Source organism: Polyodon spathula, chromosome 29, assembly GCF_017654505.1.
Source record: "Polyodon spathula isolate WHYD16114869_AA chromosome 29, ASM1765450v1, whole genome shotgun sequence".
Taxonomy (NCBI): Eukaryota; Metazoa; Chordata; class Actinopteri; order Acipenseriformes; family Polyodontidae; genus Polyodon; species Polyodon spathula.
This window is the reverse complement of record NC_054562.1, coordinates 850,578-903,608: the sequence shown is the minus strand read 5'-3', so window position 1 is coordinate 903,608 and position 53,031 is coordinate 850,578. Positions and strand designations below refer to the sequence as shown.

The window sequence follows — 53,031 nt, the reverse complement described above, 5'->3', positions numbered from 1 at the left end:
AGAGGGACCCTGAAGAGGCACGGGCGCATTCACACCGGGGAGAAGCCCTATCGGTGCGCCCAGTGCGACAAGAGCTTTACTTTCGATAACCAGCTGAAGAATCATAAATGCCAGGCGCGGGAAAGCCCTGTAGAGAGAATCCAATCGGGACTGAGGGAGAAATCTAGCCAGTGACTTAATCGTATATATATATATATATATATATATATATATATATATATATATATATATATATATATATATATATATATATATATATATATATATACTGTATTTATTTATGTATTTGAATATTGTAATGCAGCAAACAACTCATTGAAGTTTATAAAAATGCATTGTAATTCGTTCGAAACTCCCCATGTTGTGGAGCGTTACGAGATACAGGCTTGGCAAAGAGACAGAGATCCCTTTTAGCGCATTAACTAAACAAAAATGAATCGCTTTCAAGACCTCAGAGGTCTCTTTCTTCAGGTAAAAGTAGTGAAAAAAAATAATGTTTTTCCTACTTTTACCTGAAGAAGAGACCTTGGGAGGTCTGGGAAGCTTGTGATGTGTTATTGTTTAGTTCGTCCAGTAAGAGGGACAGCGTCTCCGTCTCTTCGTCTGTCCTCTCTGGCCATGGCTGTTGAATATTTTTTATTCATTTTGTTTTGTGGATTCTGTACTCATGTCATCTGTTCAATATGTTAACAAGGGAACATTATTCAGCAGCTTTCACTGGACTCTATGAAGCTGAGGGAGTTCATTCTATATAGAGGGGGTGGAATCTCCCCTCCCCCTCCTTTGTGCGTCAAATGACTACATCGCGGCGGGCAGTTTGGAAACTACAACTCCCAGAACCACCCGCGACCTGCTTCCTACTCCCAATGTGCCGGACAGCAGGAACAGAGAGAGACAGATTTCTTAAGGATTGAAATACGGAGAGAAAGAGAGAGATAACTGTATAAAAAGGTAAATATTGTGCAAGACTGACAAAAACAGCAAAGAATAACATTGGCTCTTAACTGCATAAGGGAACTGTGACACAAGCAAAAAAACCGGATTAATTCGATAGCTAAAAACGCTTTATTTATTTATTTTAAAAAGGTGTGTTTTAACCGATGTTTTGTACTATTCTCTTTTAAAAAAATAATAATAATAATAATAATAATTGATTAATTAATTAATAAAGTCATTTAATTATTAAAAAAAAAATCTAAAAAAAACGATTTGAAGACTTTAGCTATAGGGTGATAATGATAATACAGATATAACAGATTAATCTTAAGTAGACCTGAAATTATTATTATTATTATTATTATTATTATTATTATTATTATTATTATTATTGTTACTACTAATTGGAGAAGGCTATATTAATACAATAGAAATTTTCAAGTTATGAATTGAAAAAGAAAAATAATATATATTGAACTGGCACCTGATTTCTGTTCATATCACTGTGCAACGAACACGTGAACTATAGACATGCATATTATTATAGATAGATAGCAGAGAAATAGTATAGGAAGTAGATACTGCTCCTGCATAGAGAACTGACTGTAACACTATCAATACAGGACTGGTTAATTCAATTAACTGTACAGTGCATTCAACACTGCCATATCATGGGTAGAGATAGACAATTATTATACCGAAATACAAGAGACCATTTTCTACAAGGTGTTTTACTGTAATAATAATAATAATAATAATGAAGTTGAATCAAATAATCACGATGTTTATACTTTACATATGATTTAGTAACAAATATAGATTACCGTGGGACTAAGAAAGGTAATATATTGATATATTGGATATGGCGGATATAGATGCGATCTGTGTGTGTACTCATATATCAAACTGACGGACCTGACTCTAGTTTTTTCCAGCCAAATTGCAACTAATGTAGCCGAGTTATGATCTACAATATCACTTAACTAGTAGCCGGCATGAATTAAAAAAAAAAAAAAAAAAAAAAAAAAAAAGTTGAAAAACAACGAATTAACAAACAACTATTTGTTTAAAGGTTTATCAGAGGTTTTAAATTTTGGCTGATGATGTTGATGACCAACTTAATAACGACGGCGGACTTCCAAATACTCCAAAGTTTCTTACAAGTAAGTTTACCGAGTACTTCAAACTATTATTCAAGTGTACCAAAACTAAGGACTGTCCGTAATCCAGGTATAGGTTACTATAAATGTATATATATATATATATATATATATATATATATATATATATATATCATATATATATATATATATATATATATATATATACTATATATATATATATATATATATATATTATATTATATAATCGATATATTTCAACTTAAAGAAAAACACATTTATTTTTGTGTAATCATGTAAGAGTATCTTACTGTACAGAAAACGGTTGTATTTGAAAATAGCATTAATAAAATCTGGGTGCATTTTTATTTTAAATACAAGAGCGAAATATTTAAAAAAAGGAACTTTTTTCTGTTAAAATGCAGATGCGTCATTTTATACAGGAAACGTCTGCAGGGCTGCAAATAAGACTCCCGCTGCACAGCAGTGTGATCCAGTCCTGCTTTCACTAGGAGTTTAATAATCAGACTCCCGCTGCACAGCAGTGTGATCCAGTCCTGCTTTCACTAGGAGTTTAATAATCAGACTCCCGCTGCACAGCAGTGTGATCCAGTCCTGCTTTCACTAGGAGTTTAATAATCAGACTCCCGCTGCACAGCAGTGTGATCCAGTCCTGCTTTCACTAGGAGTTTAATAATCAGACTCCCGCTGCACAGCAGTGTGATCCAGTCCTGCTTTCACTAGGAGTTTAATAATCAGACTCCCGCTGCACAGCAGTGTGATCCAGTCCTGCTTTCATTAGGAGTTTAATAATAAGACACACCTGAGCTTGTTACCTAGACACACTGGGGGCTGATCAAGCTGGTAGTAAAACCTGGACTGGGTGACTCTGCTTTCCAGCAGGGTCCCTGGAGTTGTATATGTTTTATATATTGTATATTATGTATTGTTTTTGTTTTTTTTCATTATCGAATTTAGATTTGCAGTCCGGGGTTGAACTCTCAGAAAGGAATTTTGGGTGGAAGATGGAGCCCGTGCCTGTCAAGGAAGAGGCGAACCCCGAAACAGAACCTCTCCCCGTTACAGAACCCTCCGAATCCGTCTGGCCACAAGAGGAGCCCCCCGAGGCCGTCGCCTGCATCAAACCGGAAGAGATCGAAGCCGTAATAATTAAAGAGGAGACACTGGAAGAGGACGAACCCGATCGCTGGGGAGGACCCGTCTCACAAGCTCCTGAAACACCGCTGCTGCTGCCGGTGATTTCGGACCTGGTGAAAGACGCCAAATCTGCCAGCGTCTCTCGGGCCTCGCACCAGTGCCCCGATTGCGGCCGGACTTTCAACCACACTGGGAATTTTAAGAGGCACCAGCGAATTCACACCGGAGAGACGCCGTACTGCTGCTCCGACTGCGGGAAGAGTTTCCGGCAGTCGATACACCTGAAAGAGCACGTGCGGATTCACACGGGGGAGAAGCCGTACGGCTGCCGGGCTTGCGGGAAGAGCTTCGCCCAGCTGGCCACGCGGAAGGAGCACGAGCGTCTTCACACGGGAGAGAAGCCTTACCGGTGCAGCGACTGCGGGAAAAGCTTCCGACAGATGGGGAACCTCAGGACGCACAGGAGGACTCACGACGCTGCGGCCGCCAAACCCTACCCTTCCTCCGGATGTCGGAAAACCTTCCCCCTGTCGGTCGGCCTCCGAGAGCACCAGCTGGCTCACTCCTCAGAAAACCCGAACCCTGAAGGCCCGGCGGTCTCAGGCAGGGAAGGTGAATGGGCGACCCCCGCGGATCGAAAGCCCATCGCATGCGGCGACTGTCCCAAAGTTTTCGGGAATGTCAGAAACCTCCAGAGACACCGGCGGATTCACACCGGGGAGCGGCCCTACAGCTGCCCGGATTGCACCAAGGTTTTCCGGCATTTAAACGGACTCAAGAACCACCGGCGCGTTCACACGGGCGAGAAACCCTACCCCTGCCCGGACTGCGAGAGACGGTTCAGCCAGGCCGTGCAGCTCAAGGAACACCGCCGAATTCACACGGGAGAGAAACCTTACACCTGCTCCCGCTGCGGGGCCAAGTTCCGCCACTTGGGAAACTTTCGGAAGCATGAGCATCTCCACACGGGACCCCCCGTCTCCTGCCAGGACTGCGGGAAAACGTTCCGCCACCCGGACAGCCTCCGGAAGCACCTCCAGCTTCACGCGGGGCTCCTCAAGCCCTACCCCTGCGGGGTCTGCGGGAAGGTTTTCCGGCAGCTGGGGAATTTGAAGCAGCACCAGAGGAGCCACACTGGGGAGAAGCCCTACCTGTGCCCCGAGTGCGGGAAGCGGTTCGCGCAGCTGGGTTCGTGTAAGGAGCACCAGAGGCTGCACTCTGGGGAAAAGCCACACGCGTGTGCGGAATGCGGGAAGAGCTTCCGGAAGCTGAATGCGCTGAAGGCGCACCAGCGCGTTCACACGGGAGAGAAGCCGTACAGCTGCGAGGAGTGCGGGAAGAGCTTCAGCCAGCAGGGGCCGCTCAAAACGCACCAGCGCGTTCACACGGGAGAGAAGCCGTACAGCTGCGAGGAGTGCGGGAAGAGCTTCAGCCAGCAGGGGCCACTCAAAACGCACCAGCGCGTTCACACGGGAGAGAAGCCGTACAGCTGTGAGGAGTGTGGGAAGACCTTTGCTTCTTCCAAGCACCTGAAAACTCATAAATGCCAGATCTGAATAAGGTCTGGAGTCGTGCTGTCGCTCTATTATTATTATTATTATTATTTATTAATTAGTCATTTAGCAGATGCTTTTATCCAAAGCGACTTACAGAGACGAGGGGGGTGAACTCTGCATCATCAACAACCGCTGCTGCTGCTGCAGAGTCTCTTCCAATAGGACCTCGTTTGTTTGGCGTCTCATCCGAAGGACGGAGCACAAGGAGGTTCAGTGACTCGCTCAGGGTCTCTCACACACACACAGTGAGTCAGGGGCTGCTGCAGAGTCTCTTCCAATAGGACCGCGTTTGTTTGGCGTCTCATCCGAAGGACGGAGCACAAGGAGGTTCAGTGACTTGCTCAGGGTCTCTCACACACACACAGTGAGTCAGGGGCTGCTGCAGAGTCTCTTCCAATAGGACCTCGTTTGTTTGGCGTCTCATCCGAAGGACGGAGCACAAGGAGGTTCAGTGACTCGCTCAGGGTCTCTCACACACACACAGCGAGTCAGGGGCTGCTGCAGAGTCTCTTCCAATAGGACCTCGTTTGTTTGGCGTCTCATGCGAAGGACGGAGCACAAGGAGGTTCAGGGACTCGCTCAAGGTCTCACAGAGCAAGTCAGTGGCTGAGCTGGGATTTGAACCCGGGGACCTGCTGGGTTACAAGCCCGTTTCTTTAACAATTAGACCACACAGCCTCCTAAAATTGTGTTTTAAATGTTTGCAGTGCATACAGTACTATGGAGAATAGAACATAGATATTGTCAATCTCCTTGTCTGCTGGAGTGGAATAGACACCCATAATCATTATTCAGAATGGACTCCCTTTACTTGTATCTCTAAACGTTTTGCATCACTTAGAATTTTAGGATTTAGGGTTAAATAAAATATAAAAACAGATGCACATAATTTAGATCGTTTATTTCATGTAATGAAATAAACTGCAAAATGATATCAGTTCAGAGCTCCGCTCAATGCAGTCTAGTATTATTATTATTAATATTGCAATGATCAGGAGGCAGGAGTTTGAGCAGGGTTAGAAACTCACACTAGCCCTGCTGCTGCTGCTGCACCCAGTCCTGGGGTTCAGAGCTCCGCTCAATGAAGTCTAGTATTATTATTATTAATATTGCAATGATCAGGAGCCAGGAGTTTGAGCAGGGTTAGAAACTCACACTAGCCCTGCTGCTGCACCCAGTCCTGGGGTTCAGAGCTCCCCTCAATGAAGTCTAGTATTATTATTATTAATATTGCAATGATCAGGAGCCAGGAGTTTGAGCAGGGTTAGAAACTCACACTAGCCCTGCTGCTGCTGCATCCAGTCCTGGGGTTCAGAGCTCCGCTCAATGCAGTCTAGTATTATTATTATTAATATTGCAATGATCAGGAGCCAGGAGTTTGAGCAGGGTTAGAAACTCACACTAGCCCTGCTGCTGCTGCTGCACCCAGTCCTGGGGTTCAGAGCTCCCCTCAATGCAGTCTAGTATTATTATTATTAATATTGCAATGATCAGGAGCCAGGAGTTTGAGCAGGGTTAGAAACTCACACTAGCCCTGCTGCTGCTGCTGCACCCAGTCCTGGGGTTCAGAGCTCCCCTCAATGAAGTCTATTATTATTAATATTGCAATGATCAGGAGCCAGGAGTTTGAGCAGGGTTACAAACTCACACTAGCCCTGCTGCTGCACCCAGTCCTGGGGTTCAGAGCTCCCCTCAATGAAGTCTAGTATTATTATTATTAATATTGCAATGATCAGGAGGCAGGAGTTTGAGCAGGGTTAGAAACTCACACTAGCCCTGCTGCTGCTGCACCCAGTCCTGGGGTTCAGAGCTCCCCTCAATGAAGTCTAGTATTATTATTATTAATATTGCAATGATCAGGAGCCAGGAGTTTGAGCAGGGTTAGAAACTCACACTAGCCCTGCTGCTGCTGCACCCAGTCCTGGGGTTCAGAGCTCCCCTCAATGAAGTAGTATTATTATTATTAATATTGCAATGATCAGGAGGCAGGAGTTTGAGCAGGGTTACAAACTCACACTAGCCTGCTGCTGCTGCTGCACCCAGTCCTGGGGTTCAGAGCTCCCCTCAATGAAGTCTAGTATTATTATTATTAATATTGCAATGATCAGGAGCCAGGAGTTTGAGCAGGGTTAGAAACTCACACTAGCCCTGCCCTGCTGCTGCTGCACCCAGTCCTGGGGTTCAGAGCTCCCCTCAATGAAGTCTAGTATTATTATTATTAATATTGCAATGATCAGGAGGCAGGAGTTTGAGCAGGGTTAGAAACTCACACTAGCCCCTGCTGCTGCTGCTGCACCCAGTCCTGGGGTTCAGAGCTCCCCTCAATGAAGTCTAGTATTATTATTATTAATATTGCAATGATCAGGAGCCAGGAGTTTGAGCAGGGTTAGAAACTCACACTAGCCCTGCTGCTGCTGCACCCAGTCCTGGGGTTCAGAGCTCCCCTCAATGAAGTCTATTATTATTAATATTGCAATGATCAGGAGCCAGGAGTTTGAGCAGGGTTAGAAACTCACACTAGCCCTGCTGCTGCTGCACCCAGTCCTGGGGTTCAGAGCTCGCCTCAATGAAGTCTAGTATTATTATTATTAATATTGAAATGATCAGGAGCCAGGAGTTTGAGCAGGGTTAGAAACTCACACTAGCCCTGCTGCTGCTGCTGCACCCAGTCCTGGGGTTCAGAGCTCCCCTCAATGAAGTCTAGTATTATTATTATTAATATTGCAATGATCAGGAGCCAGGAGTTTGAGCAGGGTTAGAAACTCACACTAGCCCTGCTGCTGCTGCACCCAGTCCTGGGGTTCAGAGCTCCCCTCAATGAAGTCTAGTATTATTATTATTAATATTGCAATGATCAGGAGCCAGGAGTTTGAGCAGGGTTAGAAACTCACACTAGCCCTGCTGCTGCTGCACCCAGTCCTGGGGATCAGAGCTCCCCTCAATGAAGTCTAGTATTATTATTATTAATATTGCAATGATCAGGAGGCAGGAGTTTGAGCAGGGTTAGAAACTCACACTAGCCCTGCTGCTGCTGCTGCACCCAGTCCTGGGGTTCAGAGCTCCCCTCAATGAAGTATTATTATTATTAATATTGCAATGATCAGGAGGCAGGAGTTTGAGCAGGGTTAGAAACTCACACTAGCCCTGCTGCTGCTGCACCCAGTCCTGGGGTTCAGAGCTCCCCTCAATGAAGTCTAGTATTATTAATATTGCAATGATCAGGAGCCAGGAGTTTGAGCAGGGTTAGAAACTCACACTAGCCCCTGCTGCTGCTGCACCCAGTCCTGGGGTTCAGAGCTCCCCTCAATGAAGTCTATTATTATTATTAATATTGCAATGATCAGGAGGCAGGAGTTTGAGCAGGGTTAGAAACTCACACTAGCCCTGCTGCTGCTGCACCCAGTCCTGGGGTGCACCCAGTCCTGGGGTTCAGAGCTCCCCTCAATGAAGTCTAGTATTATTATTATTAATATTGCAATGATCAGGAGCCAGGAGTTTGAGCAGGGTTAGAAACTCACACTAGCCCTGCTGCTGCTGCACCCAGTCCTGGGGTTCAGAGCTCCCCTCAATGAAGTCTAGTATTATTATTATTAATATTGCAATGATCAGGAGGCAGGAGTTTGAGCAGGGTTAGAAACTCACACTAGCCCTGCTGCTGCTGCACCCAGTCCTGGGGTTCAGAGCTCCCCTCAATGCAGTCTAGTATTATTATTATTAATATTGCAATGATCAGGAGCCAGGAGTTTGAGCAGGGTTAGAAACTCACACTAGCCCTGCTGCTGCTGCACCCAGTCCTGGGGTTCAGAGCTCCCCTCAATGAAGTTTATTATTATTAATATTGCAATGATCAGGAGGCAGGAGTTTGAGCAGGGTTAGAAACTCACACTAGCCCTGCTGCTGCTGCACCCAGTCCTGGGGTTCAGAGCTCCCCTCAATGAAGTCTAGTATTATTATTATTAATATTGCAATGATCAGGAGGCAGGAGTTTGAGCAGGGTTAGAAACTCACACTAGCCCTGCTGCTGCTGCACCCAGTCCTGGGGTTCAGAGCTCCCCTCAATGAAGTCTAGTATTATTATTATTAATATTGCAATGATCAGGAGGCAGGAGTTTGAGCAGGGTTAGAAACTCACACTAGCCCTGCTGCTGCTGCACCCAGTCCTGGGGTTCAGAGCTCCCCTCAATGAAGTCTAGTATTATTATTATTAATATTGCAATGATCAGGAGGCCAGGAGTTTGAGCAGGGTTAGAAACTCACACTAGCCCTGCTGCTGCTGCACCCAGTCCTGGGGTTCAGAGCTCCCCTCAATGAAGTCTATTATTATTATTAATATTGCAATGATCAGGAGCCAGGAGTTTGAGCAGGGTTAGAAACTCACACTAGCCCTGCTGCTGCTGCACCCAGTCCTGGGGTTCAGAGCTCCCCTCAATGAAGTCTAGTATTATTATTATTAATATTGCAATGATCAGGAGCCAGGAGTTTGAGCAGGGTTAGAAACTCACACTAGCCCTGCTGCTGCTGCTGCACCCAGTCCTGGGGTTCAGAGCTCCCCTCAATGAAGTCTAGTATTATTATTATTAATATTGCAATGATCAGGAGGCAGGAGTTTGAGCAGGGTTAGAAACTCACACTAGCCCTGCTGCTGCTGCACCCAGTCCTGGGGTTCAGAGCTCCCCTCAATGAAGTCTAGTATTATTATTATTAATATTGCAATGATCAGGAGCCAGGAGTTTGAGCAGGGTTACAAACTCACACTAGCCCTGCTGCTGCTGCACCCAGTCCTGGGGTTCAGAGCTCCCCTCAATGAAGTCTATTATTATTATTAATATTGCAATGATCAGGAGCCAGGAGTTTGAGCAGGGTTAGAAACTCACACTAGCCCTGCTGCTGCTGCTGCACCCAGTCCTGGGGTTCAGAGCTCCCCTCAATGAAGTCTAGTATTATTATTATTAATATTGCAATGATCAGGAGGCAGGAGTTTGAGCAGGGTTAGAAACTCACACTAGCCCTGCTGCTGCTGCACCCAGTCCTGGGGTTCAGAGCTCCCCTCAATGAAGTCTAGTATTATTATTATTAATATTGCAATGATCAGGAGGCAGGAGTTTGAGCAGGGTTAGAAACTCACACTAGCCCTGCTGCTGCTGCTGCACCCAGTCCTGGGGTTCAGAGCTCCCCTCAATGAAGTCTAGTATTATTATTATTAATATTGCAATGATCAGGAGGCAGGAGTTTGAGCAGGGTTAGAAACTCACACTAGCCCTGCTGCTGCTGCACCCAGTCCTGGGGTTCAGAGCTCCCCTCAATGAAGTCTAGTATTATTATTATTAATATTGCAATGATCAGGAGGCAGGAGTTTGAGCAGGGTTAGAAACTCACACTAGCCCTGCTGCTGCTGCACCCAGTCCTGGGGTTCAGAGCTCCCCTCAATGAAGTCTAGTATTATTATTATTAATATTGCAATGATCAGGAGGCAGGAGTTTGAGCAGGGTTAGAAACTCACACTAGCCCTGCTGCTGCTGCACCCAGTCCTGGGGTTCAGAGCTCCCCTCAATGAAGTCTAGTATTATTATTATTAATATTGCAATGATCAGGAGGCAGGAGTTTGAGCAGGGTTAGAAACTCACACTAGCCCTGCTGCTGCTGCTGCACCCAGTCCTGGGGTTCAGAGCTCCCCTCAATGAAGTCTAGTATTATTATTATTAATATTGCAATGATCAGGAGGCAGGAGTTTGAGCAGGGTTAGAAACTCACACTAGCCCTGCTGCTGCTGCACCCAGTCCTGGGGTTCAGAGCTCCCCTCAATGAAGTCTAGTATTATTATTATTAATATTGCAATGATCAGGAGGCAGGAGTTTGAGCAGGGTTAGAAACTCACACTAGCCCTGCTGCTGCTGCACCCAGTCCTGGGGTTCAGAGCTCCCCTCAATGAAGTCTAGTATTATTATTATTAATATTGCAATGATCAGGAGGCAGGAGTTTGAGCAGGGTTAGAAACTCACACTAGCCCTGCTGCTGCTGCACCCAGTCCTGGGGTTCAGAGCTCCCCTCAATGAAGTCTAGTATTATTATTATTAATATTGCAATGATCAGGAGCCAGGAGTTTGAGCAGGGTTAGAAACTCACACTAGCCCTGCCCTGCTGCTGCACCCAGTCCTGGGGTTCAGAGCTCCCCTCAATGAAGTCTAGTATTATTAATATTGCAATGATCAGGAGGCAGGAGTTTGAGCAGGGTTAGAAACTCACACTAGCCCTGCTGCTGCTGCACCCAGTCCTGGGGTTCAGAGCTCCCCTCAATGAAGTCTAGTATTATTATTATTAATATTGCAATGATCAGGAGGCAGGAGTTTGAGCAGGGTTAGAAACTCACACTAGCCCTGCTGCTGCTGCACCCAGTCCTGGGGTTCAGAGCTCCCCTCAATGAAGTCTAGTATTATTATTATTAATATTGCAATGATCAGGAGCCAGGAGTTTGAGCAGGGTTAGAAACTCACACTAGCCCTGCTGCTGCACCCAGTCCTGGGGTTCAGAGCTCCCCTCAATGAAGTCTAGTATTATTATTATTAATATTGCAATGATCAGGAGCCAGGAGTTTGAGCAGGGTTAGAAACTCACACTAGCCCTGCTGCTGCTGCACCCAGTCCTGGGGTTCAGAGCTCCCCTCAATGAAGTCTAGTATTATTATTATTAATATTGCAATGATCAGGAGGCAGGAGTTTGAGCAGGGTTAGAAACTCACACTAGCCCTGCTGCTGCTGCACCCAGTCCTGGGGTTCAGAGCTCCCCTCAATGAAGTCTAGTATTATTATTATTAATATTGCAATGATCAGGAGGCAGGAGTTTGAGCAGGGTTAGAAACTCACACTAGCCCTGCTGCTGCTGCACCCAGTCCTGGGGTTCAGAGCTCCCCTCAATGAAGTCTAGTATTATTATTATTAATATTGCAATGATCAGGAGGCAGGAGTTTGAGCAGGGTTAGAAACTCACACTAGCCCTGCTGCTGCTGCACCCAGTCCTGGGGTTCAGAGCTCCCCTCAATGAAGTCTAGTATTATTATTATTAATATTGCAATGATCAGGAGCCAGGAGTTTGAGCAGGGTTAGAAACTCACACTAGCCCTGCTGCTGCTGCACCCAGTCCTGGGGTTCAGAGCTCCCCTCAATGAAGTCTAGTATTATTATTATTAATATTGCAATGATCAGGAGCCAGGAGTTTGAGCAGGGTTAGAAACTCACACTAGCCCTGCTGCTGCTGCACCCAGTCCTGGGGTTCAGAGCTCCCCTCAATGAAGTCTAGTATTATTATTATTAATATTGCAATGATCAGGAGCCAGGAGTTTGAGCAGGGTTAGAAACTCACACTAGCCCTGCTGCTGCTGCACCCAGTCCTGGGGTTCAGAGCTCCCCTCAATGAAGTCTATTATTATTAATATTGCAATGATCAGGAGCCAGGAGTTTGAGCAGGGTTAGAAACTCACACTAGCCCTGCTGCTGCTGCACCCAGTCCTGGGGTTCAGAGCTCCCCTCAATGAAGTCTAGTATTATTATTATTAATATTGCAATGATCAGGAGCCAGGAGTTTGAGCAGGGTTAGAAACTCACACTAGCCCTGCTGCTGCTGCACCCAGTCCTGGGGTTCAGAGCTCCCCTCAATGAAGTCTAGTATTATTATTATTAATATTGCAATGATCAGGAGGCAGGAGTTTGAGCAGGGTTAGAAACTCACACTAGCCCTGCTGCTGCTGCACCCAGTCCTGGGGTTCAGAGCTCCCCTCAATGAAGTCTAGTATTATTATTATTAATATTGCAATGATCAGGAGCCAGGAGTTTGAGCAGGGTTAGAAACTCACACTAACCTGCTGCTGCTGCTGCACCCAGTCCTGGGGTTCAGAGCTCCCCTCAATGAAGTCTAGTATTATTATTATTAATATTGCAATGATCAGGAGCCAGGAGTTTGAGCAGGGTTAGAAACTCACACTAGCCCTGCTGCTGCTGCACCCAGTCCTGGGGTTCAGAGCTCCCCTCAATGAAGTCTAGTATTATTATTATTAATATTGCAATGATCAGGAGCCAGGAGTTTGAGCAGGGTTAGAAACTCACACTAGCCCTGCTGCTGCTGCACCCAGTCCTGGGGTTCAGAGCTCCCCTCAATGAAGTCTAGTATTATTATTATTAATATTGCAATGATCAGGAGCCAGGAGTTTGAGCAGGGTTAGAAACTCACACTAGCCCTGCTGCTGCTGCACCCAGTCCTGGGGTTCAGAGCTCCCCTCAATGAAGTCTATTATTATTAATATTGCAATGATCAGGAGCCAGGAGTTTGAGCAGGGTTAGAAACTCACACTAGCCCTGCTGCTGCTGCACCCAGTCCTGGGGTTCAGAGCTCCCCTCAATGAAGTCTAGTATTATTATTATTAATATTGCAATGATCAGGAGGCAGGAGTTTGAGCAGGGTTAGAAACTCACACTAGCCCCTGCTGCTGCTGCACCCAGTCCTGGGGTTCAGAGCTCCCCTCAATGAAGTCTAGTATTATTATTATTAATATTGCAATGATCAGGAGGCAGGAGTTTGAGCAGGGTTAGAAACTCACACTAGCCCTGCTGCTGCTGCACCCAGTCCTGGGGTTCAGAGCTCCCCTCAATGAAGTCTAGTATTATTATTATTAATATTGCAATGATCAGGAGGCAGGAGTTTGAGCAGGGTTAGAAACTCACACTAGCCCTGCTGCTGCTGCACCCAGTCCTGGGGTTCAGAGCTCCCCTCAATGAAGTCTAGTATTATTATTATTAATATTGCAATGATCAGGAGGCAGGAGTTTGAGCAGGGTTAGAAACTCACACTAGCCCTGCTGCTGCTGCACCCAGTCCTGGGGTTCAGAGCTCCCCTCAATGAAGTCTAGTTATTATTATTAATATTGCAATGATCAGGAGGCAGGAGTTTGAGCAGGGTTAGAAACTCACACTAGCCCTGCTGCTGCTGCACCCAGTCCTGGGGTTCAGAGCTCCCCTCAATGAAGTCTAGTATTATTATTATTAATATTGCAATGATCAGGAGCCAGGAGTTTGAGCAGGGTTAGAAACTCACACTAGCCCTGCTGCTGCTGCACCCAGTCCTGGGGTTCAGAGCTCCCCTCAATGAAGTCTAGTATTATTATTATTAATATTGCAATGATCAGGAGCCAGGAGTTTGAGCAGGGTTAGAAACTCACACTAGCCCTGCTGCTGCTGCACCCAGTCCTGGGGTTCAGAGCTCCCCTCAATGAAGTCTAGTATTATTATTATTAATATTGCAATGATCAGGAGCCAGGAGTTTGAGCAGGGTTAGAAACTCACACTAGCCTGCTGCTGCTGCTGCACCCAGTCCTGGGGCTCAGAGCTCCCCTCAATGAAGTCTATTATTATTATTAATACTGAAATGATCAGGAGCCAGGAGTTTGAGCAGGGTTAGAAACTCACACTAGCCCTGCTGCTGCTGCACCCAGTCCTGGGGTTCAGAGCTCCCCTCAATGAAGTCTAGTATTATTATTATTAATATTGCAATGATCAGGAGCCAGGAGTTTGAGCAGGGTTAGAAACTCACACTAGCCCTGCTGCTGCTGCTGCACCCAGTCCTGGGGTTCAGAGCTCCCCTCAATGAAGTCTAGTATTATTATTATTAATATTGCAATGATCAGGAGCCAGGAGTTTGAGCAGGGTTAGAAACTCACACTAGCCCTGCTGCTGCTGCTGCACCCAGTCCTGGGGTTCAGAACTCCCCTCAATTAAATATTTTATTGTGTTGCGATGGTCAGTCTTATTGTACAGGATTACATGTGTTTACTGGATGAAAGGACAAGAGTGATTAGTCTACATATATATGTGTGTGTGTGTGTGTGTGTGTGTGTGTGTGTGTGTGTGTGTATATATATATATATATAGAGAGAGAGAGAGAGAGAGAGACAGAGACAGACAGACAGACAGGCAGAGAGAGAAAGATATATATATATAGATAGAGAGACTAATTCGATATACTAATTAATAAGACCAGATATATACAGATAGATAGATAGATAGATAATTGAATTCAAGTGCAATTCATTTGGATTGTAAGTCTCTGATCAAGCTATAGAGCTATATAATGTAAAACATGTTTCAGTTTTGTAAATAAATATGTTATAGAACAGACAGCATGCTAATATGTTTCCAAGGATGAACGATCGAGTGATTATAAAGAAACTAAAAACATTTTGTCAATGTCCATCATTTATATGCCTTTTTCTTTTTAAATCAATGTGTTATAATAGTGATGAGTTTCTTTTTGATATCGAAACAGAAGATCTGGTCCATGCTTGAAGAACAATTCTTATGAGATGAAAGTCTGCAGAATGGCTCATAAACAATTATAACGAAATATAACTGAGTGTTTTGTGTGTTTTGTCGAGTCTAGTTGTTCTGTTTGTTATTTATTAGAGCCGGAGATTTGGCTCTGTCACTAAAGGCCAGCACAAACCCAGACAGCCCTGCAGAATCCTTCACTGGTTAGAATCGTGTTTCACCACTAGCACTAGAGCACTTGTGACCATGTGTGTGCGTGTCTTCTGTGTGTCTAACTGGGTCTGTTATCTGGGGACTGCAACCCCTTTATTGAACTGCGCAATACACATTGCTGAGTATTTCCAGCCCTCCGTTCCTTTACTGTTGTCACCAGGCTTTGTATTTTAAATAAATCACTCTTTCACCAGCCCTGTGTTGTTCGTCCTTGTCTTGAGCACTGCATCACCTCCGCACCTGCCACCTGCTAAAACAGTTTGCCACTTTTTGTTGATTTCTATTTGCAGGCTGGTTAGTCCTGACAACTCACCGCGTTCCTCGGGGTGATATCTCGACATGGGATCGGTTTTTGAAACGCTCCTCGAGCCCCAGGTACAAATTTCCCCCGTCACTGAAACAGAGATGTGGTCTATTGCTGAAGATCGCTGGATTCTGATAAGCTGACTGTGCGATGCTGCTCAAAGGTTATTTCACTCAGCAATGCTTTCTCTGCAGAAACAGGTACATTCATAGAGTCGAACTCAATGTAAAAAAGAGGAACCCGAATGTATCCCTTAGTAAATGAGTAAATATTTTTGCAAGATGATGATGATTATTATTATTATTATTATTATTATTATTATTATTATTATTATTATTATTATTATTATTATTATTATTTATTAGCAGACGCCCTTATCCAGGGAGACTTACAATTGTTAGAAAATATCTCAGTACAAGGTATCACTTTACAAATGATTACATTATAAAATATCCCATTACAGGATATCACATTACAGATAGGGGCAGTTATAAAGTCCAGTCAAATCAGTAGCAGATAGGATCAAATTCAAATAAGAGCAACACTAAGGAACACAGTAAATAATTACATGTGAGAGTGGGTTTGACTGAGAGCAGTTAAACTTCCATTAAAAATATTTGCTTATCCAATTAAAGTCCAGTAAGAGCGGGTAGACACTACGATGAATGGATGAGAATGATTTTAAATAAGAGCAATTGCAAAACACGTGGGTACAGCTAACTATAGGAGTAAGATCAAGTGCCAGATTCATGAGGTAGTTCTAATTAAGAGCAGTGGTAGAATACAGCGAGGTATGGAGCATTTCAGTACAAGTACAAGCTAATGCAAGTCCTGGTACAGTTAGGTGCCATATAGTCCAGTATAGTGGAGAGCTGTGAGGTTTACAGATGCTGTCTGAACCGGTGTGTCTTGAGGAGGTGCCCGAAGGTGGTCGGGGACTGAGCGGTCCTGATATCCGTGGGTCAGGTCGTTCCACCAGCGAGGGGCGAGGGTGGAGAAGGAGCGGGCTCTGGAGGAGGAGGGATATCATTTTGAAGTTTCTCTGATTCCATGATGTTAAATAAAACATCTAAATTATGTTCATATTTTTTTTTGTAATTATTATTATTATTTTTACTTAGCTCAATCCTAAAATTCTAGGTGAGGCAAAACTTTTTGCCACAGCAAAAAAAAAAACAAGGGGTTCAAATATTCACAAGGGGAACATAAATTCTCTGACGCTGCTATGTAGCGAGACTGAATTAGGCAGGTTTTTCTGTATTAAAAAAATGTTTATTACTACAAACCCTGTAACGTTTTTTTATAGTAATGTTCAAACTACCAATTCTAATTAAACCTGTCCAAACACTCTGTACAATAATGCAGCTTGTTAACAGGCCGTGTTGCATTAGAGAGAACATTCCCTTCTTTGGTCGTGGCTCTAGACAGAGGGGCGGGTGAGGGGCGGGGGCTGAGGTTAGGGTGCAGTTCGAGAGTTCCTCATTATTTAGGATATAAAGGAGTTGAGGAGCAGGGAGGGAGAACCAAACAGCTGGCCACTGGACTTCTCCTGTCAGGTAAGAACCCTTTACTTCACCTCTCTAAGCCATTGTAGTGAACAAAACGGCTTGGGAAATCTTACACACGTTTCTATTCGATACACGGCTCTGAAAAGCATCTTCTTTTACAGAGTTCGATAACTTTTGAGTAGCGATCGATACTTTTTCTATCAATATCAGCCTACCGCTCTGGTCAAAAGTTTTGCATCATCACCCTATAGAATGAACTAATTTTGCTTCATAAAGTCACCCTGCTGAATAATGTTACCTTGTTAACATATTGAATTGTACACTGCTTTATAGTTTTGCATACATTAGGAGAAAAACAGAAAATAGAACAATCTGGCATTTGGAAATCTAACATGAACTACTACTGTACTTCTATTATGGCTTCTGGTAGACTTTTCTTTGTGATATCATTGTGTAGTTTATTTGATCACTTGATGTTAAATAAACTAATTATGGTCATGTAGTTTTAAAGAAAGCCAGAGCTGTAGTTTCCTCAAGCAAACTCTCAAAGCTACCAGAAATGTAGCTCTGAAGTTTATCAGCATACATTTCTTTCACTAACAGCTTAAGAAATATGACCATTAATAAAAAATTGAAGTCACCTTTACCATAGTGTGTGCAACTTTCATGCAGCAAAATGTGAGGTCTTAGAAATCACCCCAGTAGATCTAAATTAAGATGTGCTGCAATTGTTTTGCTAGCATTTTGTACTGAATTAACTAGCTTTAAAAAACCAGGTATCTGCTCATTGTTTTACAATGAACGATGGCCCTTTGTCAATGTTATAGTCAGTGTTTAGCAAAGAGATCGGTCGCCAATTGGGAAAATCATGTAAATCAACTGAAATAGTAACTATTTAAAAATTAAGTGTTACTATTGGTGTTTTATTGCAGCCCATCACTATTCTGTGTCTATTGATTCTGGAGCTGTTTTGACCAGAATGAAGAATCTTTTTCTCCTGGCGCTGCTCTGCAGTGCTGATTTGATCTCCTCTTTTGGTAAGGGCCTGGGTCTAATTGTATTAGTACAGAGACAGAGACAGAGAGATACAGTGACACAGAGACACAGACTCAGACAAACATACACACAGACAGACACACACAGAAACAGAGACATGGACAAACACACACGCCAGTAAACAGATTTATTTAGAAGTATGGCACACTTTCTCTTATATTATAGAGGTACGTACACATTCCTATACATGAGTTGTTTCATTAACATATTGTGGCAGTTTATATTGCTGGGATGGGGGGATGGATGATGTCACTGACAGGCTTTGTGTGTGCGTCAGGACACTGTGAAGGTGAGTGAGTTCATTCTATATAGAGGGTGTGGAATTCAATATGTTAACAAGGGAACATTATTCAGCAATTAAATAAACACACACACACACATGTCCATTGCTTTTTCAATGCTGATCAAACGCGGTTTTATTATTGAATTAAAAGCAGAGCGCATGCAGGATTTTTAGACAATGTAAAGAATGTTCAAAATCTGTTTCACACATTTTTACCAAAAAGAAAAACAGAACAAAAGATCTTTCCAAATTGACTCGGCTGAAACCTCTTGAAATAGGGACCACTATGATATCAATAAAGAGAGAACAGATTTTAAAGATGGCCAGCGCTCCTTTAAAGGGAGGGGTCAGTGATCCTGTTAATAAAGCTAATAAGAGGTGAGAGAATGCATTTTAAAGATGGTCAGCACTCCTTCAATAATGTGAAATAAAATGTCGATTCATTTCTACAATGTGATTTGAAGCCTTGTAGTTATGCCTGGGAGTCTCTTTTCTCAATTCTATTTGATTACCAGAGCAGATCTGACTGAATACCTCAGAGCGACGATGAAGAGAAAGGATCTGAAAATATCATGTTTTTGGTTTTTTTTTTCAATTTCCTTTGAAATGGATCTGGGTTCGACTCCTTCAATATCTACCCATTATCATGTTCTGTAAAAATCAGGCCTTGCACTCCAATCTTTAATTCCTTTGCACTTTCCCCAGAGGAAAAGCAAAGCCCTTTGTTTTTACTGCCCCCTGGTGGTGGCTGTGAGGTACTGTCTTTACTTTGTATAAAACTAAAGCATTCTGATTTGACAATTGACTTTTGGTAGTATGGTACACCCCCCCCCCCCACCCCACCGAAAGCTCTCACAGTGATATTTCAAGCTGCTTTCTCTCTCTAACAAGATTACTTTACAGTCATGCAGTGGTTACAGTCAATGCAGACTGGCTTATGAGGGAGCTCCGTGTTAAAACTGCCAAGCGTAGCGCGGACGTGCCTCGAATCGCCTTCTTGCCTTAGTGCTGGTGCTCACATACGAAGGCCTTCTTTAAATAACAGGAATGGTCGCTCCATTTCCCCGTCGCTGAAAAGAGAACACACATGCATGGGACGTTGATATATCCATCACAGGAATAGTCGGTCAATGAATGTATCTCAACAAGAACAATAATAACAATTAATGTTAACCCTCCTGCTATGTTCAAAATTTAGGTGCAGCTGTTCTGTTTTAGGTCATATTGACCCGATGCAATTTAAAACATCCTTCAATTGATTAACTGTTTTTATTTGCAAAGGTTTGACTCTTTTCTGCTCTTTTAGTCCAGGAGCTGTGATAAAACTTCTTTGACTGCCAGCCTGGGAGCTCCTCATTCTGGAGTGTCTTTACCAGAGAGATGCTGTTGCAATACTGACAGAGAAAATTAGCCTCTGCCTTGTAGCTATATAGTGTTTTGTTTATAAATATCTCCAGACAGGAGCAGCCATTTCCAGAGATAATAATAATAATAATAATAATAATAATAATAATAATAATAATAATAATAATAATAATAATAATAATAATAACAAATTGAAGAAGTTTGTTTTATTTCTGCACACAGATTCACGTAGATAAACGCCAGGGGTCACAGTGACCCGAAACATCTTATTTGTACACATGACCTGTGCTAAAATAAATAAATAAATAAACATCTCAAAAGGTTCTGTTTTCTGTGTATAAGTTCATGACCCCAACTTAGGAAAAGTCATAAAATATTATATAGAAAATGAAAAGAAAAATAGCATTTAAGCTGACTGGAAACTAGAGTCGAGTCAAATAGACCCGAAACCTAATAGCAGGGTTAAGAATAGTAGGGTTAATGGAAATTGGAATGTGGCTATTTCGGGACTTCCTTAGATAAGCAAAACAAGGGACGTGTGTTGCCAGGCAACATGTTGAGTCGCCCGGGACTCAGCTGATAACGGGCGGTGCTGATTGGCTAGGGGGCGTGTATGTGATGTGGATATAGCTAATAGAAAAATAAATAAATAAACGGCCTATTTCACTAAAACAGATGTTTCAAGATACCTCAAATTTAAGCATAATAATAATAATAATAATAATAATAATAATAATAATAATAATAATAATAATAATAATAATAATAATTCCTCACCTCCCCAGTTCAGTTCCACACATGCCATGTTAAAGTACCTTGGCCAGTTTGAAAGCCAGTTAGAATAATCCCACATGCTTCCATCGGTCCACGCAAACTTGGTACCCTGCAAAAATCGAGACACAGCCTTACTCAAACTGTGCAGCCAGGACCGCTCCACCTCTCGCCGCCTCCTCCACACCCCTCTGTTTAGACTGCGCTTGTAGATCTCTTTATCGCCCCCTCCTGGTCTGCGGTGGATTCACCTGATCTCAACCCCACGTCACTGGATCCTCAACTGACGCGCTATCCTGGTGCTATTGCACTGCTAATGTGTCACTGCAGATATAACTCGCTATGATGCTAACTTGCAGCCTCCTAGTTCATATTGGATTCTAGCAGTGTTATTATTGTCAGTGCCTACTGTAAACTGCACTGTGTTTAAATATGAAGCTTGCATTGTAACCCTGTCTGTGCTGCCCTGTGACACCTGTGCGCGTCCTCTGGGATAAAGGAGGGGTCTGCCAAATAAACAATAAAGAAAAATCCTGTACCATTTGGAGGCACTATCGAATGCAGTGCAGTGGCAGGCCACTAGATGGTGCTGTTTCTTCTATAAAGACCCTGCCTGGGTTACATACTGTAGACAGGCAGACAGACAGACAGACAGACAAACAGGCAGGCAGGCAGGCAGGCAGGCAGGCAGAGAAACAGAGAGACAGACACACAAACTGACAGACAGACAGAGAGACAGACAGACAAACACACAGACAGGCAGGCAGGCAGATAGGCAGACACACAGACAGAGAGACAGACAGACAGGCAGTTGACTCTCACCCTGAATAACTCGAAGCCTCCTAGCCACACTCGATTCACATTGTTGCAGTGTGTAGTCAGGCAGGTGAGGGCTTGGTTGATGCGGCTATTGTGAACAGAAGCCAGGTGGCCACCACGACCCCGCTGGCGACAGTACATCTGAGGAGAGGATGAGCAAGCTGTGAACAGGAGCGTGTGTGTGTGTGTGTATGAGTGTGTGCATATGAGCGTCTGTGTGTGTGTGTGTGTGTGTATGCATGTCTGTGTGTGTATGTGTGTCTGTGTGTGTGTGTATGTGTGTGTGTGTATGAGTGTGTGTGTGTGTGTGTGTGTGTGTGTGTGTGTGTGTGCATGTCTGTGTGTGTATGTTTGTCTGTGTGTGTGTGTGCGTGCGTGTCTGTGTACAAGGAGTTTCAATATCGATATTATCGAGAACTGAACAAAACTCTACCAGAAGCCATAACAGTAGTCCAGTAGTATTTCATGTTAGATTTTCAAAATGTCACATTTTTCAATAAGTCAGTTTTTTGCTAAGTATCTGGAAAACTACAAAGTGCTGGTGTGTGGAATTCAATATGATAACAAGAGAACATTATTCAGCAGCTCTCACTGGACTCTATGAAGCTGAGGGAGTTCATTATATATAGAGGGGGTGGAATTCAATATGTTAACAAGGGAACATTATTCAGCAGCTTTCACTGGACTCTATGAAGCTGAGTGAGTTCATTCTATATAAGATCATAAGAAGAAGATCATAAGAAAGTTTACAAACGACAGGAGGCCATTCGGCCCGTCTTGCTCGTTTGGTTGTTAGTAGCTTATTGATCCCAAAATCTCATCAAGCAGCTTCTTGAAGGATCCCAGGGTGTCAGCTTCAACAACATTACTGGGGAGTTGATTCCAGACCCTCACAATTCTCTATGTAAAAAAGTGTCTCCTATTTTCTGTTCTGAATGCCCCTTTTTCTAAACTCCATTTGTGACCCCTGGTCCTTGTTTCTTTTTTCAGGCTGAAAAAGTCCCTTGGGTCGACACTGTCAATAACTTGTATTGGAATTCAATATGTTAACAAGGGAACATTATTCAGCAGCTTTCACTGGACTCTATGAAGCTGAGGGAGTTCATTCTATATAGAGGGGGTGGAATTCAATATGTTAACAAGGGAACATTATCATTGGACTCTATGAAGCTGAGTGAGTTCATTTTATACAGAGGGCAGTGATGCAAAACCTTTGGCCAGAGCTGTAGAAATCAGAACACCATACTACACTATTGTGCAATGGGTCAGTTTCATGGCAATCGTACATTGATAACCGTCAATAAAACAAGCAGTCTCGGGTACAACAGAGCTATGGTGATTCTGCTTTTGTACCTCAGCCTCAGTGAAGTTCTGTTTATGCCTGTAGAAGGTATAGACAGTGATCCCATCTCTGTAAGACTGGCTCTCACACAGCCCCGGGAAGGTAGTGGTACAATAGGCACCCCAGTCCTTGACTTCCACATCTGCGTCAGCTGCATTATCTGAATAGGCTTTAACATCTGTATCGGCTTGAGGAGAGACAGACACACACACATACACAGAGACAACCCTGTCAGTGACATCATCCACCCCCCATTCCAGCAATATTAACCAGCCTGTCAGTGACATCATCCATCCCCTATCTCAGCAATATAAACCACCCTGTCAGTGACATCATCCAACCCCCATCCCAGCAATATAAACCAGCCTGTCAGTGACATCATCCATCCCAGCAATATAAACCAGCCTGTCAGTGACATCATCCACCCCAGCAATATAAACCAGCCTGTCAGTGACATCATCCATCCCAGCAATATAAACCAGCCTGTCAGTGACATCATCCACCCCAGCAATATAAACCAGCCTGTCTGTGACATCATCCACCCCAGCAATATAAACCAGCCTGTCAGTGACATCATCCACCCCAGCAATATAAACCAGCCTGTCAGTGACATCATCCATCCCAGCAATATAAACCAGCCTGTCAGTGACATCATCCACCCCAGCAATATAAACTACCACACTATGTCAATGAAACAACTCATGTATAGGAATGTGTACGTACCTCTATAGTATAAGAGAAAGTGTGCCTTACTTCTAAATAAATCTGTTTACTAGTGTGTGTGTTTCTGTGTGTCTTTGTCTCTATGTGTTTCTGTGTGTCTTTGTTTCTGTGTGTCGGTGTCTATTTGTGTGTGTTCCAATACAATTAGACCCTGTCTGTGTGTGTGTGTGTCTGTGTCTGTGTGTGTGTGTGTGTGTATATGTGTCTCAGTGTGTGTCTCAGTGTATGTATGTGTCTGTGTCTGTGTCTCTGTGTGTGTGTGTGTGTCCATGTCTCTGTGTCTGTGTGTCTCTGTATGTCTGTGTCTCTCTGTCTCTGCCTCTGTGCCAATAAAATTACATCATGCCCTGTGATAATCTTACCAGAAGAGCAGACCAGCTCAACACTGCAGAGCAGCACCAGGAGAAAAAGATTCTTCATTCTGGTCAAACAGATTTGGAATCAATAGACACAGAATACTGATGGGCTGCAATAAAACACCGATAGGAACAGGTCAGACTGCACCAGAAAAACAGCAGCATGCACATTGATCACAACAGCCCGTTGCTTCTGTAGTCTTAAATTGCTGTGCATATGAAATCAAACCACTGGAACTGAAAATCTGATCAAAATAGACAACTTAGCGATGGTCTGATTGAAATGATGACTTCAATAGGGAAAAACTGCAATTAATTTCAAACAGTGAGAGAAAGGGAACAAGGAGCCACTTGTGGTAAAACGCAGGAGACTTTTTAGAAGTTGTTTAAGATGCCTGATTGAAGCACAAAGCGACCTGACATTTTCACACAGGGGTGTGTTTCTGTATCCCTGATTACTGAGCGGAGATTGAAATCCTTACACCCAGAGGTGTTTTCATGCAGGCGGGTAGATAAAGGATGTAAATGACAAATCTTGATCTAACAAATGCACACACCACTGCATATACATGAAACACTTAATTTTTAAATCGTTACTATTTCAGTTGATTTACATGATTTTCCCAATTGGCGACCGATCTCTCTGCTAAACGCTGACTATAACATTGACAAAGGGCCATCGTTCATTGTAAAACAATGAGCAGATACCTGGTTTTTTAAAGCTAGTTAATTCAGTACAAAATGCTAGCAAAACAATTGCAGCACATCTTAATTTAGATCTACTGGGGTGATTTCTAAGACCTCACATTTTGCTGCATGAAAGTTGCACACACTATGGTAAAGGTGACTTCAATTTTTTATTAATGGTCACATTTCTTAAGCTGTTAGTGAAAGAAATGTATGCTGATAAACTTCAGAGCTACATTTCTGGTAGCTTTGAGAGTTTGCTTGAGGAAACTACAGCTCTGGCTTTCTTTAAAACTACATGACCATAATTAGTTTATTTAACATCAAGTGATCAAATAAACTACACAATGATATCACAAAGAAAAGTCTACCAGAAGCCATAATAGAAGTACAGTAGTAGTTCATGTTAGATTTCCAAATGCCAGATTGTTCTATTTTCTGTTTTTCTCCTAATGTATGCAAAACTGTAAAGCGATGTACAATTCAATATGTTAACAAGGTAACATTATTCAGCAGGGTGACTTTATGAAGCAAAATTAGTTCATTCTATAGAGTGATGATGCAAAACTTTTGACCAGAGCGGTAGGTTGATATTGATAGAAAAAGTATCGATCGCTACTCAAAAGTTATCGAACTCTGTAAAAGAAGATGCTTTTCAGAGCCGTGTATCGAATAGAAACGTGTGTAAGATTTCCCAAGCCGTTTTGTTCACTACAATGGCTTAGAGAGGTGAAGTAAAGGGTTCTTACCTGACAGGAGAAGTCCAGTGGCCAGCTGTCTGGTTCTCCCTCCCTGCTCCTCAACTCCTTTATATCCTAAATAATGAGGAACTCTCGAACTGCACCCTAACCTCAGCCTCCGCCCCTCACCCGCCCCTCTGCCTAGAGCCACGACCAAAGAAGGGAATGTTCTCTCTAACGCAACACGGCCTGTTAACAAGCTGCATTATTGTACAGAGTGTTTGGACAGGTTTAATTAGAATTGGTAGTTTGAACATTACTATAAAAAAACGTTACAGGGTTTGTAGTAATAAACATTTTTTTAATACAGAAAAACCTGCCTAATTCAGTCTCGCTACATAGCAGCGTCAGAGAATTTATGTTCCCCTTGTGAATATTTGAACCCCCTGTTTTTTTTTTTGCTTTGGCAAAAAGTTTTGCCTCACCTAGAATTTTAGGATTGAGCTAAGTAAAAATAATAATAAAAATTACAAAAAAAAAATATGAACATAATTTAGATGTTTTATTTAACATCATGGAATCAGAGAAACTTCAAAATGATATCCCTCCTCCTCCAGAGCCCGCTCCTTCTCCACCCTCGCCCCTCGCTGGTGGAACGACCTGACCCACGGATATCAGGACCGCTCAGTCCCCGACCACCTTCGGGCACCTCCTCAAGACACACCGGTTCAGACAGCATCTGTAAACCTCACACAGCTCTCCACTATACTGGACTATATGGCACCTAACTGTACCAGGACTTGCATTAGCTTGTACTTGTACTGAAATGCTCCATACCTCGCTGTATTCTACCACTGCTCTTAATTAGACCTACCTCGTGAATCTGGCAATTGATCTTACTCCTATAGTTAGCTGTACCCACGTGTTTTGCAATTGCTCTTATTTGAAATCATTCTCATCCATTCATCGCAGTCCCATATGGGCGAGAATGACCTGAAATATTATTATTAGTATTTATAATAATAATAATAATAATAATAAATAATAATAATAATAATAATAATAATAATAATAATCAGTGAAGGATTCTGCAGGTCTGTCTGGGTTTGTGTTGGCCTTTAGTGACAGAGCCAAATCTCCGGCTCTAATAAATAACAAACAGAACAACTAGACAAAACACACAAAACACTCAGTTATATTTCGTTATAATTGTTTATGAGCCATTCTGCAGACTTTCATCTCATAAGAATTGTTCTTCAAGCATGGACCGGATCTTCTGTTTCGATATCAAAAAGAAACTCATCACTATTATAACACATTGATTTAAAAAGAAAAAGGCATATAAATGATGGACATTGACAAAATGTTTTTGGTTTCTTTTTAGTGACTCGATCGTTCATCCTTGGAAACATATTAGCATGCTGTCTGTTCTATAACATATTTATTTACAAAACTGAAACATGTTTTACATTATATAGCTCTATAGCTTGATCAGAGACTTACAATCCAAATGAATTGCACTTGAATTCAATTATCTATCTATCTATCTATCTATCTATCTATCTATCTATCTGTCTATCTATCTGTCTATATCTATCTAGTCTTATTAATTAGTATATCTAATTAAGAGAAGAGAAAGGTATATATATATTTTTTCCTTTCTCTTTCTCTGTCTGACCCCTTGCAGATCAGGGCCCCCAGGTCCCTGCAAGACTTTGTGGCCCTCGAGTTCTCTGCAGAGGCCCGTTGGCAGGGGACGGAGACTCGCCCGCCCCTTCGAGACCTGGTGGGGTGGGATTTTGGGGCTGTGGGGTCTTCTATCAAAAACGAAATGCAACCTGGACTGGAATTACATTGTAACTGCAGTTTAATATCACTAGACTGGACTGGAATTACATTGTAACTGCAGTTTAATATCACTGGACTGGACTGGAATTACATTGTAACTGCAGTTTAATATCACTGGACTGGACTGGAATTACATTGTAACTGCAGTTTAATATCACTAGACTGGACTGGAATTACATTGTAACTGCAGTTTAATATCACTAGACTGGACTGGAATTACATTGTAACTGCAGTTTAATATCACTAGACTGGACTGGAATTACATTGTAACTGCAGTTTAATATCACTAGACTGGACTGGAATTACATTGTAACTGCAGTTTAATATCACTAGACTGGACTGGAATTACATTGTAACTGCAGTTTAATATCACTAGACTGGACTGGAATTACATTGTAACTGCAGTTTAATATCACTAGACTGGACTGGAATTACATTGTAACTGCAGTTTAATATCACTGGACTGGACTGGAATTACATTGTAACTGCAGTTTAATATCACTAGACTGGACTGGAATTACATTGTAACTGCAGTTTAATATCACTGGACTGGACTGGAATTACATTGTAACTGCAGTTTAATATCACTGGACTGGACTGGAATTACATTGTAACTGCAGTTTAATATCACTAGACTGGACTGGAATTACATTGTAACTGCAGTTTAATATCACTAGACTGGACTGGAATTACATTGTAACTGCAGTTTAATATCACTAGACTGGACTGGAATTACATTGTAACTGCAGTTTAATATCACTAGACTGGACTGGAATTACATTGTAACTGCAGTTTAATATCACTAGACTGGACTGGAATTACATTGTAACTGCAGTTTAATATCACTAGACTGGGCTGGAATTACATTGTAACTGCAGTTTAATATCACTAGACTGGACTGGAATTACATTGTAACTGCAGTTTAATATCACTGGACTGGACTGGAATTACATTGTAACTGCAGTTTAATATCACTGGACTGGACTGGAATTACATTGTAACTGCAGTTTAATATCACTAGACTGGACTGGAATTACATTGTAACTGCAGTTTAATATCACTAGACTGGGCTGGAATTACATTGTAACTGCAGTTTAATATCACTAGACTGGACTGGAATTAAATTGTAACTGCAGTTTAATATCACTAGACTGGACTGGAATTACATTGCAGGGACTGGAAATAAGACTCCTGCTGCACAGCAGTTTGATCCATTCCTGGGTTCACTAGGAGTTTAATAATAATCAGACTCCCGCTGCACAGCAGTGTGATCCAGTCCTGGTTTCACTAGGAGTTTAATAATAAAACACACCTGAGCTTGTTCCCTAGACACACTGGGGCTGATCAAGCTGGTCCTAAAACCTGGACTGGGTGACAATTTTTTTTTTTCATCCACCTATCTATATAGATAAAATGTAACAGCAATCGAACAAATTGTACAACAAACATGTAATTAAATTATATATATATATATATATGGCATGTACAGCCAAATTATTTTTTTTCAAAAAAAAAATAAAAGTTTTTCTGTTTCTGTGAAACCAAGTTGATAAACGACTCTCAGATTGTGAAAAATAACACGTTTATTTGGTTTTAGTTTTTTTTTAATGTGTCGATTGCAGGGCTGGAGAAAGAGGAACGAACAATTCTTTCTTGAAACTTGGTTTCTTGTGTTTTTGAGATATCTTTGTTTTAAATAGCTAAGCAGAATTGATAACTTCTTTGAACATATTGGTTAAATGTTTTTGATATGTTTTGTTAGTATATATAGAATAAGAGATATATATTATATATATACATATCATTTTTAAGTCATGTAATATAAAAATTCGAACAAGTGACGAAACCTTTACTAAAGTTTTTATATAATTGTATGATAGATAAAATCTCGTATACATCAAAAATTTTTTACCTTTTCATAAAATATAATATATCTATGATACGAGTCGATGTATCAGTCCCCGTAACGAGTCTGTATCCCAGGTTTACTTACGTGAAATTAAGAAGAGAGAGAGAGAGAGAGGAGAGAGAGAGAGAGAGAGAGAGAGAGAGAGAGAGAGAGAGAGAGAGAGAATGATGAATAATTATTTGTGTGCTTTGATTCACTAGACTCACGCAGTTCTATACAACTTATTCAATCGATCAATCAATCTTTATTTTATAGAGCACCTTTCATAGTGGAGCACCAGCACACAGCGCTTTACAAGATGCAGTAAATACAAGAAAACCCATAATACTACAAACATAGAGAAATGCATCATACATGAGATGCAGTAAAAACACACACAATGCATAATACAGTAAATACAGTGGAAAGAGCAGAATACAGGATAGCAGCATAATACATGAAATAGTGCATTAAATACAGTGGAAAGAGTAGAATACAGGATAGCAGCATAATACATGAAATAGTGCATTAAATACAGTGGAAAGAGCAGAATACAGGATAGCAGCATAATACATGAAATAGTGCATTAAATACAGTGGAAAGAGCAGAATACATGATAGCAGCATAATACATGAAATAGTGCATTAAATACAGTGGAAAGAGCAGAATACATGATAGCAGCATAATACATGAAATAGTGCATTAAATACAGTGGAAAGAGCAGAATACAGGATAGCAGCAGAATACATGAAATAGTGCATTAAATACAGTGGAAAGAGCAGAATACATGATAGCAGCATAATACATGAAATAGTGCATTAAATACAGTGGAAAGAGCAGAATACAGGATAGCAGCATAATACATGAAATAGTGCATTAAATACAGTGGAAAGAGCAGAATACAGGATAGCAGCATAATACATGAAATAGTGCATTAAATACAGTGGAAAGAGCAGAATACAGGATAGCAGCATAATACATGAAATAGTGCATTAAATACAGTGGAAAGAGCAGAATACAGGATAGCAGCATAATACATGAAATAGTGCATTAAATACAGTGGAAAGAGCAGAATACAGGATAGCAGCATAATACATGAAATAGTGCATTAAATACAGTGGAAAGAGCAGAATACAGGATAGCAGCATAATACATGAAATAGTGCATTAAATACAGTGGAAAGAGCAGAATACAGGATAGCAGCATAATACATGAAATAGTGCATTAAATACAGTGGAAAGAGCAGAATACAGGATAGCAGCATAATACATGAAATAGTGCATTAAATACAGTGGAAAGAGCAGAATACATGATAGCAGCATAATACATGAAATAGTGCATTAAATACAGTGGAAAGAGCAGAATACATGATAGCAGCATAATACATGAAATAGTGCATTAAATACAGTGGAAAGAGCAGAATACAGGATAGCAGCAGAATACATGAAATAGTGCATTAAATACAGTGGAAAGAGCAGAATACAGGATAGCAGCAGAATACATGAAATAGTGCATTAAATACAGTGGAAAGAGCAGAATACATGATAGCAGCATAATACATGAAATAGTGCATTAAATACAGTGGAAAGAGCAGAATACATGATAGCAGCATAATACATGAAATAGTGCATTAAATACAGTGGAAAGAGCAGAATACAGGATAGCAGCATAATACATGAAATAGTGCATTAAATACAGTGGAAAGAGCAGAATACAGGATAGCAGCAGAATACATGAAATAGTGCATTAAATACAGTGGAAAGAGCAGAATACAGGATAGCAGCAGAATACATGAAATAGTGCATTAAATACAGTGGAAAGAGCAGAATACAGGATAGCAGCATAATACATGAAATAGTGCATTAAATACAGTGGAAAGAGCAGAATACATGATAGCAGCATAATACATGAAATAGTGCATTAAATACAGTGGAAAGAGCAGAATACATGATAGCAGCATAATACATGAAATAGTGCATTAAATACAGTGGAAAGAGCAGAATACAGGATAGCAGCATAATACATGAAATAGTGCATTAAATACAGTGGAAAGAGCAGAATACATGATAGCAGCATAATACATGAAATAGTGCATTAAATACAGTGGAAAGAGCAGAATACATGATAGCAGCATAATACATGAAATAGTGCATTAAATACAGTGGAAAGAGCAGAATACAGGATAGCAGCAGAATACATGAAATAGTGCATTAAATACAGTGGAAAGAGCAGAATACAGGATAGCAGCAGAATACATGAAATAGTGCATTAAATACAGTGGAAAGAGCAGAATACAGGATAGCAGCATAATACATGAAATAGTGCATTAAATACAGTGGAAAGAGCAGAATACAGGATAGCAGCAGAATACATGAAATAGTGCATTAAATACAGTGGAAAGAGCAGAATACATGATAGCAGCATAATACATGAAATAGTGCATTAAATACAGTGGAAAGAGCAGAATACAGGATAGCAGCAGAATACATGAAATAGTGCATTAAATACAGTGGAAAGAGCAGAATACAGGATAGCAGCATAATACATGAAATAGTGCATTAAATACAGTGGAAAGAGCAGAATACAGGATAGCAGCATAATACATGAAATAGTGCATTAAATACAGTGGAAAGAGCAGAATACAGGATAGCAGCATAATACATGAAATAGTGCATTAAATACAGTGGAAAGAGCAGAATACAGGATAGCAGCAGAATACATGAAATAGTGCATTAAATACAGTGGAAAGAGCAGAATACAGGATAGCAGCATAATACATGAAATAGTGCATTAAATACAGTGGAAAGAGCAGAATACAGGATAGCAGCATAATACATGAAATAGTGCATTAAATACAGTGGAAAGAGCAGAATACAGGATAGCAGCATAATACATGAAATAGTGCATTAAATACAGTGGAAAGAGCAGAATACAGGATAGCAGCATAATACATGAAATAGTGCATTAAATACAGTGGAAAGAGCAGAATACAGGATAGCAGCAGAATACATGAAATAGTGCATTAAATACAGTGGAAAGAGCAGAATACAGGATAGCAGCAGAATACATGAAATAGTGCATTAAATACAGTGGAAAGAGCAGAATACATGATAGCAGCATAATACATGAAATAGTGCATTAAATACAGTGGAAAGAGCAGAATACAGGATAGCAGCATAATACATGAAATAGTGCATTAAATACAGTGGAAAGAGCAGAATACATGATAGCAGCATAATACATGAAATAGTGCATTAAATACAGTGGAAAGAGCAGAATACAGGATAGCAGCATAATACATGAAATAGTGTAATAAATACAGTGGAAAGAGCAGAATACATGATAGCAGCATAATACATGAAATAGTGCATTAAATACAGTGGAAAGAGCAGAATACATGATAGCAGCATAATACATGAAATAGTGCATTAAATACAGTGGAAAGAGCAGAATACATGATAGCAGCATAATACATGAAATAGTGCATTAAATACAGTGGAAAGAGCAGAATACAGGATAGCAGCAGAATACATGAAATAGTGCATTAAATACAGTGGAAAGAGCAGAATACATGAAATAGTGCATTAAATACAGTGGAAAGAGCAGAATACAGGATAGCAGCAGAATACATGAAATAGTGCATTAAATACAGTGGAAAGAGCAGAATACATGATAGCAGCATAATACATGAAATAGTGCATTAAATACAGTGGAAAGAGCAGAATACAGGATAGCAGCATAATACATGAAATAGTGCATTAAATACAGTGGAAAGAGCAGAATACAGGATAGCAGCATAGTAGCAATACATGAAATAGTGCATTAAATACAGTGGAAACAGCAGAATACAGGATAGCAGCAGAATACATGAAATAGTGCATTAAATACAGTGGAAAGAGCAGAATACAGGATAGCAGCATAATACATGAAATAGTGCATTAAATACAGTGGAAAGAGCAGAATACATGATAGCAGCATAATACATGAAATAGTGCATTAAATACAGTGGAAAGAGCAGAATACAGGATAGCAGCAGAATACATGAAATAGTCAGCATTAAATACAGTGGGAAAGAGCAGTGGAATCAGGATACAGCAGCAATCAGTAATTAAAGATATATATAAGATATATATATATAGATATATATATATATATATATATATATAGCAGATATATATGATAGCAGCATAGCATATAATTATTTATTTAGTGCATTTTTAATGTTTTTGTGTCTGTGTGAAATACCTGACAAACGTTACTTCGGGTGTGAGAAACAACGCTTTATTTTTTTTTAAATGTGTTGAATGGAGGGCTGGGGAAAGAGGAACAAACCCGAGAGAGATAACGGGTTTGGTTTTCAGCGCTTCGACAGATTTCGAGATCGTGTAACATTTTCTAAGGAACTTGAACTCTTCAACCGTTCAAGAGCTGAAAACGATTGAACAAAAAGATTTTAATTACGCGAATGTGGCAGTTAAACGAAGGGTTTGGTTCAGTTATTCAGTTGCAATGAAAACCCGCAGGTACAAGGGGGGGGCGGGGGTACCCTGAAACCGGAGTGGGGAACCCCCTGCCTTACAGTGTGAGAAACAAGACCCATTGAAAAATGCATCTGGAAATATATGAACATGCTGTCTGTTCTATAACATATTCATTTACAAAACTTAACTGTATTTTACATTATATAGCATGCCTATCATCGTCTTATGTACTTAGAATGTTAGGTATGGCACTTAACGTAACACTATAGTGCATATCTATCTATCTATATATCTTAATATATATATATATATATCTATCTGTCTATCTATCTCTCTGCCTAATTCGCTAAACCAGAAATATATATAAAACACGAGATATATTTTGGTATGACTAATCATAATTATGAGCCCATATAACTATATATAATGCTAATAAAATATATATATATATATATATATATATATATATATATATATATATATTTTATATATATATATTTATTTTAAATAAAGTGTAATGTAAAAAATCTGTAAACCAACCTGACAGTGAAACCAACCTGACAAACGTTACTTCGGGTGTGAGAAACAACGCTTTATTTTTTTTTAAATGTGTTGAATGGAGGGCTGGGGAAAGAGGAACAAACCCGAGAGAGATAACGGGTTTGGTTTTCAGCGCTTCGACAGATTTCGAGATCGTGTAACATTTTCTAAGGAACTTGAACTCTTCAACCGTTCAAGAGCTGAAAACGATTGAACAAAAAGATTTTAATTACGCGAATGTGGCAGTTCGACGAAGGGTTTGGTTCAGTTATTCAGTTGCAATGAAAACCCGCAGGTACAAGGGGGGGGCGGGGGTACCCTGAAACCGGAGTGGGGAACCCCCTGCCTTACAGTGTGAGAAACAAGACCCATTGAAAAATGCATCTGGAAATATATGAACATGCTGTCTGTTCTATAACATATTCATTTACAAAACTTAACTGTATTTTACATTATATAGCTCTATAGCTTGACTTACAATCCAAATGAATTGCACTTGAATTCAATTATCTATCTATCTATCTATCTATCTATCTATCTATCTATCTATATATCTATGATAGATAACAGATAGATAGATAGGACCTATAAGCGATAAACAGACATAGATAGACATATAGATAGATCCGAATAATTAATCATATATTACCAGATAGCTATAGATCTATCTTATTAAATATATATATAATATATATATATATATATATATATATATATATATATATATATATATATATATATATATATATATAGTCTGTCTTTCTCTCTCTCTCTCTCTCTCTCTCTCTCTCTCTCTCTCTCTCTATATATATATATATATATATATATATATGCATGTGTGTGTGTGTATATTTATTTACTAGCTGAAGTACAGCTACTAAATAAGATTCAGTATTTCAATATTTCAATATTTCATGCATGACAAATGAAGAAGTGGCAGGCTGGTGGGTTCCTATAAGTTTCCTATCTAGGGGTGTCGCACAATGCGCTCCGAACCCTTTCTCTTTTTAAAACTTCTTATTATCATTATTTATTTATTTATTTTGTTGGTACTTCTTTAATTTTAGAATGTTTGTTGTTTTTATTTATTTATATATATTTTTTTGGTTTGGTGTGTTTTTAAATTGAGAGACACGGCTACTGCACTGACCAATGCAAATATTCTATGCTAAAAATTAGAACTAAACTAATAAATAAATAAATACATATAGAAATTAATACATTAATAAATATCGAAATACATAAATAACGGTCTGCATTTAATTATTTGTTCCTATATGCATTTATTGATTGATTAATTAATAAATTAGTTCATGCATTTATTCTTAAGTTTGGCATAGAATATCGTCCCATACCGTGTTAGGTAGAGATCCCCCCAGCACCCCCCAAAAAAAGGGGGACAGGGGGCAAGGGCATGGTTTCAACCGCGGGACCGCCCCATTTTCACTTCCATACTCACTAAAAATACTGAATGTTATTCTCTGTCTCTCTTTGTCTCTCTCCTCTCTCTTTGTCTCTCTCTCCTCTCTCTGTGCGCTTTTTAAAACTGAAAATAAATTTTAAAAAAAAATAACGTGTTCTTAATGGACTTTACTCACAGAAGCAAATATTTCTACTATACGTTTAATCGACTCTTATCTGAGTGAACTTTATACCAGCTCTCATCTGTAACGTGATATTTTATAATGTGGTATTTTGCAAGTCGCCTTGAATAAGTCCGTGTGCTAAGAAATTAATAATAATAATAATAATAATAATAATAATAATAATAATAATAATAATAATAATAATAATAATTAGAGTTGCAAGCAACTTTCAAGTAGTTGTTGTGAAATGTAAGAGCGTTGGTTGTTAGATCAAACGCTATCATCACAAATCATTCTGGACACAGCTGACACTGTGTGGGTTATTGGCGCCGGGGTCCGGCTACAAGGTTCGGGTCTGGCTTCGGTGAACGGGTGTGTCTCATAACATTCGGTTACGTGAATAAGAGTCAATTAAAATGTCAATTAAACACGCCTTGAGAACACACGTTACCGAAACTGTCAAGCGATTCTGATCACCTGCCTTTCTGACTGTGTCTAGATATACATGGATATGCGCGGCTCTGTGGCGCAATGGATAGCGCATTGGACTTCTAGTCAAGCACTGAGAGGTGATTCAAAGGTTGTGGGTTCGAGTCCCACCAGAGTCGACTTTTCTGTTGTGTTTTAAACAAACTGTAATTGCATATGAGAAGCGGTTGGATGCCGCTAGCAGCAGCCTGGTACCGGACATCTTTGCAGCTCAGCGCGTATCAATGCTTCAGACCCGTTTAAAGCCTTTATATTTTTTCGCCCTTATATTTTTTTTTCACTTTTATCCTCAGAACCACGTTGGTAAACTTCAGCAAAACTTGATACGAAACCTAGTGTGCGTGTGCGTGTGCGTGTGCGTGTGCGTGTGTGTGTGTGCGTGTGCGTGTGTGCGTGTGTGCGTGTGCGTGTGCGTGTGTGCGTGTGCGTGTGTGTGTGTGCGTGTGCGTGTGTGCGTGTGCGTGTGCGTGTGCGTGTGCGTGTGCGTGTGCGTGTGTGTGTGTGTGTGTGCCGAACTGAACAGACCAACGAAAAGAGTCCAGTAGCTTCACCGTTAGCCAATCATCTTAACTCGAGTCTCCTGTCAAGTGGGGGGGGGGGGGGGGGGGGGGGTGGCGTTGAAATCACAGGTCGAATGATTGACAACACCAGGGTGCAAAGAAAACTCAACAGCCAATGGGGAGAGTTAGCAATGTGAGAAGGCGGGTCCTGTTTCATCTGCGATGACGTAGCAGCCAATAGGAATTCGCACGCTGAGATCCAATCCGATATTTATTGATTGATTAATTGATTGATTGATTGAGTTATAGATTTGAGAAAATACTTGCTCAGCTCATATGAGGGGGAGGGGGAGGGGGAGGGCCAATCAGAGCGCAGTACGGGTTCGATTGTGACGCTCCCACCCTCTTTGTGACGTCGTGGAAGCTTTAGCGAATGAGAATTCCAGAACCCACCAGCAACGCGTTTCCGAGTTCTTGTGCAACGTGTATATGTGTCCGTCCCGGGCCCTTCATCACGATTTATTCATTTCATTAAACAAACAAACAACAAATAAATCAAAGAAGAAGAGGAGACCCAGCTTGGTTCGCGCTCCTCCCGACTCGGAACCGAACCGCATTCGGATCTGTGAGTGGACGACTGATTCTGCAGATTATTTTGAAGGGGGGCTGTGCCCCCTATGGAGGGGGGGAAGTGGGCTTGCTTGTGCAAGACAAGAGGGCTGGTGAATTATTTTGCAGCTTCGGTTTGGAAATCAGCCCCGAATAGCCATTAAAAACACCGGCACCTACTGTCCAAATACAGCGTGCTAGCGGCAGGGTGACATTAACGAGCTGAACAGAGAAAACAGCACGCCGTCGACACTGTCATCAACATCCTTAATATTAATATAAGCGAGAAGAAGAATAATAATAATAAACATAATGTACACACGATAGGCGGATTGCCAGCACGTTTAATTAACCAGCAGTCCACGAATTGACAACAACTGCATGTCACTAACTTATTATTATTAATAATAATAATAATAATAATAATAATAATAATAATAATAATAATAATAATAAGAGTCTTATGAATAATTCCCTACCCAGGTCTTTGAGTCAGGTGGTGTAAGAGATATTATAAGCGCAGATCGGGTTGCAAACACAAAACACAACAAGAAACGCGAAGCAGGGCTGCTGTTTCACCCTCCAGGTCTCTCTGTTTGTGTGTTTATCGTTTTAATCTTTAAATTAAAGCGATAGAGGAGAGAAATACTCGAGATTCATTACATAGAAAGGGGGTGTTGCTGCAAGGCCGGCATTTTGCACGATCGTTTTTAAGTCTTGTTTAATAACCAGACTGCAAATATCCCCCCACGCTTAGGATCGCAAGATATTAAAGTTACTTTAAAAAAAAAAAAAAAATACAAATAACGCCGAAATTTTAATAGAAAAATTTGCAAAATAAAAAAAGGGGGTTGATTTTAGCTTTGGCCCTGCGACACCGATCAGATGCTATGATTACAAAACCAAAGTTTGAGTAACTTATTTAAACGACTGACTAATAGTTTAGGTTAATAGATAATAATAATAATAATAATAATAATAATAATAATAATAATAATAATAACTACTATTACGCTGTTTTTTTTATTTCGACAAAAAAAAAAAGTTTCGCAAAGCGGTTGGGCCTTGAAGTTCGAAGTTTTGGTTTTGTGGCTGAGCCAATAAAGCGGAAAATTTAAAATAAAATAATCTTTCTTATGTCTAATCAAGATTACTTAAAGGTTAATTTTGCTGTCTTTAAGTTTGGCCCGACATAAATTTTTTGTTTATTATTTCAAAAAACAAATAAGCAAGTTTATTATATTAATAATATTATTATACAATAATATTATTTATTTAATGCTAAATAAATCTACGTAACCTCGTGGGCTGTCTGCATTCCCTTACAGCTATAATATTGTAATTATTACTTCATCACTCTGTCCTGTATAATAATAATAATAATAATAATAACAACACTGTCTAGGAAGATAGCAGAGGGGTCGCTGTGTTTTTGACACGCGTTGTTCTTCTTGAAAGCCGGACCCGGGACGGTCCCGTGTCAGTTCCCTGCGAGAAAGTGGAATAATCACGTTCGTGGGGACTGGGTCTGACGAGAAGGTAAAAACGGACCGGAGCTTGCTGTGGACATGGCCGAACCCAAGACGACGAGCCCGACCCCGGGAGACATGTACAAAGGCTGGCTCTTCAAATGGACCAACTACATCAAGGGTTACCAGCGGCGCTGGTTCGTGTTGAGCAACGGGCTCCTGTCATATTACAGGTAAGATGAGTTTAGATCCGTTAAAAAGGAGCTGACCCTCAATGAGGGGATGTATTGGAAGCAGAGTGTGTGTGTTTTTGTCGGGTTTTTTTTTTCTTCCCTTGGCCTCTGGTCAGGGCGGGTTGTAAATGACTGGTGGGGTCTCTGCGTCCCTCCAACCCTCGTGTTGTGTTTCGCTGATTGTGCACAGCACAGCGGGCAAATTATAGGATTATTATTATTATTATTATTACAATAACATGCAAATTCTGTATAGATATAAAATACAGCATGTGTGTGTCTGTCTCTCTCTGTCTGTGTTTGTGTGTGTCTGTGTCTGACTCTGTGTGCGTTTGTCTGTCTGTCGCTGCCTGTCTGTGTTTGTGTGTGTATATCTGTGTCTGTCTGTGTGCCTGTTTGTCTCTCTCTCTGTGTGTGTGTCTGTCTGTGTCTGTGTGCCTGTTTGTCTGTCTCTCTGATTTGCAGGACCCAGGCAGAAATGGGGCACACGTGTCGAGGAACGATAAACCTGGCCACGGCGAACATCACAGTGGAGGACTCCTGCAACTTCGTCATCTCCAATGGGGGCGCCCAGACCTACCACCTGAAAGCCAGCTCCGAGGTGGAGCGGCAGCGCTGGATCACAGCCCTGGAGCTCGCCAAGGCGAAGGCAGTCAAGATGCAGGCTGAGTCAGGTACCTGCACGGGGAGGGGGGGGGAGTCGCACAGTCAGGGGAGCGCAGGGGTCTCCGAGGGTCTCCCCTGGTAAAGGCACGGCCGCGTGGTGTGCAGGGGGCGAGTCACACAGTCAGGGGAGCGCGGGATAGCGCAGGGGTCCCTGCGGGTCTCCCCTGGTAAAGGCACGGCCGCGTGGTGTGCAGGGGGCAAGTCACACAGTCAGGGGAGCGCGGGATAGCGCAGGGGTCCCTGCGGGTCTCCCCTGGTAAAGGCACGGCTGCGTGGTGTGCAGGGTGAGTCGCACAGTCAGGGGAGCGCAGGGGTCCCCGAGGGTCTCCCCTGGTAAAGGCACGGCCCTCCAGGAGGCACTGATAGCTCGCTGACATCCGCTCTGGCGTTCCTTTCCATCCGTCAGGCACCTCGCATAAAGAAAGCATCACGGATCAGTTCCGAACTCCCTCTCTCTCCCCCCTCCTCTGCAGATGACTCTGGCGACGAGGCTCCCGTCTCCTCCCAGGGGGACAAGTCGGAGTTTCAGTCCATGCTGCGGACGCTCACCTGCAAGGTGGAGGACCTGAGCACCTGCCACGACCTGATCGGGAAGCATGGCGCCGCCCTGCAGCGCTCCCTGAGCGAGCTGGAGAGCCTGAAGCTGCCCCCGGAGAGCGGGGACAAGATCAGGCAGGTCAACGAGAGAGCCACGCTGTTCCGGATCACCTCCAACGCCATGATCAACGTGAGGCTTGCGATCGACCGGCTCTGTCAACGCGGTCCGGTTTTTATTTTTATTTTTTTTATCGCGTGCCGGGTTTTGAGGAGGCTGGAAGACTCAGCTCTTGCACAGCTGCAGGGTTTGAGTTAGCCTGTCTGGGTTTTAGGAGCAGCTTGAAATCTGCAGCTGTTTTTTTTTTTTTTTAAGAGATGCAGAACAAAGTCAAAGGTCTAGGGGGGGGTCTGCCAGAACCGGGGTTGGGAATCGCTGTTCTAGAAAACATGCAAAGACCTCTCGGTTCTGTTCAGTGACATCTCGTTTTCTCTCCTCTCCCCCTCTCTACCCTCTCCTCTCCCCCCACTCTGTCCTGCTCTCTCTCCTCTCCTGCTCTCCTCCACTCTGTCCTGCTCTCTCTCCTTTCTGTCCCCCGCTCTCCTCCTCTCTGTCCCTCTCTCTCTCCCTCTCTCTCTCTCTCCCCAGGCGTGCCGGGACTTCCTGTCTCTGGCTCAGACTCACAGTAAGAAGTGGCAGAAGTCGTTCCAGTATGAGAGGGAGCAGCGGATTCGACTGGAGGAGACGCTGGAGCAGCTGGCCAAGCAGCACAACAACCTGGAGAGGGCATTCCGGGGAGCCACTGTGCTGCCTGCAAGCAGCCCTGGCAGCGCCAGCTCCTCCAAGGGTGAGGGGTGGATCCCTCTCTCTCCTCTCTGTCTGTCTGTCTGTGTCTCTCTCTCTCTCCCTCTTTGTCTCTCTCCCTCTCTGTGTGTGTGTCTCTCTCTGTCTGTGTGTCTTTTCTCTATCTGTGTGTGTGTGTGTGTGTCTGCCTTCTCTGTGTGTCTCTGTCTCTTCTCTATCTCTGTGTGCATGTGTGTGCGTCTGCTTCTGTCTCTTGCTCGCTATCACTGATCAGTCGATTGATTGATTCATTGATTGGCTTGTGTTGCAGGGAGCGGTGGCGGGCATGGCAAAGGAGATTTGAGTGACGATGATGAGAACGAGTTCTTTGACGCGATCGAGGATGCTCCCGAATTCATCACAGTGCCGGCAGACCCCAAATACCACAAGTGAGTCAAACAATCTGTATTAATAACTGCAGCCCTGGCCAAAACCTTAGCATCAGCATCACCCTGTAGAGTGAACTCCCTTAGCTTCATAGAGTCCAGTGAAAGATGCTGAATAAATTAAATCCGACTCCTATTGCACAGCAGTGTCACCCAGTCCAGGTTTTACTACCAGCTTAATCAGCCCTCAGTGTGTCTAGGGAACAAGCTCAGGTGTGTCTTATTATTAAACTCCTAGTGAAAGCAGGACTGGATCACACTGCTGTGCAGCGGGAGTCTGATTATTAAACGCCTAGTGAAACCAGGACTGGATCACACTGCTGTGCAGCGGGAGTCTGATTCCTAGCCCTGTATGTAACACAGTATAAAGCGATTTCCTTTTGTCTGTTTGCCAGGCGCACCGGCAGCAATGTCAGCGGCATCAGTAGCGAAATGGGGCTGGAAGATCATGTGAGTAAATTGGCTTCTGATTTTACCAGAACACTGCGACTCTACAGCTTTATGATGGGTCTCTCATTAACCAGTGCAGTTACTAGCAGTGTCCCTCCCTTTACAGGCGCGCTGACCATCTTTAAAATCCATTCTCTCGCCTCTTATTAGCTTTATTAACAGGATCACTGGCCCCTCCCTTTACAGGAGCGCTGACCATCTTTAAAATCCATTCTCTCACCTCTTATTAGCTTTATTAACAGGATCACTGGCCCCTCCCTTTACAGGAGCGCTGACCATCTTTAGAATCCATTCTCTCCTCTTATGTTTCGTTGTTTTGCTGTGTTTTGTTTTTCTTCATCTCTGATTTCTGATTGGCTCTCAGCTGCGTGAGGAGCAGCAGCAGCAGCAGGCGGCGGCCAATCAGGAGTCAGCGTCGAAGGAACTCGTCCCGAGGAAGAAACGGCGCACGCGAATCCCGGACAAGCCCAACTACAGCCTGAACCTGTGGAGCATCATGAAGAACTGCATCGGGAAAGAGCTGTCCAAGATTCCCATGCCCGTGAGTACACAGCACCGCGATCGCGTCTTTCAGGACAGGCTGCTGCCCGAATGCCACACAGAGACTGGGGGGGGGGGGGGGGGGTCAACTCTGCATCATCCACAGTCGCTTCCAATAGGACCTCGTTTGTTTGGGTCTCATGGGGGGGGGGGGGGACTTGCTCAGGGTCTCTCACACACACACTCAGGGGCTGCTGCAGAGTCGCTTCCAATAGGACCTCGTTTGTTTGGCGTCTCATGCGAAGGACGCAGCACAAGGAGGTTCAGTGACTTGCTCAGGGTCTCTCACACACACACAGTGAGTCAGGGGCTGCTGCAGAGTCTCTTCCAATAGGACCTCGTTTGTTTGGCGTCTCATGCGAAGGACGGAGCACAAGGAGGTTCAGTGACTTGCTCAGGGTCTCTCACACACACACAGTGAGTCAGGGGCTGCTGCAGAGTCTCTTCCAATAGGACCTCGTTTGCTTGGCATCTCATGCGAAGGACGGCGCACAAGGAGGTTCAGTGACTCGCTCAGGGTCTCTCACACACACACAGAGAGTCAGTGTGAGCCGGGTGAACCTCCTGGTATCCACACCCCTTTTCTTTTACCGCTGGCCCAGCCAGCCTCCTGTGGATAAGTGATTTCTTGCTTTGCACAGAGAACTGCAGCTACAGCCAAAAGCATTGAACCGGCTTATAGAATGAACTCCCTCAGCTTCACTCTGAACTGTGTTTCGTGATGCGAGACTTTCTCCCGCAGCAGCATCGTTTACCCCGCCTGTCCTTGTTTTTCAAGCTTTTCAAATCCAGTCCCAAATAGATTTCTAACTCCAGCCCTGAATTTCTCAATAATAAATGCACTCTGTTCTCTCCTCTCCACCTCCCCTCGTCTCCTCTCCTCTCTTCATCCCCTCCACCTCCCCTCCCTCTGCAGGTCAATTTCAACGAACCCATCTCCATGCTGCAACGCCTCACTGAAGACCTGGAGTACTCAGAGCTCCTGGACCGGGCTGCCAAGTGCGAGAGCTCCCTGGAGCAGCTGTGCTACGTTGCTGCCTTCACTGTCTCCTCGTACTCCACCACTGTCTTCCGCACAGGCAAACCCTTCAACCCCCTGCTGGGAGAGACCTTCGAGCTGGACCGCCTGGAGGAGAGCGGCTACCGGTCCCTGTGCGAGCAGGTGAGCCGTCGTACTGGGAGCACTGGTGTGTTTTTTCCTATGTCTGTGTGGAGGTGCTATTAGATTCTTGCCGTAGATTTGTGCAACACGGGCTAGATTAGAACTGAAGTCAGTGGATTTTGTATCTAGCTCTTAACCCTTTGAGGTCCATTTTGTTCTGGGCTTGTCGGGCGCGTCGGGTCCAATTTATTTTCACAAGCGCCGTTTTAAAATATTTTCAGAGTAAAACGGGTTTAAAAGGCACTGAATCGCAAAAGGACACTCAGCACTGCGTCTCCAGCCAAGCCCCACCCCTTGTTCGCTGTTCACACACCTCTTTATAGACGTGCGCACTGATCAATCCTCTCCTGATCACTCGTTTTATCACCAAACTCCTCAATAACGTGATCCCAGTCATTATTTTATTACTGTAACATCTCAGAACGCTCTGCAGAGGTCTGTGATATTCTCTGAGCGCTGGATGCAGAAGCAGCCGTCTCCTTTGTTATGTTCGTGTTATCTCTGTGGTGCAGGGGGGCGGCTATCAGATACGCCCCTTTTTTCGGCTCCTATCAGTTTCACTTGGCCACTGAAAGGTTCTCTCTGTTTTTCTGGAGAAAAAACGACTAGAGACCTGTGCTTGACATCTTTTTGATGTCAGACTGGAAAGGGAACATTGTAATTTTAACAAATTGACACAGCGCTGCTGTCTGTCTGTTTATCTGTTTGTCTGTCTATCTATATCTCTCTATCAATCTATCTGTCTGTCTATCTATATCTTTCTGCCTATCTGTGTCTGTCTGTCTGTATCTATCTGTCTGTCTACCTCTATGTCCACCTGTCTATCTATCTATATCTATCTCTATCTGTCTATCTATCTATCTGTCTATCTCTATCTATCTAATGAAATGTCTTGGTTTTTTGCACACAGTGTAGAAACGTTGTTTTGCGTTTTTCTCATTTCCAGGTCAGCCACCACCCGCCCGCGGCCGCCCACCACGCGGAGTCGAAGCGAGGCTGGACCCTGCGGCAGGAGATAGCCATCGCCAGCAAGTTCCGTGGGAAATACCTGTCAATCATGCCGCTGGGTGAGTCGATGACGTCGTCGCACGCTGGACCTGGAGAAGCGCTCGTCCGGTTTGCGATGAAACTGGACAAAGACCTTCTGTAGCTCGCAAGATATTGAGGGGATCGCAATCTGTGTTTGTGTGTGTGGAGTCTTTCTGTCTGTCTGTCTGCAACTTTAATGAAGCTAAACTCTTTTCAGAATGTAGTAAACTAACACAGACACCAAGAAGAAGGGATTATGTTGCCTGTTTTTTTTTTTTTTTTTTTTTTATGGGGGTACAGTCACGCTGTCGGAGGCTACAAGGGGAACTCGAATGTCTAGTTGCATAACTAAGTAAAATCAAACCCTGATATTGCACATGTAATTTAATAGCAGTATAATATTATATAAAGTTTCTATGTGTGTGTGTCAGTTGATTTGTATGTTTTAACACTGAGTTAGCTGGAAGGCAGAATCTGTGCAAGGTTGGATTTTTAATACACTTATCATTGGAGTCTGTCTGAATTTCTTCTCGTAATTTCCATTCTCTCTCTCTCTCTCTCTCTCAGGTACCATACACTGCCTGTTTGCAAACAGCGGCAACCATTACACCTGGAAAAAAGTGACCACCACAGTCCACAACATCATAGTGGGCAAGCTGTGGATAGACCAGGTGAAACGATTCGCAACTAAAAACCAAACCTCACCCAACTTGTCCTTCACCTCATTGACAGTGTTCTGGCGGGTGGTTGTACAGCTGTGGCTAACAGTTTGATAGAATGAACTCCCTCGGCTTCATAGAGTCCAGTGAAAGCTGCTGAATAATGTTCCCTTGTTAACAAATTGAATTGCACCCCCTCTATATAGAATGAACTCCCTCAGCTTCATAGAGTCCAGTGAAAGCTGCTGAATAATGTTCCCTTGTTAACATATTGAATTGCACCCCCTCTATATAGAATGAACTCCCTCAGCTTCATAGAGTCCAGTGAAAGCTGCTGAATAATGTTCCCTTGTTAACATATTGAATTGCACCCCCTCTATATAGAATGAACTCCCTCAGCTTCATAGAGTCCAGTGAAAGCTGCTGAATAATGTTCCCTTGTTAACATATTGAATTGCACCCCCTCTATATAGAATGAACTCCCTCAGCTTCATAGAGTCCAGTGAAAGCTGCTGAATAATGTTCCCTTGTTAACATATTGAATTGCACCCCCTCTATATAGAATGAACTCCCTCAGCTTCATAGAGTCCAGTGAAAGCTGCTGAATAATGTTCCCTTGTTAACATATTGAATTGCACCCCCTCTATATAGAATGAACTCCCTCAGCTTCATAGAGTCCAGTGAAAGCTGCTGAATAATGTTCCCTTGTTAACATATTGAATTGCACCCCCTCTATATAGAATGAACTCCCTCAGCTTCATAGAGTCCAGTGAAAGCTGCTGAATAATGTTCCCTTGTTATCATATTGAATTCCACACTTGGCGCTTTTGTATCTATAAAATAAAAAGGCTGTTCTATAAATGTTATTTTTAATGAGTTATTTTTTCTCTCCCTCTCCCTCCCTCCAGTCTGGAGAAATTGATATCGTCAACCATAATACTGGGGATAAGTGCCACTTGAAATTCGCTCCTTACAGCTACTTCTCAAGAGACGTAGCCAGAAAGGTAAGAAATAAATCAAACTCTGATTATTTTACAGAATGTACTTTATTGTTAATGAGTCGTTTTGCAGAGGCTTTTATCCAAAGCGACTCGCAGAGACTAGGGGGGGTGAACTCTGCATCATCATCGTCATCAGCAGAGTCTCTTCCAATAGGACCTCCTTTGCTTGACATCTCGTCCGAAGGACGGAGCACAAGGAGGTTCAGTGACTTGCTCAGGGTCTCTCACACACACACAGAGAGTCAGGGGCTGCTGCAGAGTCTCTTCCAATAGGACCTCGTTTGTTTGGCGTCTCATCTGAAGGACGGAGCACAAGGAGGGTCAGTGACTTGCTCAGGGTCTCTCACACACACACAGTGAGTCAGGGGCTGCTGCAGAGTCTCTTCCAATAGGACCTCGTTTGTTTGGCGTCTCGTCCGAAGGACGGAGCACAAGGAGGTTCAGTGACTTGCTCAGGGTCTCTCACACACACACAGTGAGTCAGGGGCTGCTGCAGAGTCTCTTCCAATAGGACCTCGTTTGTTTGGCGTCTCATGCGAAGGACGGAGCACAAGGAGGTTCAGTGACTCGCTCAGGGTCTCTCACACACACACAGTGAGTCAGGGGCTGAGCTGGGATTAATAATAATTAGTAATAATGATATTATTTATTTCCCAGATCCCTGCTTTCTCCCAGGCGCACAGGTGTCACAGGGCAGCACAGACAGGGTTACAATGCAAGCTTCATATTTAAACACAGTGCAGTTTACAGTAAGCGCTGATAATAACAACACTGTTAGAATCCAATATGAACCAGGAGGCCGTGTATAATAACAACACTGCTAGAATACAATATGAACCAGGAGGCCGTGTATAATAACAACACTGCTAGAATACAATATGAACCAGGAGGCCGTGTATAATAACAACACTGCTAGAATACAATATGAACCAGGAGGCCGTGTATAATAACAACACTGCTAGAATACAATATGAACCAGGAGGCCGTGTATAATAACAACACTGCTAGAATACAATATGAACTAGGATGCTGTGTATAATAATAACACTGCTAGAATCCAATATGAACTAGGATGCTGTGTATAATAATAACACTGCTAGAATACAATATGAACTAGGATGCTGTGTATAATAATAACACTGCTAGAATACAATATGAACTAGGATGCTGTGTATAATAATAACACTGCTAGAATACAATATGAACTAGGATGCTGTGTATAATAATAACACTGCTAGAATACAATATGAACTAGGATGCTGTGTATAATAATAACACTGCTAGAATACAATATGAACTAGGATGCTGTGTATAATAATAACACTGCTAGAATACAATATGAACTAGGATGCTGTGTATAATAATAACACTGCTAGAATACAATATGAACTAGGATGCTGTGTATAATAATAACACTGCTAGAATACAATATGAACTAGGATGCTGTGTATAATAATAACACTGCTAGAATCCAATATGAACTAGGATGCTGTGTATAATAATAACACTGCTAGAATCCAGTATGAACTAGGAGGCTGCAAGTTAGCATCACAGCGAGTTATATCTACAGTGACAGATCAGCAGTGCAATAGTGCTGGATAGCGCGTCAGCTGAGGATCCAGTGACAAGGCGCTGAGGTCAGGCGAGTCCAGCACAGACCAGCAGGGGGCGATCAAGAGATCCACCAGCGCAGTCTGAACAGGGGGGTGTTGAGGAGGTGGGGCGGTCCTGAACCCGGGTTCTTCCCTGTCTCTCAGGTGACGGGAGTGGTGACGGACTCCAGCGGGAAAGCTCACTTCATCCTGTCAGGGACCTGGGATGAAAAGATGGATTTTTCCCGGGTCATGCAGAGCACCAGGGGCGAGAACGGGGCGGAGGGCAGGCAGAAGACTGTCTACCAGACCCTGAGAGCCAAGGACCTGTGGAGGAGGAACCCGCTGCCGTGAGTCTCTCTCTCTCTGTGTGTGTGTGTCTCTACAGCTGTGGCCAAACTTTTTGCATCTCCCTATAGAATGAACTCCCTCAGCTTCATAGAGTCCAGTGAAAGCTGCTGAATAATGTTCCCTTGTTAACATATTGAATTGCACCCCCTCTATATAGAATGAACTCCCTCAGCTTCATAGAGTCCAGTGAAAGCTGCTGAATAATGTTCCCTTGTTATCATATTGAATTGCACCCCCTCTATATAGAATGAACTCCCTCAGCTTCATAGAGTCCAGTGAAAGCTGCTGAATAATGTTCCCTTGTTATCATATTGAATTGCACCCCCTCTATATAGAATGAACTCCCTCAGCTTCATAGAGTCCAGTGAAAGCTGCTGAATAATGTTCCCTTGTTAACATATTGAATTGCACCCCCTCTATATAGAATGAACTCCCTCAGCTTCATAGAGTCCAGTGAAAGCTGCTGAATAATGTTCCCTTGTTATCATATAGAATTCCACACCAGCGCTTTGTAGCTTTGCCAGATACATAACAGAAAATCTAACATGAAATACTACCTTGCTACTATTATGGCTTCCAGTACAGACTGAATTATTTATTTTTTTGGCGAAGGGAGAACGCTGAGAACATGTACTATTTCTCCAACCTGGCGCTGTCACTCAACGAGGAAGAGGAGGGCGTGGCTCCAACTGACAGCAGGCTCCGCCCAGACCAGCGCTTGATGGAGAACGGCCGCTGGGACGAGGCCAACTCGGAGAAGCAGCGCCTGGAGGAGAAGCAGCGAGCTGTGAGGCGCAAGAGGGAGTCCGAGGCCGTCAAACCAGAGGAAGATGGTGAGCCTGCAGTTGCCACACCCCGCCACGGGGGGGGGGGGGGGGGGGGGGGGGGGGGGGGGGGGGGGGGGGGCGCTGAGCTGTGTGGTTTCTTTGTTTTTTTTTTTTTTATTTATTAACCAACTAATATTGAAAATAGCTTGAAAAATTTTTCGGATACGTGACGATCGCTATTTTTTATTGATTTAATTGATTTGCTTATTGGATCCGACTCTATGTAAGGTCTAAACTATATAAGACTAGAAAGATTCAACGGCAGACGTTTCCACTAGCAGTCTTTCTCAGCGTCTTCAGTGTAAATTCAGTGGCAAACATTTCCACTAGAAGTCTTTCTCGGATGTGTTTTTAACTAACCTCCTTGTTTCATGTCGCCATGAGTCTTTCTCGCTCCCTTCCCCCCAAATCAAAGTGCTGCGTTCTCGTTTTCTGTTCTCCGTGTGTGTCTGTTTTATTTTTTGTTTGATTTCTTTTTAGCTGACCCTAAGGATTCTCCCCCTGACTCTCCAATAAAAAGCAAGTAACTCGCTCTCCCTCTCTCTTTCACCGCCCCCCTCCCTCCACACGGTCCTGATGGGTCATTCCACGGCAGGTTTCGCAGATAACGAAATACATAAATAAATACTTATGGATCTGTGTAGATGGTGGAAGCTGGCTGGTCCAGCGTTTAAAGAAAAGGGGTCTTGATACCAGGAGGTTCAAATCACCCGGCTCACACTGACTCTCTGTGTGTGTGTGAGAGACCCTGAGCGAGTCACTGAACCTCCTTGTGCTCCGTCCTTCGGATGAGACGCCAAACAAACGAGGTCCTATTGGAAGAAACTCTGCAGCAGCCCCTGACTCACTGTGTGTGTGTGAGAGACCCTGAGTGAGTCACTGAACCTCCTTGTGCTCCGTCCTTCGGACGAGACGCCAAACAAACAAGGTCCTATTGGAAGAGACTCTGCAGTAGCAGCAGTTGTTGATGATGCAGAGTTCACCCCCCCTGGTCTCTGCGAGTCGCTCTGGGTAAATTTGTCTGATGAATAACTACATATAATAATTAGAAACAGAGACCAGTAGTGGAATGGCTTTCCAGGACCGTGATTGGCCACTCAAATCCACCCCCTGTGCCCCTCCCCTCTTCACATTCCACCCCCCTGGTGTGTGCTTCTATATCACTGTCCAAGTATAGCAACCTTGAATCAATGCGTGTTTTTGTGTTTCAGCCAATAGAGAAATCGCCTTAAACCTGTTCAGCTCTGAATTATTTTTGGGTTGAAATTTTTTGTTTTGTGATCAAAAAAAAAAAAAAAAAAAAAAAAAAAAAAACACAAATAAATAAATTAAAATATATTTTGGAATGCAAGTTGACAGCTGTGGCCAACAGTTTTGCATCAGCTAGAATTTCAGGATTGAGACATTAGTTTTAAATCGTTATTCAGCAGCTTTCACTGGACTCTATGAAGCTGAGGGAGTTCATTCTATATAGAGGGGGTGCAATTCAATATGATAACAAGGGAACATTATTCAGCAGCTTTCACTGGACTCTATGAAGCTGAGGGAGTTCATTCTATATAGAGGGGGTGCAATTCAATATGTTAACAAGGGAACATTATTCAGCAGCTTTCACTGGACTCTATGAAGCTGAGGGAGTTCATTCTATATAGAGGGGGTGCAATTCAATATGTTAACAAGGGAACATTATTCAGCAGCTTTCACTGGACTCTATGAAGCTGAGGGAGTTCATTCTATATAGAGGGGTGCAATTCAATATGTTAACAAGGGAACATTATTCAGCAGCTTTCACTGGACTCTATGAAGCTGAGGGAGTTCATTCTATATAGAGGGGGTGCAATTCAATATGTTAACAAGGGAACATTATTCAGCAGCTTTCACTGGACTCTATGAAGCTGAGGGAGTTCATTCTATATAGAGGGGTGCAATTCAATAGGTTAACAAGGGAACATTATTCAGCAGCTTTCACTGGACTCTATGAAGCTGAGGGAGTTCATTCTATATAGAGGGGGTGGAATTCAATATGTTAACAAAGGAACATTATTCAGCAGCTTTCATTGCTCTATGAAGCTGAGGGAGTTAATTTCTACAGGGTGATGATGCAAAATTTTTTTGGCCAGAGCTGTACCTGAGGGACCAAAGAAATTCCAACAGGGTGTTGAAATCCCGCCAGGACTGAAAGGGTTACAGGCGCCGCACGTCCTTCATCACCTCTGCAGTGTGTCTGCGAGTAACTGGGCTGTGAAGAATGTCTTTCAGTAGAGGAGGCAGCTGGTGATTGGTTAATGAGTGGAAAGAAGGCGGGAAGGGGGCGTGGCCAGTGTGTGTTTGTCTTTCTGTCTCTGAAATGCAGACCTTTCTGTAAATGCAAAGTCGTTTTCAGGTTTCGTGGTTTACTGTGCCCTCTGCGTGGTATGATGTGCCTGTTCATTCTGAGCTCTTTGGAAAACCAATATTAATATTAATTAAACATACAGACTCTGAACTGGGAAACTGGGCAAACCTGACTTTATTAGGACTCCTAATGCTGCAGTCACTCAAACACTGTGTTTATTATTATTATTATGATTGTTTTGCTCGGTCTGTGTTGCTTTGAGTTAGGACTACAGCTCCCAGCATGCGTCTGCACCCGCGGCAATGGCGGGGGATGCTGGGAGCTGTAGTTCTTTAACTGCAATGAGCTGGGCTGGGCTGTATTACATTGTTTTTGTTCAGTCTGTGTTGCTTTGACTGAGTTCAGGAGCTGGTCTTCAGTTCTAGCTGCGCTGCCGTAGTTATTGTGTTGTGAATTGGTCCAGCCCTGGCTAGGACTACAGCTCCCAGCATGCCTTTGCACCCGTGGTAATGGTGAGGGATGCTGGGAGCTGTAGTTCTAGCTGCACTGCCACAGACGCGTGTAATACAGGCTGGGTCAGTCAGTGTCTTTATAGAAGTGAGATCCAGCACCATCTAGTGGCACTTTTTGAATCTGGCGTTTCCCGCGGTGTGTTTTGCAGTACGCCAGCTGCACACTAGGTGGTGCTAGATCTCGGTGATCATGCGTAGAACGTAGTATTGGATCCTAGCCTTAAATCTGTTGGTTACAGACATCATAACGTGTTACAGAGGGCGCACAGAAACTGTTTTATTTGTAGAAATTATTTTTCGTCACTAATGTCTGTTTTTTTTTTTTTTTTTTTTTTTTTTTTTTTTTAAATCAGGGCACACGTGGACACCTACAAGGCACTGTGGTTCGAGAGGAAAGAGGACCCCGTCACGAGAGAGATCACAAATGTCTACCGCGGGGGCTACTGGGAAGCCAAAGAGAGTCAGGACTGGTCAGCCTGCCCTGATGTGTTCAGCACCTCATAGAAACTTTCTGGAGAGAGAGAGAGGGGAGGGAGGGAGAGAGAGAAAGAGAGAGAGAGAGAGAGAGAGAGAGAGAGAGAGAGAGAGAGAGAGAGAGAGGGGACAGTGCTGCACAGAATTATCTGAAGGGGTGGGAGAGAGGTAGTTATTACTGAAAATATCCACTTTACTGGCCCTACTCAACACAGTTCTACACTACAAAATAAAAATTCTTAGGCACTAATATATATAAAATATATCTAAATGTTTTTTTCCCAGCGAAACGCTGCGAAGGAGAGTTTGATGGCAGGATTACTGAGAATTTACCATCTCCCCGGGAATTTCATTGAATCTCAACTATGGTGTTTTGTCCCTCTTCTTTTTAACATTTACAAGAAAAAAAATAACAAAATCTATCAGAAAAGTAAGAGTTCTGTTCTCGCAAGCTGGAAGAAGCGCTGCCCATCTTTAAAATCCATTCTCTCACCTCTTATTAGCTTTATTAACAGGATCACTGCCCCCTCCCTTTACAGGAGCGCTGCCCATCTTTAAAATCCATTCTCTCACCTCTTATTAGCTTTATTAACAGGATCACTGCCCCCTCCCTTTACAGGAGCGCTGACCATCTTTAAAATCCATTCTCTCACCTCTTATTAGCTTTATTAACAGGATCGCTGGCCCATCCCTTTTAAATGTGCAAAGTCCTAATGTATCTAGCACCAATAAGAGGCAAGAGAATGGATTTTAGAGATGGTCAGCGCTACTTTTAAAGGGGAGGACCAGTGATATTTTGACTAGTGCTAATAAAAGCGATCTCCCCATTCGTGGATTA

The 53,031-nt window shown here is 42.6% G+C and overlaps 3 protein-coding genes and 1 non-coding gene across 5 annotated transcripts in view; 3 read left to right on the top strand and 1 right to left on the bottom strand.

Annotated features, from left to right (window-relative positions):
* Nucleotides 1–4,855, top strand: part of LOC121302097 (zinc finger protein 208-like) — an 11,238-nt gene extending 6,383 nt beyond the window's left edge. The window contains exons 3-5 of the mRNA XM_041231918.1: nt 1–170; nt 566–573; nt 3,036–4,855. The exon at nt 1–170 is cut by the window's left edge and continues 459 nt beyond it. Coding sequence (XP_041087852.1) covers nt 1–170; nt 566–573; nt 3,036–4,771 — 1,914 coding nt within the window. The 3' untranslated portion in view covers nt 4,772–4,855. The remainder of the gene's footprint in view (nt 171–565; nt 574–3,035) is intronic.
* Nucleotides 4,856–18,548: 13,693 nt separating this feature from the next.
* LOC121302504 (lectin-like) lies at nt 18,549–25,317 on the bottom strand. The gene is made up of 6 exons (XM_041232518.1): nt 25,258–25,317; nt 23,828–23,931; nt 22,754–22,929; nt 21,404–21,541; nt 20,588–20,693; nt 18,549–19,515 (listed from the first exon to the last, which is right to left on the bottom strand). The coding sequence occupies exons 2-6, from the start codon at nt 23,883–23,885 to the stop codon at nt 19,448–19,450; spliced, it is 546 nt and encodes a 181-aa protein (XP_041088452.1). The 5' UTR covers nt 23,886–23,931; nt 25,258–25,317; the 3' UTR covers nt 18,549–19,447.
* Nucleotides 25,318–36,048: 10,731 nt separating this feature from the next.
* trnar-ucu lies at nt 36,049–36,139 on the top strand. The gene is given in 2 exon segments: nt 36,049–36,085; nt 36,104–36,139. It is a non-coding gene; the product is annotated as a tRNA-Arg (tRNA).
* An 849-nt stretch (nt 36,140–36,988) lies between these two features.
* LOC121302498 (oxysterol binding protein) lies at nt 36,989–52,730 on the top strand. 2 transcript variants are annotated; one of them, XM_041232511.1, is made up of 16 exons: nt 36,989–37,145; nt 38,588–38,831; nt 39,297–39,505; nt 39,971–40,224; nt 40,681–40,879; nt 41,147–41,264; nt 41,657–41,711; nt 42,076–42,252; nt 43,168–43,413; nt 44,360–44,480; nt 45,010–45,113; nt 46,010–46,105; nt 47,860–48,044; nt 48,658–48,878; nt 49,353–49,393; nt 52,074–52,258. In XM_041232511.1, the coding sequence occupies exons 2-16, from the start codon at nt 38,698–38,700 to the stop codon at nt 52,221–52,223; spliced, it is 2,310 nt and encodes a 769-aa protein (XP_041088445.1). In that variant the 5' UTR covers nt 36,989–37,145; nt 38,588–38,697; the 3' UTR covers nt 52,224–52,258. The 2 variants fall into 2 exon arrangements, with proteins under 2 accessions (XP_041088445.1, XP_041088443.1); XM_041232509.1 differs by lacking the exon at nt 49,353–49,393 and having other exon boundaries at nt 52,073–52,730.
* Nucleotides 52,731–53,031: the final 301 nt, after the last annotated feature.

Coding starts and splice junctions, on each gene's coding strand:
- LOC121302504 (XM_041232518.1), bottom strand. CDS start 23,885: ATGAAGAATCTTTTTCTCCTGGTGCTGCTCTGCAGTGTTGAGCTGGTC. Junction 22,930..23,827: donor TGAGCTGGTCTGCTCTTCTG/GTAAGATTATCA, acceptor TCTCTCCTCAAG/CCGATACAGATGTTAAAGCC. Junction 21,542..22,753: donor AGAACTTCACTGAGGCTGAG/GTACAAAAGCAG, acceptor TCCTCTCCTCAG/ATGTACTGTCGCCAGCGGGG.
- LOC121302498 (XM_041232509.1), top strand. CDS start 38,698: ATGGCCGAACCCAAGACGACGAGCCCGACCCCGGGAGACATGTACAAA. Junction 45,114..46,009: donor GCAAGCTGTGGATAGACCAG/GTGAAACGATTC, acceptor CCCTCCCTCCAG/TCTGGAGAAATTGATATCGT. Junction 48,045..48,657: donor TGGAGGAGGAACCCGCTGCC/GTGAGTCTCTCT, acceptor TTTTTGGCGAAG/GGAGAACGCTGAGAACATGT.